Source organism: Eptatretus burgeri, chromosome 20 (assembly GCF_056783735.1).
Source record: "Eptatretus burgeri isolate ZD-2024b chromosome 20, Ebu_testis_v1, whole genome shotgun sequence".
In the NCBI taxonomy this organism is placed as follows: Eukaryota; Metazoa; Chordata; class Myxini; order Myxiniformes; family Myxinidae; genus Eptatretus; species Eptatretus burgeri.
The window spans coordinates 2,825,009-2,884,008 of record NC_140980.1 but is presented as its reverse complement, the minus strand read 5'-3'; the positions used below and the strand labels follow the sequence as shown (position 1 = coordinate 2,884,008).

Sequence of the window (59,000 nt, the reverse complement as noted above, 5' to 3'; positions counted from 1 at the left end):
GTAATCAGTAAAAAATAGTGTGGTAAATAAAAACATTAGAAAGGAAAAAACTTTAACGTTGATATGCTACAAATAAATAAAGTTCAAAACAGGTCAAAAATTTTATAAAATTGAAATTATTTTTGAATTTCAACATCACTACACCAATAATGTACCCCAAAGGAACTTCCATGCCAAATATCAGCATCCTAGTACACATATTAAATGAATGGCAAGCTTCTAAAAAATCATTTGCACCAAAAACTTTAACATTGATGTGCTTCAAAAAAGTTAAGTTCAAAAAAGGTCAAAAATTTTAAACATTTGAAATTATTTTTTCATTTCAACTTCACCACACCAATAATATTCCCCAAAGGAACCTCCATGCCAAATATCAGCATCCGAGTACACATATTAAATGAATGCAAGCTTCCAAATAACTTGCACCAAAACTTTAACGTTGATGTGCTACAAAAAAGTTAAGTTCAAAACAGGTAAAAAATTTGAAATTATTTTTTAATTTCAACTTCACTACATCAATAATACAGAGATGCCAACTTTTGGAAATCAGAATTAGGGAGGATTTTCAACCGACACCAAATTATGTGCGCCAAGCGCACATCTCGAGCGCGGAGCGCTCGACCCTTGCGCCGGGGTCCATGGCCCGCCTTAGGGCCCTGGAAGCTCTGGGGTTCTAGACGCTCTCTAGTGCCCTCTGAGCCCTATTTTGGAGCATTTAACATGTTAAGAATTCCCACTTTTTGAACAAAAAAAGGGGAAAATTGTGCACTTTTTAATGTTACATGTATGTTAATATTAGTAAGTTAGGGGACAATCAAAGATTAACAAAAAGCACAAAAGAAGCAATATTTTTCTTACCTTACTGGCTGGTACTACTGCTGCTTGCTTTTTCCATGGCAGCTTTGCTGAGTGACAGCTGTGTGGCTCTTTTAGCCCTTCTGATTATGTCTTTGCTGTATTCTCTCTGGTAGCAAGGGGTGCTATGAGCTAGTTTTTCAATTAAGAGAGCTTCCAGGGTTTTGACACTCAAATTGGGACGAAATTCAGTATGATTCTTCCGTACAAGACTGAGTGCCCGCTCACATGATGCGTTCGAATGAGGAATGACCAAGATTCCCTTCATCACTTTGCTCAAATTAGGATACTTCTTGGCACCAGTGCAGGGATCTGTGAGCTGTGAAATCCGATGCCACTGCTCATCCACTCTCACTGTCTCAGTAGCAATTGTAGCTATGGAGGCGTCTGCCTGGTAGTGAGCGAATTCACTCTCAAGACTGTCTATGTCACTATCACCGCCACTGAACAGACAGGGGAATTTCTTGATGAAAAACTCCACACAGTCAAACCCCACTTCTTGGTGTAGCTTAACATCCAGCACCTGAGCATGCTTGGCTAATTCATCATCTAGCGGCCAGGTTTTGAAGATGTAATTGCAGGCTTTCACATAATATGAGCGAACTGCACTGAAGAAACCTTGGATGTCTGACTCACTCAGAGTGAAGGTGGATTTCTTGAGACTCCTTTGTTCCTTTATATACAGTTTGGCATCGTTCCCAATCATGAGGTCCTCATCATTCTTCTGATGATTTCTGTCAGAGAAGGGTACATTTACCAGAGCAACCGATGACACCGATGGTTTCAAAAACCGTACGAAGATATCTTTCAGAAGACCATTCAATTCAGAAGACCAGAAGACCAAGATCAGGAGATGAATACAGGGTTCGTCTCTTTGGAGCAGAAGATTCCCCTTCTCAAAAAGCTTGTTAGCATATCGAAGGAAGAAACAATAGAGTTTTGTTTGTGGAGACAAGAACATCCTGTTGACACGTTTTTCTCTAGATTCCTGCACAGTGTTTGAGGAAGATGCGCTTTTAGTTGTAGAACTCGTCGTACACTTAGCCGCAGGGAGATCACACTTGCGTTTACTGCCAGCAGAAGAGGTCAGACTCGTAGTACCAGATCCAATTTTACGTTTGAGAGAGAGCTTGAGGTAGGTGCAGCCAAGGAAGAAGACCTCTGATTCGAAGGTTTTGCTGAGCTTCTGTCAAGTGATTTGGCAAAAGCAGAACTTAACTTGGGTCCTTCTTTGCCTGTAGATGGGACTATCACAGTCTTTCTCGACTCTGAAGGGATCTGCTTTGTAGATGAACGTGATGAAGGGCCGGTGATGCTACCTGCTCTCAGCATTGGTTTTGGTGCTGTCTCTGCTGTCTTCTTCGCAGCAGATACTGCAGTGGTAGTGGTGAATGCTGCTCCACTAGTGCTTGATCCTGCAGTGCCAGTACTGGCAGTAGATACAGTGCCGTCCTTCTTGCTCGTTGTTAGAGTCTTGGCTACAGTTGGTTGCATTTTTCTTCGGACTTCTTCTTTGAAGAAGAGGCGAAGTGGCTCCCACTGTTCAATCAGCCTGTCTAGGCACTGACCAAGGGACAGCCACCTTGTTGCGACATGCTTCAGAATCTTGTGTGTCGGGGCATCACAGAGTTCTTGCAGTGCTTTCACTCCTTTGACGCGTTTACTACTTTTGTCCAAGTAGTAGTAAATATCGATGAGAAAGTCATCTAATTCAATGGGGAAGGCCTGAGCCGCCTTCTTGGCCGTATTGTGCATCATATGGCAAGGGCATCCCATGATGTAGCACTCTGGATTTTGTTTGTGGATATAAGCAGCGACTCCTTTGTGCTTGCCCACCATGACAGAGGCATTATCAGCACAAAAGGAAACACAATTTCCCCACGGAATTTTCCTGTCACTGAACTCATGATCAAGCAGTTTGAAAATGTTTTCTCCAGTGGAATCTTGTTTGCACGCAGGCAAACTTAGCAAACCTTGCTTCACAATCCCAGCACTGTTGTCATAGTACGAAATCAGGACAGGATATAGCTGGGCCTCACCACTGTCATTGCTACCGTCTGTAGCTAGGCTAAATGGAGCTAGTCTAGCAATATCGGCAATAGATGAAGCAGTAACATTTGACAACTCACCAATTACACTGGTCAACAACAAATTTGTTGTCTGCATTTTTTAAGCTGATTTAGGACGAATCTGATGCGCTGAATCCAAAACTCACATTAGTTTTGTTCAATCAGGTCAAGTTTTTGAGATATGGCCACATGTCGTTTTTTACATTTTTGTTCACATGTACGCATGTACGCATGTGTGGAGCATTTTAGAAGAAGTTGGTGGGGGTAAAATGTCATGTCAAATAATTGTTTTGATTGGAAATAATTATTTTAATGACAAGAAGTATTCAGGTACGAAAGTTCTAGGTGATTATGTCGAAAAGGGATCAGTTTGAAGTCATAAAACCTCAAAATCTTCCAAAAATTGGTGAGGCAAAGCATAAAGTTCGTGGATCAAAACTAAAGTTAATGGGGCAGATTTTGTAATAATGTGATACAAAAAAGTTGTATTTCTTGAAATAATGAACTCTGAAGAATGTACAATACCTACATGCGCCAATTTATGACATGCGCTTCTGCTCAAGCTTGGAGTGCCACAGTACGAACCCAAACATTGGAGACTGTTCATTGACAGCAGCAAGCGATCACTGAAATGTGTTCTGCTACACAACGGCAACCAGTTTGCCTCTGTACCCATCGCTCACTCGACTACACTGAAGGAGAAGTATGAAGCGGTGAAGTACGTGCTGGAGAAAATTGGTTATGATCAGCATAAGTGGTTTATTTGTGTTGACCTGAAGATGGTGAACTTTTTGTTGGGACAACAGTCTGGCTTCACCAAGTACCCATGTTTTCTGTGCATGTGGGATAGTAGGGACCGTGCTCAGCATTACACGAAGAAGGACTGGCCTGTGCGGGAGGAATTGGTGCCATGCAAAGAAAGGAACGTCATCAACGACCCTCTGGTGGACAGAGACAGAATACTCTTCCCACCGCTGCACATCAAGCTCGGCTTAATCAAGCAGTTCACCAATAGCTCTGGACAAAGATGGTGACTGCTTCACTTACTTGTGCCAGGCTTTTCCAGGATTGACCATGGAGAAGTTGAAAGCTGGCATCTTTGATGGTTCTCAGATCCGTCAGCTCATCAGAGATCCAGAGTTCAAAAACTCAATGAACGAAGTGGAACTGGAAGCGTGGAATACATTTGTTTTGGTAGTGAAGAACTTTCTTGGCAACAATAAGGCCAGAAACTACGCAGAACTTGTCAACAACATGCTGACTGCTTTCAGAAACCTGGACTGCAACATGAGCATCAAGATGCACTACCTATTTTCACATATGAACCGGTTTCCTGAGAACCTGGGTTCAATGAGTGACGAGCAGGGGAGAGATTCCATCAGGACATGAAGGAGATGGAGACCAGGTATCAGGGTCGCTGGGACGCAGTCATGATGGCTGACTACTGTTGGAATCTGAAGAGAGACCTCCCTGCCGCTGAACATTCCAGGAGTTCGAAGAAACGGAAGTTCAAGCCCTGAAGTTTGAACAGTGGTGACGCAACATGCAATTTAGTTGTACTTACCTTTATCAATGCCCACCATTCAGATGACAGTAATCGATGTTTCTATCATGTAATCAATAAATGTTGTTGGCAAAACATTTTTTTTTCTTAAAAACATGTTTAGGATGATATGTGTTGACAAAAATCAGCTGATAATGCCACAAAAATGTAATTGATTTTGTCACAAGATCTGATTTTTTTCAAATCAACTTAGCACAAAAACCTGACCTGATGGAGAGAAACGGATGCCATTTCCTGATTCAGCAGTGCCAGAATACCCTAATTCACTTGTAGAAATCTAGACAACATTCAGAAAGTAAAAAATTGTTGACCAGTGTTCTTTTTTTCTTCTTTGTTCTTGTTCTTTTTTTTTTTGTTCTTTTTTTTTTTCTTTTTTTTTTCTTGCTTTTTGTTTTTGTTTTTTTTTTTTTTTTTGTTCTTGCACATCTTGCACATCTTGCAAGTTTTTGTTCTTGCACATCCATACTTTGAAGCAACTTTTGAATCTGGAAACATCTTTTGAAATAGAGGTCCAGCATGATCCGAGACTGATATGGGCAAGTTATGTTCCACAATAAATCCACTAAAGAGAAGTTCCGCTCGGGTAACATCCTCTTCCTCGCTTGTCCCTTGTTTGGTGAAATAATTCAGAAGTGTACCGGTACTCGTGCTCGAAGATCTCTCCTTTGCAATGTCTGTGTGCCGTTTGCTTCCAACGTGCTTCCGAATATCATCGCGACCTCCGTGCTCAACTGAAATATCAACGCTGCATACTGTACAATACGCATGATGAATTCCTCTTTCAGACTTTCGAATACACGGGTATTGGAGACTGTATTCGGTCTTGTACTTCTGAGACCATTTCTTGGTCTTCGTAAGCTTCTTTTCTGCCATTTCGTAATCAACATCGAGGGCTTGAAGCATCGGTAACTTCGAAGTCGATGTTCCACAGCTGCAGCGCGACTCGTAGAACTCCAGCGGCTGTTAAATTAAACACCGCACGGTGGTCGCGACCGCCGGGCTGGTACGGGGCCCAGCTGCATGCAGTGAGCGTATCGCATGCATATACACTGTGCATACATACCGCATGCACTGTATTGCACACATACCGCATGCACTAAATCTCAGTGCATGATCGCATAAGCGAGATCCAGACCCAATGTTTCGCTGCTCCTCATTTGAATTTGCAATTTTTTACGTACAATTTGGTAGCAGCGAACGTTATGGAGTTACCACATGCTCTACGTAGCAGACGATGCTTTTCATTCAATTCTCATACTAGTACATTCTGATTAGTGAACAGTGCAAAAATATCAAAATTTCGGGAGGATAAGGATAGTGATCGTAAGGGCGGGAGTTTGGGTGAATTTTCGGAAGCCTCCCGATGAAATCGGGAGGGTTGGCATTGCTGATAATATACCCCAAAGGAACCTCCATGCCAAATATCAGCATCCTAGTACACATATTAAATGAATGGCAAGCTTCTAAATAACTTGCACCAAAAACTTTAACGTTGATGTGCTACAAAAAAGTTAAGTTCAAAACAGGTCAAAAATTTTTAACATTTGAAATTATTTTTTAATTTCAACTTCACTACACCAATAGTATACCCCAAAGGAACTTCCATGCCAAATATCAGCATCCGAGTACACAAATTAATGAATGGCAAGCTTCTAAATAACTTGCACCAAAAACTTTAACGTTGATGTGCTACAAAAAAGTTAAGTTCAAAACAGGTCAAAAATTTAAAAAAATTGAAATTATTTTTTCATTTCAACTTCACCACACCAATAGTATACCCCAAAGGAACCTCCATGCCAAATATCAGCATCCGAGTACACATATTAATGAATGGCAAGCTTCTAAATAACTTGCACCAAAAACTTTAACGTTGATGTGCTTCAAAAAAGTTAAGTTCAAAACAGTTCAAAAATTTAAAACATTTCAAATTATTTTTTAAATTCAACTTTACTACATCAATAACATACCCCAAAGGAACCTCAATGCCAAATACCAGCATCCTCGTCCACATATTAAATGAATGGCAAGCTTCTAAATAACTTGCACCAAAAACTTTAACATTTTCACGCTCACGCTGGGGGTATCGCTGTAGCTCTCTGTTCTTCGAACAGGCGAGCTAAAAACGATCAGTTGAATTTCAATTGTATTCCAAATGAACACCTTTACCTTTTTAGCAGTCAGAACTGCTGCAAAGCTCAATTCCGCCGTTTAAATTTTGAAAATCAGTTCAGATTAAGAGCTTGTGCAGCGTTTTATTAACCGTGCTCGGAAACGTCCGGAGTCACCCGGAGATTAGGTGCGTGGTGCATGTCGAGCCTTGCGGCTCTGAAAATGCCATTGAACACAAAAGAAGAAGAAGAACATCTGGGCTCACATCTAAAGGATTATTCAAAACAGCTCGAGTCTAATGTCGGAGCACCCACCTCAAATAAGCTTGCAGACGGCGATCAACACGACTGGTCACGATCAACACTGTGACCGTCAACACGACTGGTCACGAGAAGGACCGATTCACCGTCATGCTCGCCTGTTCAAGGACGGGCGACATCGCTGCTGGTCTTACTGGATGAGTGGAGAGAAGACCTACACCAAGAGCGAGAGGATGAGAAAAGTCGACATTCCGATGAGCTGCGGCTGGATCTGCGGTGTTTAGCTTCATAGTGAATTGTATCGAATACACTGTATCACGTGTGCTGCGGATGACGGCGTGACATCATCATGTGGACGGAGGAGTGGTTCGTACCTCTTGATGTTCCTTGGCATTGTGGCGTTTCTCCTGCTTCCTTCATATTGCAGATGACAACAGGATCGTCAAGGTGTGAGAGGAGATACCGTCGGACATCATCAAGCGAGCATTTCTGAAATGCTGCATCTCCAACAACATGGACGGCACAGAGGACGACATCATTTGGGAGGTGGAGGCTGAAAATGACGGTGACAGCGACGGGGACTTGCTCTACCCTGATTCGCACAAGGAGTTACACGCTGTCTTCGACGATGAAACCATTGACGAGGATTTCCTCTGGTTTAGCTGAAAAGCTTCATCAAACCCAAACGGCCCTTTTTCAGGGCAGAAATCCACAAGAAATATTGTTGTAGGGCCGGGTCAAGGTGGCAAGCACGACCGATCGGGGGAGCAGTAGAGTTGGCTCCACCGAACACCCGGAATTTAGGTCGTACCTTTCAGATAAATCCGAAAGTGCGGGTCCCTTACAGGACCATGAATCGCCAATAATTCGAACATATGGAGTAGTACCCACGCGGCAAAGCTTACCGGGAATTCACACCCTCGGCAGGCCTTGAGTGGAACGAGCCGTTACCGTGCCCGAACCGTGCGTAACCCGAGCGGATGATTACCGAGGCCCGTCGGTCCAAATGTACAACTATGGCAACGGCCTTCCTCATCCCCAATACGCACCGTGGCAAACCAATGGCAGAAATGACAAAGAATGAGCTGGTACATTCAACAAGAGGGAAATTTATAAACAATAGTTGGGGGACGAGGGGAGCACGTAAGGGCAGAGTTATCCGACTAAGCAATGCAAATAATGTACAACAAAAAGCACTTAACAATCCTACTTATAGACGGGGCCCACGGACGCACACATAAATACCCAGAAAGACATGGACCTCGAGGTCGTTATTGCCCCTCCAGCTTGGAGAGAAGACGAGCTGAGGGAAGATAACGTGCTGCCTACCTGGCCGCGTTCGCGCGGCTCGACGTCTGCACCTTCCTGGAGTTCCAGTTGCCAAAAGCACGGACCAGGGCAGCCGAACCCAGAGGAGGCGAGACGAGGTGGTCTTCCTTGATGAGATGGTCGACGCTCGCTGTAATGCGCCAGACGAGACACCTCCAATGCGCGGGATGCAGTCCGCCGCAGACCCAGACAGACGCGCTTTGAGCCACGCGGGACGCAATTATTAATTCCTTCTTTCGTCCTTCGGGGCGCGGTCCGCTCGTCCGTGGCCTGCTCTCATTGGGTGCTCGGCGTGTCGCAGCTCCGCCTTCTTGCCAATGATCGCCCCGGCTCTGGCCTGCTCGTCGCCCATTGGGCGGAAAATGCCGCATACCCTTATTTGGCCATAGCTGGCAAAGGTGAGTGCACATGCGCAGCCAAAGCGAAACGCTTCGTGACCATATTTGGAATGACGGAGACTGCCGGGCGCAGTGTTGTTGTTGTTGTTGTTGTTAAAACGAAAATGGGCGTTGTTGCTTTACGAAATTCTAACTATACACATTTAACAAAATAACTGAGCTACGGGGACCTGTCTGTTGTGTGCTCATGGCTTCCAGATTCGTAACAATATGTATGATACCGGAATGAATCCCTTTTCTTCCTTTTTATAGAAACAAACAAAAAAAATCCTCTTTATAATATTTAATAAAAGAAATAAAAATAAAAACTTCTTGGTGTCCTCTCCTCTCTCTTCAAATTCTTGAAAATGAGAATAAGACAGTTCGACAAAATTAAGTGGACGCGGGAGTCGGCATGCTGATACCTCCGTCACTTTCATCCTCAACAAAGTTAATGTACAAACGAACTTCGATCTTGTTCAGAAAATAAAACGATCACCAGTTTCATTTATTTTGAGGGTGAAAAACTATGGATGCGGTCGCAGGTGGACAAGAGACTTCACAAGGTGGCGTCATGAGCACCCAGAGTGCACAGGGGAAGTTAATTAACCTCCTCCTGAGGTCATTAGCCGTGTTTATCTGATGCGGAGAAAAATTAGGTCGAGTGTTGTCTCATCCTCGATGTCTACATAACACATGTACCTTCAAGGTACGTATCATGTGACAGCTCCTCCATGAGCCTGAGATCCTGTCGAAAAAGTTAAAAAAAAACTGGGGCCATTGAGAATTATATCCCATTGCAGTTACTTGTTGGAGCCTTTGACACTGCCAGTCACACATTTCTTGGTTCAAACAGTCTAAGTTGACCCTCCATGATCTCTTGTAACAACATTGAGTCCCCATTTCTTGTTCCGTATCTGTTGGCCCAGACTCGATGAGGACCTTCAGCTGATTTGAGTGAAACTTAATTTCCTGCTTCTTGCATGACTTGTACCATGACACTGTTCCAATCAACATCCTCTGTTGGTTTTGAATATTCTCATATCCCCAAGGTCGATTATCCATGATTATATCCTCTTGAGCTGTCGTTCGACCCTTTCCCTTGAAGTTTTAAGCAAACCACCTCGATGCTCCTCAATGAGGACATCATCCCTTTAATGGGTTGTGCACTGGTGGGCTCTCTTCCACATAATGCAAATACTATTATACTTTCTTAAGGAGTGTTGGAAATCACAATGATGCTTTCTCATTTTTGCAGGGTCTCCGAACCTGCACCCTTCTTGTTCTTTCCTTGGCTCACAATAAAATCGGGGATCGTGGAGCTCAGCAGCTGGCAAAGGTGAGTGCACATGTTTTGGCAGAAAAAATATACAAACTGGAAGTCACTGGGAAGATCCATATATTCAAAATTGAACTTGCTACTAAATAGTCCAGCTGCACACAAGGGAAGGTTCAAGTCCGACGTTCCAACCACCGAACGGTCTTCATCTTCTGGGACTGCACAGGTGTTGTGGACCCGGCGTTAAGTGTTCTCCCGAGCAGAATGGGGGCATCGTGTGACTGCTATAGCCAAATGGTGAGACTGAGCGTCGTTTCATCTTCACCTTGCAGGTGAGACCGGACGTGGACAGGTGTACGTGCAGGTAGAGCGATCAAAAACAAATTAATTATCATCAGCAATCGCACACACAAAACACGACCATTTGAAATGGAGTTTTGGACTTTGAACTGAGAGTAAGTTAAAGTTTGCTTCACGTGATGTTACTCTCTGTGATTGGCCGCCCCAAGCATGTCATTGTGTTTTCACGTTTGTCCTTTTGAGGGGTTTTGGTGTTTGGATTTCGTGCGTGTGTGTTTGAGAGAGTTTGAGTGTGCATGAGGATGGGGGTTTGTAAACTTGTGTGTAAGAGTATTCGAATTGTAAGATTATTCAAGTATCGGATTAGCTTATTGAACGGAATGTAGCAGATATGAGAAGACACAACATACAATACATCCAAGGTCAACGTTGGTCAGAACAACATTTTAAGTTGATACAATATAATCCAGCACAGCTCGGCCAAGTGCAGTATAATACGCATAATCCAGCACAGCTCGGCCTAGTGCAGCACAATGTGCATAATCCAGCACAGCTCGGCCAAGTGTAGCATCGCATGCATAATATGGTTTAGTGCAGTATATTTTGCATAATCCAGCACAGTTCGGCCTCCTGCAGTGTATGTTTCCTCGTGCACTATAATCCACGGACCAGTGTTTGTCGTGCAACTCCTCCTCCACTTCTGGGCTGATTACATCCAGATTTGCTGCATAGGATCCAGTGTGACCACAATTTGTGCACAATGGTGTTTTTATCTTTGCGGGGGGGCGGGGGGGGACAGACACAAATTCTCTATGAAAATGTGCATTGTGTAGCGCCACCTCCAGGTGTGAGAGGGTATTACAAGCCTCCACCATTCCCAGTACAGTATTCCTGTCCCCACATTTTCCAGTGCTGTGAGGTGTTTTGAATTATAAGCAGTACGTATGTTTTTGTTTCATGCACGTAACCCACGTTTTTTGACCTTTTTTGTGCATAGAGCCGTCACTTGCCTATACACCGCACAAATATAGTCAGGTGGCTCGGTGAAATTCCCGTTACTGACCGGATAAAAGCATCAAATTTTGCATCGACTCAGGGTTCAACATAACTTCAAAATCTCGGGTTAGGGTACCACGCGAAACGACCTCCGCTTTAGTCTAAATCCAAGATGGCCACCTTGATCACGCCACACCTGATTAAACACCAGACTATTGACTATTTACCCTCTTTGAATGGCTTAGTCGTACATTTTACGGCACAAAATAAATATTACAGGACGTAGTACCGGAAAGATTTTAATTTTAAAACATTTTATTGTTGATAGAAACAAAAATCATGGCCAAATTCAAGATGGCGGCCATGTTTTTCAGGTCGGAATATGTAATATTTCTCGCAGTTTGGAGTATTTTGCGTGTTGCTTTTTCATGAGGTTTTCATGCAGTGCAGTCCCCTTCGCATGAACAGCTGAATAATTCTCTGCAAGCCTGAGAGACCTCAGGAATTGTCATCCAAACAGGCAACCATGTTCCAGACTCCTTCACCCAGCCAAAATCTTGGGGGGGGGGGGGGGGAGGAACCACTTGTTGAGTTTCTGTGCTGGTTGTCCAGATCGCTGCTTGGTCTCTCCCTCGGCGAAGATGTTGAAACAACGCATTCTAAGTCGGTGGTAAATGATCCGTTGAAATATTTCTCTGACAAAATTAATCCTGTCTTATTTCATTAACGGAGGTCAGTGGGCTGCTTTTTATCATACAGGACAACAATAAGTCTCTCAAGGAGTTGGAAGCTATTGGAAATCTGTGTCAAGTTGCAGAAATGGATGTTCTGCAATATGGACGAAAGTTTCTGTTACATCTTGAGAAGCGTGCCACGCTTGCCACACTGACTGTTTTCCCTTTCCCCGGAAGGAAGATGTTGTGTCGCACCCAGATATTGCATGGAAGACAGGCAGTGCTACTGATTTTTTCTGGTCCAAGATTACGCTGATGGAGTTTATACAATCGTACCTGTAATTCCTGCCCATACCAGAGGCAACCCAGACATCCACAAAAGGCTGTGTCCTTGTAAAACAGTGGAATTGGCCAACAAGTAAGACGATAACATCAGTATCTACAGTTTCTACTAAAACACTTTTGCTGCCTTGCTTTAGACTTTAGAGCATGAAGTATGTGAACAACAATCCGCGTGTCCGCTTCCTCGTGATTACATTCCCCCATTTGTAAGGATGACCCCCAGCGACGAAACAGACTCATCCGATGTGATATGGAGGGATGCTCCTTCTGGATGCCTGAACTGTGCAACTTTGCCAGTGAGAAAGTTGAAAAGCTCCTTTTTATCCTCTGGATCACGTAAAAAGCCGAACCAATTCCTTGGTAGCTTTGCCTGATCTGACACCTTCCTGCGAATACCATTTCCTCTTTCTTTCTCGAGTAGATTCTTTCAAACTGTCTGAAATATATGTGTCCCAAACTATGTCTATCCTCCTTGTATCTTGTAGATGCTTCTGTGAGTGAGGAATAAATACTTTGTCAGCGAACTCACTGAAGGTAGAAATTCCATTAGTTGGAAGTCAGTGATAGTGGGGCAACTTAGCGAAATATAGCATAACAATTGTGCATTTTGTGAGGAAAGCACCAAATTTGGCACACTAGTAGCCTATCGTATTATGAACAGATTTGGATATTGGGCCATCTCAAATTCAGCCGCTGAATGCTGTGGCAGCCATTTTCCACTGCCATCAAAAATTTTTAGATGGTCCAATATCCAAATCTGTTCATGATATGATAGGCTACTGGTGTGCCAAATTTGGTGCTTTCCTCACAAAATGCACAATTGTTATGCTAAGTTGCCCAACTATGAACAATTACAGCTCCATCCAGTACCTTGCAGTCAAATATTCCTGGTGGATCCATTTCATCAGACGGCTCAATACATTTCAGTAAGTCTGATTTACTGCCCGGTAGATGAAGCTTCCCAACATCTGACAGTGAGCGTGGGAATGACTATCTCATGGGCAAAAAAACTCTTCCAAATCAGATTTCCTGTTTTGCATAGCAATGTATCGCAGACCAAACAAGAGCTACATTGTTTTGCAACACCTTCATTTTATTCCCTTGCTTTGACACTTCCTTTTTCTGAGGTTTTCTGAACAAAGCCAATGAATTCTTCTTGATAATATCATGAATACAATGGGAACAGTCCTCAATAACACATATCACATAGTTCTTGTACTGCTTTCTGCCAGTTTCCTTGAGCGCATACAGAGAGGTTATCACCGATTCATCTGCACGGGTGCGGTTGTCCGGTGAAACAAGTTCTGGGAAATCGTCCCAAAAAATATATTACATATCGGGACTGATTTAGGACTGGCTATGCCTGTTATGTCTCTCCAGACTGTGCATTCGTGTGTGATTGTTGGCCATCTTGGATTTCCATGTGTCACGTGACTTCCGGAAGGCATTCAAGGTGGTACCCACCCTGAAATCAATCTGGAGGTTCAAGAGAAACATCATGCCAAATTTGGTGCTTTCACCCGCCAAGTAATGGTAATTTCTAAATATAACACGAAGCCACTTGACTAATAGAGGTATGCGTCAGAAGAACGTGTTGCATGCTTGGAACAAGTTCGCCCACAGGGAGGGAACTCTGCGAGTTATGCATGATGCAGTGCAGTGTAGTTTATTTATTTATTTGAATACTTTGTCGAGGCTCCTATGAGAGCTAACACACAACGCACACCAAGGGGGGCATGAGACAAGAGGGGCAGGAGTGGGAAGGACAAAACAGTGCAGAACAGAGACATTAGAAGATCTGTGGAAGGGAGAGGGATGGGGTGAGGAACATGGGTAATAAAAGATGGACATGACAGGGACTTTCAAGGAAGGAAAGCAGGGAATTTGAAGAAGGTGGGTTTGGTGTGGATTAATGGGGGGAGAAAAGATCGAGGAGTTGTATGGGGGATGATAAGAGGTGGTGGTGAACAGCTGTCTCGAAGACCTGGAGGGAAGAATGAGATTGAACAGAGAGAGGGAGTTTATTCCAATGGTGGGAAAAAGGAGAAATTAAAGAGTGAAGGTGAGCAGTGATTCGTAATTTTGGTAGTTTTACCAGAAGGGGGTTGTTGGCGGACCTTGAGCACCCAACGGAAATATGGTGGGGGCAAATCGCAGACACAGCAGGGGGGAGGGGGGACGAGACCGGAGAGGAGACGGAAGAAGACAGAAAGACCACCGACCTTCCTGCGGTAAGAGAGTGAGAGGCCCAAAGACTCAGCCTCATCGCGGAAGATGCCAATGATCCGAAATGTCTTGGTTTCCACAGCATGAAGCCGAGAAAGGTGGGAGGCAGGAACACCAGCCCAGAGGGGAGAGCAGTACTCCATGAGGCTGCGGACGAAAGCTTTGTATGTGGTCAGAAGCTCAGGTGGGCCTTGAAGGACTTTGCACGACGGAGGATTCCCAATTGGCGACTGGCTTTGAAGGCCACGTTGGAAATGTGGCTTTCCCAGAAAGATCATGGCAGATAGTGAGACCCAGAAGCTTGAATGAAAGGACTTTTTCAAGAGGATTGTTGAGAAAGTGGATGGGGGGAGGGGAGGTTCTAAACGGTCCTTTCGGAGAGACATCGTGAGAGTGTGAGATTTGTCTGGATTGAAAGACATGTTCCACGTGTTGGATCAGTTTGTGATTTTATCCAGATCAGCAGAGAGTGAAGAAGCTGCTGCTTGCCGGTCTGAGGGATGACAGATGGTACGGCAGAGGGTGGAGTCATCAGCAAAGAGATATAGAGGATTTTCCAGAGAGTCCGAGAGATCATTGATGAAAACCAGAAAAAGAACAGGACCCAGAACGCTACCTTGAGGAACTCCAGCCTGGACAGGAAGAGGGGATGAAAGAACTCCATTTAGGGCCACACGTTGACTGCGACAGGAGAGGAAGTCTGCGAGCCATGAGTGGAGATGGCCTTGGATACCGTAGGAAGAGAGTTTGGTGAGCAGGGCAGGGTGCCAGACTGTGTCAAAAGCACGTGATATGTCCAGGGATACGGCTCGGATTTCATGTCTGGCATTGAGGACCTCCATCCATTGTTGGGAGAGCAGAAGCAGTATATCCAGGGTAGCGTGACCTGGTCTGAAACCAAATTGATGATCGGAAATCAAGCCATTGGAAAAGAGGAAGGATTTAATGTCTGAAGCGATGATGGATTCCCCAACCTTGCTGATGATTGGAAGAAGAGTGATTCGTCTGGAGTTGCAGGGATCAGTGTTTGCACCTTTTTTATGCAGGGCAGTAATGTTTACTAATTTCCAAGCAGATGGCAGATGACCATGAGCAAATGAGAGGGTGAGTAGAACAGAGAGAGGGTGAGCAAGAGCAGAGGAGCAGGTTTTTAGGGCATGTGGGCTGATGCCGTCTGGACCGGTGGCAGTATGTACAAAACAGCATGTTCTTGCACAGTGAAGTGTGGTACGTACAATACAGCACAGTCCAGCCTAGTGAAATGTACTATCCACAGTGCAGCATGTTCTCGGATTGTGCGGCATAAAATACGTTTGCACAGCATTGTATGACCGTGCAACACAGAACAGTCAGTATGCTCTGATACAGCACGATGCAGGTGAGCACAGTATGATATAATATAGCACAGTGTTTTGATGTACAGTACAGCACAGTATAAGTGAATGCAGATTCCTCTTTGTTTGGTTTGCTTGGAAAGATTTTTTTTTTTAAATGGTGATGAAGCCGACGTTGGGTCTCGCTTTGCTTATTACAGTCACATGACGTGTCCTCACATTTGGGAGATTACTTAACCCTCCTGTGCACAGTCCTGGATGAAGACCATTTGGTGATGGAAGGTTGGATCTGATCCTTGCCTGCTGGACAGCTATATCAGCTTGGTGGCACCTGCAGTTTGGAATGAGTGCAGATGCTTTTCGGTTCTCATTCCTCACTTTCCTCCACAATCCTTCCCTCCCTCCCAACACTTCCAGTGGAAAGAAATTGAAGGAAATTATTCCCACGTTTGGGAAATCCATTTGAGGAAGATAAAAATGTTCTTTGTCCCCCAGAACACTGCAAACACTCACTCTACATCGTACAGGATGTTTGAAGGATTTAAAAAGCTTACTTGGCTTTCCTTTTTTTTCTGCTTTGAACTCGGAAAATCCTTTCTCTGAACTTGTTCACCTTGCCCATTCCAGAACCGAAGAGGCCATTGTAATCAGTGTGTGTGTGTGTGTGTGTGTGTGTGTGTGTGTGTGTGTGTGTGTGTGTGTGTGTGTGTGTGTGTGTGTGTGTGTGTGTGTGTGTGTGTGTGTGTGTGTGTGTGTGTGTGTGTGTGTGTCTGCATTCTCAGATCGACTGTGATGTTTAAATCCCAGAAGGCTCTGCATTGTTCATACTCACTTCATGTGTACATCTACTTTGTGTGTGGATAAGTCAGAGATCATTTGTTCATCTCACAATCATTCTGGTTAATTTTTCCACTCTTGAACTATCGTGATATTGCAATGTTATCCAGACGTTGTTGCTGTTGTTGTGATAAAATTAACCTTCATGGTGTGACAGGTTTTGAGACGCTTTGCCTTGACTCACGAGGAGCTGGTGGAACGGTGATATCTTCAGTCTCATGTGCAAAGTTTGCAAGAGCCACAAAAATCTGTAGGTTTGTTTTTGTTTTTAAACCTCTGCTGTCAAGTTGATCTCAAGTTTTGGCTCGTGGAAGAGCTGGAACATTGAGTGGATCAGGATGCGACAGGGCAAATGGAACAGTAGGGAGAGGGGAGAAACACAAACAGCAGGCTTGAAGGACAAAATAGAGGGACACTTGGACGAATAATGGGTATGCGGAGAAATGTTGTGAACGGCTGCTGTATGCGGAGATATGGGTGCAAGACCAGAAAAAAATGTGGAAGAAGACAGAGAGACCACCGACCTGTCTGCAATATGAAAGTGATAAGCCCATAGACTCAGCTTCAGCTTCATCGTGGGAGATTCCAATAATCTTCAAGGCCTTGATTTCCATGGTGCGAAGCTGAGCGAGGTGTGAGGCAGGGGAGCCAGCCCCAAATGGAGATCACTACTCCATCCAGCTGTGGATGAAGGCCTTGTCGGTGGATAAGACGTCAGGTGCCGCAAATCAAATAACTGACCAAATACAGCACTGGAGTATCATGAGGAACCCAAGCAAGACAAAGATGGAGTCATCATGAGGAACCCGGATAGTATTCGGGTTTCGGCCGCTCCTCCTCCACCCTCAAACCCATCCAAGTGCAGCCAGGTGAACCTTACAAAAAATATTTACAAAATTCACCCCTCCATCGACAAAGAAAAAGGCAGAGAGATGGAGGGCAGAAATAAACCACACATCAACAGAAAGCACACACACAAACACCAACACACACACACACACACACACACAACCTTCTATTGTCCAGAAATACCTTTCTAATTATGACATCACCATCACAGAATATTCAGTTACGGCTGTGGAAATTCGCAGAACTTATTCGCAGAAATTCGCAGAGGTCCTTAGTTCAGTTATGCCGATAAGTCCGTGTTCAGTTAGATTTCCCCACTGTTGTTTAATGAGTATTATCCGTGTGGACAGGGCTGTGATCTTTGAGTTAGCCGTTTTTCTTTACTATCGTTATTTTGGACCAACCACAACACCAACCACCTTCTCCACGCCACCCACCAACCACATCAACCACCAACCACCTTCTCCATGCCACCCACCAACCACCACGTCAACCACCAACCACCCTCTCCACACCACCTTCATTACAACGACATCTTCCCACCATCTCCTAAACCGCATCTCCCCCAATAGACCAACCCGAATAACATCGCCTCACCTTCATCCCCGAAGCGACGCCATCTTGGCTCCAGCCACGGCGAGTTCCCAGCGAACAGCATCGCTGCAGGCACACGCGGGGGTTCGCTCACCGAGCAAGTCTGGTGATCTCGCGCACGTCCGCTCTGTGGAAGCTTCGCCTCGGAATTCGGATCAAAAGAGAAAAAGGGGCGGGGCCTGTGGGGGTCGAAGGTCGGAGAGCAGAGGTCAGATCTCGTCTCTCGGGCCCTATAAAAGGCCAAGCGGAGCACCAGTTCGTCGTCAGTCGGTGAAGTCTGGAGTCTGGAGTACACAGTTGGGGGAGAAGTCCAGGAGAGCGGAGGACACGCGAGCTGAGAGCGTGGCCAAACCTGCTGTGCCGCGCAAACCTGCGCGTTCGTGTGGAGAGAGCCGGAGAGAGCTCGCCAGCCAGCGCCAAACGGTCTGAGGTGATCGGGCTTCGGGACAGTCCGAGCATCGCTGAGGAACGGACGGGTTCTTACAAAGAGCATCGACTTTGGAAGAGCATCAAGACCAGTTCGTTCCTCTCAACGCGTCTCCGGCTGAGGCCCGAATCACCCGGACGCTTGGCAAGGCCTGGGCTCAACCGCGGCTACGCCAGGTGCCGTGGGGAAGGAACGTCGCGGGTCAACCCATCGAGGCACCACGAGGGTGGAGGTAACCTGCAACGGTCTCGTGGAACTCCTTCGGTCCGACAAGCTCCACGTAATAAAGGCCTACGGGTCCAGTCTGACCCCCTTGTCTTTGAGGGGGTCTTTCCTTGTTTATTTGTGTGGAAGTTGTGGCGCCGTGTCCCGGCAAGTAGAACTGCTAAGTGACTGTACATTAATAATAGACGGTGGTAACTCTTTGTCTTGCTCGCGTGTCGTCCTGCATTCATCATAAATCAACTGCATGCGTGTTTCATCTTTTCCATTGCTTTTCTGTATACGTGCATGTTGGTGTTTTGCATACCTGACTGCATACGTGTGTGAACAAATGTGCGTGTTTAAATGTTAACCCGTTCGTTGTGTCCTCTTTCCCCATTGAACCGCCGTATTGCATTTCGGAATGGTAGCGGGCTCTTTGATAGCCGATACAAGAATCGGGTCCAGCGAGGTCTGGCGATAATACACCGCTCGGTTATCCCGCTTAAGCGGTTCGTGTCCAAGCAGACCTCGCTGAGGTACGATCTCTCGGTGGGCTGCCCGCGCTTATAATGAGGTATCTCGACAATTCGGCGATTGACCCTGTCGCGCGCGGGTAGAATATTGACTAGGCCGTGGTGTGCGCTTGGAGCACACCCGTGACTGGTTTTCGGCGTTGTTCCGGAAAGTCGCGACTGAATTGTTCGTCCGGTGGGCGAGTTGGCCGCGATTCGGCTAAAAGCGGCTGTCCCCACGCCGGCGAGCGCGAAATTCGTAACAATACACAGAAATTCACGAGCACACAAATCAACACACAGGCCCTCAATTTATCATGAATTTCTCTTTCCGATCAACACGAATGACGCACTCCTGTGCAGGCCGATTGCAGCTCCTATAACACATTTTTTCCCATTAAAGGTGAACATTTTCCGGAGGAAAAAGTATCATTGGAGTTTGAATATCTTCCTGGGAACCTACAAGTCAAATATAAACGACACAGTGAAACACTCTCACTCCAACCCATGCATTATTGAATATCACAAAATTACGTGATTCACATTTACATTGAGAATTTGTGTTACCCCCTCCCCTCACCCCCCCCCCCACCCCTCTCCCCAAGACCACCAGTAAAGATAAAACATCCCTGCACATTAACTGGGGTCATGGTGATCCTCTGCAGCAAGCCTGGATGTAATTCGCTCAGAACACAACTGGAGGAGGAGAGGCATGACAAACAAACGATTAAAAAAAACGTCGTGCAGAGCACAACACTTGCAAAATCTATCAAAACAAATTTCACCTGAACAATAATTGGTGGTTGAATTGAATGACCAAATTATGCAACTCTTAAAATTTCAGGTCAATCGTATGAAAATTGAATATTTTAGAAATCCCACCGAAGTTGTTGACCTTTGGCGTATGTTGACCTTTTGGTCGAACTTGACCTCGATAATAATTGGTGGTTGAATTCAGTAGGGTGATGTGAGAATCCTTTTCAAATCTCGTCAATCGGATGAAAATTGAGGATTTTAGAAATCTCACCAAAGTTGCTGACCTTTGCCGTATGTTGACCTTTTGGTCGATCTTGACCTCAATAATAATTGGTGGTTGAATTCAGTCGGCTGATGTGAGAATCCTTTTCAAATCTCTCGTCAATCGGATGAAAATTGAGGATTTTAGAAATCCCACCAAAGTTGATGACATTTGGCCTATGTTGACCTTTTGGTAGATTTTGACCTCAATAATAATTGGTGGTTGAATTCAGTAGGCTGATGTGAAAATCCTTTTCAAATCTGTAGGCAATCGGATAAAAATTGAGGATTTTAGAAATCCCACCAAAGTTGTTGACATTTGGCCTATGTTGACCTTTTGGTAGATCTTGACCTCAATAATAATTGGTGGTTGAATTCAGTAGGCTGATGTGAGAATCCTTTTCAAATCTCTCGTCAATCGGATGAAAATTGAGGATTTTAGAAATCCCACCAAAGTTGTTGACATTTGGCCAATGTTGACCTTTTGGTAGATCTTGACCTCAATAATAATTGGTGGTTGAATTCAGTAGGCTGATGTGAGAATCCTTTTCAAATCTCTCGTCAATCGGATGAAAATTGAGGATTTTAGAAATCCCACCAAAGTTGTTGACATTTGGCCAATGTTGACCTTTTGGTAGATCTTGACCTCAATAATAATTGGTGGTTGAATTCAGTAGGCTGATGTGAGAATCCTTTTCAAATCTCTCGTCAATCGGATGAAAATTAAGGATTTTAGAAATCCCACCAAAGTTGACCTTTTGGTCGATGTTGACCTCAATAATAATTGGTGGTTGAATTCAGTAGGCTGATGTGAAAATCCTTTTCAAATCTCTCGTCAATCGGATGAAAATTGAGGATTTTAGAAATCCCACCAAAGTTGACCTTTTGGTCGATGTTGACCTCAATAATAATTGGTGGTTGAATTCAGTAGGCTGATGTGAAAATCCTTTTCAAATCTCTCGTCAATCGGATGAAAATTGAGGATTTTAGAAATCCCACCAAAGTTGACCTTTTGGTCGATGTTGACCTCAATAATAATTGGTGGTTGAATTCAGTAGGCTGATGTGAAAATCCTTTTCAAATCTCTCGTCAATCGGATGAAAATTGAGGATTTTAGAAATCCCACCAAAGTTGACCTTTTGGTCGATGTTGACCTCAATAATAATTGGTGGTTGAATTCAGTAGGCTGATGTGAAAATCCTTTTCAAATCTGGAGGCAATCGGATGAAAATTGAGGATTTTAGAAATCTCACCAAAGTTGTTGACATTTGGCCTTTGTTGACCTTTTATCCCTCTGATGTCACGATCACGAATCATATTCAAATCGCCAGAAATCACGTGACCACGTGGATAATATTAAAAAAAAAAGGACGAAGAGGAACATGTACAATCAGTTGATAACATATCCCTAATCGCATACTGTAAAACATTTACTACAATTGGATAAGGACTTTGTAGGACCGGGTGGCGACTGACTTTAGAGTCCAACTTTGAAATGTGGTTTTCCCAAGAAGGATCGTTGCTAAGATTGAGACCCAGGAGATCGAATGACTGAACTTCCTCAAGATGATTGTTCTATGAAAGTGGATAGTGGGGGGAGGGGGGGTAAATAGGTGTGGCAAGTCCAGTATGGTCCGAGTGTTTCCAGTAGGTTATATTGCCATGTGACAGAGACCTGTCAAGAGTAAGTCGTTTGTTAACCCATGAGGCCGAGGAGGCAGCGTATGTAATTTATAGACAGGGCAGACAGTAATATTGTACGTGTAAACACCTCTTGTTTGAGGTGCGTGTTCCGGAGAAGTACTTATAACAACTGCCATGGAGTATTGGATGGAGAGAGAGCTGAGATTTCAGACCGAAGATAAATTTACCTCTTCAGGTAACGCAAACAACCTGACGGAGCTCTTGACGTCACACAAGAAATACAGAGCTCACAGGTGCAGAAATGGGCACAAATATTTTGCAATGATCGATCTTCTGTACTCCAAAAGGAGCCGCCTGTGCGTGCGTGCGTGCGTGCGTCCATGCATTCGGGTTCTACCCATTGGTTGAGGACTTTCAGTGGGAGTGAAAGGGGGGACATGGGGGATTTTGAGGGCTTGAGTGCTGTTGTTCCCTTTGTTATGTTGTGTCCTGATCTGTTCTGTGTCCTGGCTCTTCCACGAGCCTCTCCCAGGATCGACTAAAGATTTAATGAAGACGTCGAAGAACCAAGGATCGAAGCCAGGAACCAAAGAGAAAGGGACGGTGCGACCGGTGGAATCGGAGGTACGAGGCAATGCAAGTATGCCTCCGCACGGCCAGAGGCCGTTTGGACCATCACTCGTGTGTCATAGCCTGGTTATTGTACATATTAATTCACAGAACTTAATCCGTCCAATTAAACTTCGATTTTAATTGTTTGTTTGTTTACTTCTACTTAACATACAACTCCTGTAACGATAATATATACATGCAGACAAAAGAGTAACGTGACCGGATAGGCCCACTGAAAGGCCGGATCTGAATCCGGATCCTAAACCAAAATCTCATGGGCTTGTTCTTGTCACCGAACCAACTCATCCACCTGGTTTTATCATAACTCATCCACAACGTTTTGAAATATCATGATGTAATTATCATTTCTGGCCCCCTCTCTCAATGTAGAAGAACCACCTTGGAAATTAAAAAAAAGATGTATTCCTGGGATCTGGATTCGGATCTTCACCAAAACCGGAATGATTCGTCCTCGTCACACTCCCAACCTCTCCACCAAGTTTCATACGAATCCGTGCACAACTTTTTAAGACATCCTCCTCAAAGACAAATCGACAAATGGGGAGGTGAAAACATAACCTCCATCCACCTTTGGTGCCTGAGCTAAAAAAAAAAGATATTTAAAGATCGCAAGAAAAAAAAATTAATTCCAGAAGTTTAACGTCCATCCGAGGGACGTTGGTGCAGTGTCTTTCACACCGCCTTATCAAGAACGTTACATTCGTTCATCGTGCCTGTTGTTTGTGTCCTTTATGACATCCTTAAAAACAGGACGTTTAATGTTTGGAATGATTTTCAATCTTGTTTGACGACCAGACAGGTAGATGAAGTAAAACAAGGACAAATGTGTCCAAGAGCCACGTCCTAAAGGTTTTGTCTTCACCAGAAGAAGAACAAGAAGAAAAAGAAGAACAAGAAGAACAACGCGCAGCTCTCTTAGAGCCACATCTCGCTACGCGAGACGCGACTAAAAACAAACAAACATCTTTCTCCTCTAAACGGAGTAGTTATGGAGGCGGCAATAATGCACACCTTCTGTCATCGATCCGGCATGCTGGGACCAACAATCCGCATTTGTCACATCTGATGGGATTCCAATGCTCTAATGGTGGCGAGGTGCTCCATTTGAAACATGTGTTGGTGTCAAAGCCAGCGACGAATCGCTAATTCATAGCACGAGGATGAGCTGTCGATCATCGATCATCGATGAGCTGTCGATCGACGCAAAATGATGGCCACGACCCACTTGACCAGAAATTTCCGGGACACGCCGTGTCGCTTACTCCTCATATATGGAGGACTCGAACCCACAACCTCTCCTCCCCCAACTCATCTCACCCGCGCTAGATCTATGAACCCCTGGAATCGGTGACTTCTCGGTTGAATCACCCTGACGACGATCAGATCTTCGATCCAGGAAACAACACCCTCATCAACCTGACGCTCATTGGAACGTTTCATCTGCAACATCTTCACAATGCACATCACCGAGGAGAGCACAATGGATGTCCAAGCAAATACCCCCCTCTTGAACACACACGAAGGAACTTCCTGACAATATGTTAGGCAGCCTCGATATTTGCAGAAGGTAACTTGGGGAATTCAAAAACAAAGTACCGGAAGATAATTGCCGGTTAATGAAAGTGAAAACCCCCCCAGTTCGAGTGTCGCCCCCTTTTGGCTGTAACTTCATGGCTGATGCCACAATCGCTGAGAGTTCATTCGAGCCGAGGGATGGACCAAAAAATGCAGGACGCAACCTTTGCCTCGTCTGAACACCACTTCACCTGCTTTTTTTCCATTGTCGCAACACCGATGAAACACATTTTGATAAACTCAACTATCCGTGCCATTCATTGTGCTCCGCAAGAAACTTTTCATCGAAATTGGTTGCGACAGGGACAGGATCCAGGTGGCTCATAAAACCTTGCGGCACGTCCAATCTTTTTCAGCACTCCATCACAGATCTTTGTACTCCAGCTGGATTGTCCCACACCATCACCCACACCTTAATCAATCATCTTCCGACCCCTGCTCTTAACTTCCCTCCTGGTTTTTTTTTCGTGTGCAGAGCAAAGATAACTGGCTTGTGCTGTGGGCGGTGACATGCTCTCCCGCCACTGCCTTACAATCCCTGATCCTCACCACCAACAAATCCAATTCCATGCTCTCCACCTCGAAAATAATTATGTGTCTTCCGAGTTACTGTTATCCCCACGCCATGACTGAAGTGATGGTGGTGAAACGGTTTACCTGCGTGTGCACACATCAGGTAACCACATTGGATTGGCAGGGCTCGAAGCAATACTCAAGTCGTTGCGGTATCAAGCTGATGTTGATGACAACCGTGGAACAGGTTTCCAAGGAATCCTGCGCCTCCCTCTCAAAGTAAGCCTTCATTATTATTATTATTATTATTATTATTATTATTATTATTATTATTATCCCTTACCCGACATGTGTGTGCGGGTGTGTGAATGTGAGTGTTTGTGGTGTGAATTTTTACTCCATCATAATTCACCACTCTTTATATATTTCAACAGACTGCTCTCAATTCGACCCTTCCTTCATCTCGTGAATAAAAAGTCCGACTCTTACAATGTTTCTTCTCTCCATTCTCTTTTTTACTTTTTTGTATTAATGTCGAGGCTCATATGAGAGCTAACACACACACACACACACACACACACACACACACACACACACACACACACACACACACACACTAAGGGGGCATGAGAAAAGATGTGCGGGAGAGGGAAGGACATAACAGTGGGGAACAGAGACATTCGGAGATCTGTGGAAGGGAGAGGGATGGGACGGGGAACACGGGGTATACAAGACGGATACTTCATGGACTTTCAGGTCCTTACACGACAGGGAATTTAAAGGAGGTGGGTTTGGGGTGGATGAACGCAGGTAGAAAAGATCACGATTTTCGATGGAGGAAGATCAGAGATGGTGGTGAAGAGCTGTTTTGAAGACCTGGAGCAAAGAATGGGATTGAAGAGAGTGAGGGAGTTTGTTCCAAAGATGGGGAAAAAGAGGAATGAAAGAGTGAAGATGAGCAGTGATTGTAGATTTTGGTAGTTTTACCAGAAGGGGGTTGCTGGCGGACGTTAAGTGCCCCATGGAAATATAAGGGGGGGGACATGTATCTTCGACACAGCAGAAGGGGGCGAGGCCTGAGAGGAGACGGAAGAAGACAGAAAGACCATCGACCTGCCTGGATATGGCTCTGATTTCATGCCTGGCTTTGAGGACATCCATCCATTGTTGGGAGAGTAGAAGCAGCATATCTTGGGAAGAGTGACCCGGTCTGAAACCAAATTGATGATCGGAAATCAAGCCATTGGAGAAGAAGAAGGATTTAATGTCTGATGGGATGATGGATTCCATAACCTTGCTGATGATTTGGAGAAGGATAATTGGTCTGGTGTTTCAGGGATCTGTTTTTGGCAGATGACCAAGCAGATGGCAGATGACCTTGATGAAATGAGAGGGTGAATAGGACGGAGATAGGGTGAGCAAGAGCAGATGAGCAGGTTTTTAAGGCATGTGGGCTGATGCCGTCTGGACCGGTTGCAGAATCTGAGTCGAGGTATGACAGCAAGCTCTCCACCTTGTCAGGAGAAAAGGACACAGAGTCCAGGGACAGGTGTGTGTGACTGGGTAAGGTGGGTACAGCAGACGATGGGTTTTGGACACAAGAATTCGATGCAAACACCGAGTTTAGGCACAGCACACATATAAACATGAGGTGGGAGTGAAGGGAAGCTGGAGCCAGAGGTATTCCTGGGGGTATGGGGGAGTGAGTGCAGTGCATGGAGAGTGAGGAATGGAGACTTTGATCTCAGGTCTCAGGAATAGACGAGGCTCAGGTCTGTCATACGGGAGGAGGTAGTAAACAGGGAGAGATATTCGGGAGTGAGAGACGTTTTGAAGGAGGAAGATTTCTGTTGAGAAGATGATATCTGGTTTGAAGATGGCAACCTGTATGGAAAGATCTGTCAGGTTTGAGCAAAGACCCCGGATATTTGAGGTCAACACTGTTAATGAAGAGGGAGGGAAGGAGGATTTGGGTGCGAGGGGGGGTAGTGGAGGGGGAGGGAGTAAGGAAAGGAGAGTTGTTGAAAGAGTGTGGGGCAATGCAGAAGAGCTCGGGGAGAGGGCCGTGTGAGAAGGAGAAAAGGCTTGGTGGTGCTGGGTTGTGGTGCTGGGTTGAGGTACAGTGGGGCGTAGTATGAGAGGGGCCAGAAGGCAGTTGAGGATTGGAGGAGGTGATGTGATGAGAAGTGTGGAGGGGGAAGTGTGAAGGTTGCTTTGAGAGGGAGGGGTGACTTGGCACTGAAGTTGGAAAAAAAGGATGATTGATGGAACACCAACATGCATTGCAAACTGGGATTTATTATAATCTTTCGCTTAGAAATGCGACTCATGACATAACATGAGGGATGCGATAAAGGTGAATTAAGAGGCGAATAGGCAAATCAGACCAGGTCACTCGACCCTGAATACGCTGCTTCTGCTCTCCCAACAATGGATGGAGGTCCTCAATGCCAGACATGAAATCAGAGCCATATCCGAAGACATATCACGTGCTTTTGACACGGTCGGGCACCCTGCCCTACTCACCAAACTCTCTTCCCATTGTATCCAAGGCCATCTCCACTCATGGCTCGCAGACTTCCTCTACTGTCGCAGTCAACGTGTGGCCCTAAATGGAGTTCTTTCATCCCCTCTTCCTGTCCAGGCTGGAGTTCATCAAGGTAACGTTCTGGGCTCTGTTCTTGTTCTGGTTTTCATCAATGATCTCTCCGACTCTCTGGAAAATCCTCTTTTTCTCTTTGCTGATGATTCTACCCTCTGCCGTACCATCTGTCATCTCTCAGACCGGCAACAGCAGCTTCTTTGCTCACTGCAGATCTGGATAAAATCACAATCTGGTCCAACACGTGGAACATGTCTTTCAATCCGGACAAATCTCACACTGTCCCTTTGTCTCTCCGAAAGGACAGTCCTGAAAATCCCCATCTACTTTCTCAACAAGGATCTTGAAGAAGTCCTTTCATTCAAGCTTGTGGGTCTCACCGTCTGCCGTGATCTTTCCTGGGAAATCCACATTTCCAACCTGGCCTCCAAAGCCAGTCGCCTCTCCCTTCCACAGATCTCCTCATGTATCTGTTCCCCACTGTTTTGTCCTTCCCTCTCCCACCACTCTTGTTTCCTGCCCCCGTTATTGTGTGTTGTGTGTTAGCTGTCATACGAGCCTCGACAATGTATATATACAAAAATAAATAAATAAATAAATAAAGTCACCACTGAAAAAGAAAAGACACACAGTACGAGCACAGCCAATAACAACACATAGAGCATGTGGTGTCACAACTTCGCCACCATGTTGTTTGGCACAGTGAGTCAGGCGAGAGGGATTTCAACCATGTGATGACTTGCCATTTTAATTAAGCCAAAACAATTGCATTTCTTCACCTTTTGTGCGATAGTTTTTGCAAAAGGAAACCGACCATAGTAACTATAACACTTTCCCTTATCCTGTCCTTTTTCAGAATAAACTTCAAAAAAAAACAGTGTATTTGGGAGCACGAAGAGCAATGTCCATTTTCATGAAACTTCCAGTACCATCCATACCTTCGACCCCGGACAATTCGACCCAATATGTTATTATTATCCCCCGTTGGACGTACTCCAAAATGGGGGCTCGTGGACTTTCGGTCTCGACTTTCGTGCGTGTGCGTGCGTCCAAAACCATATCTCGGACGCGTCCGCACCGATTTTATTCATGCTCGGCAAAAAGACAACACCTGATGGTATACTATACGTATGCACATCTTATTATTTTGCGATGCCATCAAATATGGCCGACTGGCGACCATTTTCGTTGTAAAAAAAAACACCTGGAGTCGAACACGTCCTCGACCATTTCTCAGGCAAGCATTTACGGATCTCGTTCAAACTTAGCACACGGGTAACGAATGATGGATTTCGTACGCACGTCTTGTTTTTTGTTTTTTTTCCTGAGATCAGATTCAAGATGGCCATTCTATTACTTAAATGCGTCCCCAACCATTTCTCAGACGTGCATGGTCCAATTTTGTTCAAATTTGGTCCAAGCACAGTACACGACGGCGTACACGTTCCCCTCACTTTATTTTGCAATCTCATCAAAGATAGCCAACTGGTAGACTGGAGGTCATTTTAGTTGTAAACAATTTTTAGCCGCGTCTAGCGCAGCGAACACTGGCTCTAAGAGAGCTCCACATTGTTCTTCTTCTTCTTGTTCTTCTTCTTCTGGTGAAGACAAAACCTTTATGGCGCGGCTCTTGGACACATTTGTCCTTGTTTTTTTTTTTAAAAGACAAAATGTGACAGCCCCCATTGTTTTATTAATCTTGCTGTAAGGAGTTAAAGGGCTAACCCATATATATGTACTAGTGGCCATTTCAACTTGCGGTGTTCAACATCAGGTTTTTTGTTTCAACTAAAATGGCCGGCAGTCGGCCATCTTTTGGATATGATGTCGAAAAAAAAAATGGCGTGCTTATGTAAGCCATCATCCATCGTCTGTGTGCCAAGTTTGAACAAGCGCGGTAAATGCATCACCTGAGAAATGGCTGAGGACGTGTTCGACTCCAGGTGTGGTTTTTTTACAACTAAAATGGCCGCCAGTCGTACGTGAAATTCAAAAGTGAGTAGTGCTAACCAAGATGGCGACACTTCGTAAGGGTTATCCGGTGGCCTGTGTTTATTTATTTATTCATTTATTTATTTACAATTTTGTGTTTAGTCGCGTCTGTCGAGGCCAGAATTTTTACACCAACTTGAGCTTTTCTTCATCGAACCTTAATGTTGAGAATATGGAGAACACGAGTAAATAAAATGTACCGATTGTTTTTTTCGCGGTTCTTTTCGTCAACTTGAGTTCGAGTGTGGAGTGACGTGGACGGGCTTTGCATTTATGAGATGCGTTCCAGTTACCTCCACCACCGACGGTGGACGGAAGTCGTGTCTTCAGCGCCGTCTGTTTGTCTGTCCGTCTGTCCGTCTGTGAGTAGGATATCTCAAAAAGTTATCGACGCATTCACAAACGAAACTTCGTGGACGGGTTGGGTGTCTGGAAATGACGAGTTGGTTCGATCTTGGTGAAGATCTGGTTTCCAGGTACGACGATTGTTTCATTGTTCTTGCCGTTGTCAGGGGAACGCCTTTCCAGCAAACTGTGAAGCCTTCTTGAACATTGAACGGTTGTTGCGGCACGAGATCCCATTGTGTGCAAGAAAACCAAGGAGGGAACAATCCCATATTCCTCCTTTTTCACAAACCAATTAATCAGGATGAGAACAAAATGGTTGTTCTCGTCCGTAAAAAAAAAAAAAAATCTTCATGATTTCATTTTGTCATTGTATCACAAGGACCACTCCTGTCTGACACATTCATGGATTCAATTACTTGTTGATGTTTCAGTCGCTGACCCTGTGTGTTTGTGCTTATTTGAATAATTTAGAATGTGAAGGATGAATGCAACGACTAAAATGTACACAAGAGCGTCCATCACCTCACTTGAGGTCTTACTTCAGTTTGGGCAGCTGTCTTCTCTTTCCCCTTCGCTCGGAGAATGAATGTGAGTCGTGGGGTTCGGGGATCCGTACTCGTCCACGACCGGTTTCACCGGAGGGAAGTGCTCTTCGGCTGTCTGTCCATCTGTCCGTCCCACATTTTTCCCATTACCCCTGAACATGTTCAACTGAAACTTTGTACCAATAAAACTTCATTCCAATAAGTTGCAGAACAAATGTGAGTTTCAGAGTGTCTCGTCAATTTTTCACAGAGTTGCCCTTTTTTTGAACTGACAAAATATCACATCGGTCAGGGATATGTGTTGCAAAGCAATTATTGCTCTTGTTATTCGTGATTTATATCAATTATTTTGATCGTGGGGTTAAGAGCCTGTTTTCTAAATTTTCAGATGACACGAAGCTTGGAGGAAAGAGGAGGAGGATGACCACATTCAGGGAAGTATTGATTGGGCATAAGATTGGTGGATTCCATTTCACCTGAAGACATGTAAGGTGCTGGGGATGGGTAAGAATAATGAAAATGGAAATTACATAATATACAAGGGGAGTCTTGTAGCGTGTCACACAGGAGAAGGAGCGGGGGGTGGTAATACATATGGGGGGAAAGCAGACAGGGCAAGTACCAGGTAGCTACAGGTAAATCTAATGGGGTTTGAGGTTGTATTCATAGAGGTATAAATTATAAATCATCGGAGGAAGGGTTAATATTATTGAGGAAAGCGATCGCCACCATCTGCTTGAGCACCAGCGCCCAGAGCAGTAAGACTTTAATTATTAATATTATTATTATTTATTTATTTTTGGATTCCAATGTCGAGGCTCATATGAGAGCGAACACACAGAACATACAACAACGGGAGCAGGAGATAAGAGGGGAGGGAGAGGGAAGGACAATCAGTGGGAAACAGAGACATTACGAGATCTGTGGAATGGAGAGGGATGGGGCGGAGTACATAGGGTAAACAACATGGACACGACAGGGACTTTGAGGTCTTCACACCACAAGGACTGTCCTTTACACCAAAGAGGTCAACCATAGACCGAACGCAGACGAGAGTTTCGGCAGGGGCTGCTTGCAGCTTATATTGATCTCTGTAAAGCGTTTGATTCAGTGACTCAGGATGCCCTATGGAGGAATCTTGGTCTTCGTGGGGTGCCACCAAAACTGATCGATCTGATGTCTGAACTCTACTCTGGTACTGAGAGTGCTGTGAAGTGTGGAGGTACCATCTCTGACTTATTTCCTGTTGTTACTGGAGTTTTTCAGGGGTGTGTACTGGCCACCACACTTTTCAGCACTTGTATGGACTGGATTCTATCGAGGATGTCAGAGACATGAAGCTGCGGTGCATCGTTTGGGAATGTCAAGATCTCGGACCTTGATTTCGCAGATGATGCTGTCATCTTTGCGCATACTCTGAATATTCTCTCGGGGGCCCTCGAGATGCTGAATGAGGAGTTGGAGCCGCTGGGATTACGGGTTTCTTGGGTCAAAACTAAGATCCAGGCTTTCAATGACATATTGGATGCTGCTGTCCTGTCTGTGTCTGTTTGTGGTGAGGATGTTGAGGTCGTGGAGAGATTCACTTACCTTGGCAGTGATATTCATGTCTCTGCTGGCTTTGAGTCAGAGGTCAACAGACGTCTGGGTCGGGCCTGGGGAGTCATGGATTCACTGGATCATGGGGTGTGACGCTGTCGGTACCTGTGCGGGAGGATGAAAGTCCGAGTCTTCAGGTCCTTGGTGCTTCCAGTCTTGCTCTACGAATGTGAGACTTGGACTCTAACTGGACACAAAGTATGACCAGCGATAGCTAAGGATAACTGAGATGAGCTGAGATAGAGACTTAATTACATTGCTACCAGGTCTTTTCGGAGAATCCTTAGCTATCGCCGGTCGTACTTTGTGTCCAATGAGCGGTCGCTGAGAGACTCAAATGAGATTTGTTACCTGGGGATGGGTCACGGACTGCATCATCCATGAGCGTCAGCTGCTGCTGTGTGGACATGTGGCTCGTTTTCCTGACGTTGATCCTGCTCATCAGATTCCCTCAGCGAGGAAGCCTCGTGAGTGGAAGAGGTCAATGGGCCGACCACGTGCCTCGTGGATGCAGCATCTCAAGGAGATGGGGATGGGCCAGGCATCTGCCTGGAGGATGACCAGACGGAGGCCCCTGGAGTACCGGCGAAAAGTGGACACAGCGACACGCTGCTTTGCGCATGTTCCCACACAAGACCTGAGATGATCGACATGGCCACCAAAATTTAACATCAGGACCTGATCAGGACATCAAGACCTTATGTTATCACCCAAATTTGGCAGCATTATGACTGGTGGGTCTGGAGAAGAAGATTTTTGAAGGAATTTACCTCGATTTTCTCCTTGAGGTCATTTGACTGGAACGAGGTTTGTAATTTCTGTTTTCAGTCAGGAGAGGAACGTTGTTGCCAAATTTCAGCCGGATTGGCCCAGCGGATTGGCCGGAGAAGTCAAAATAGGAGATGGACGGATGGACAGACCTAAAGCACCCTGTGGAAAAATGGGGGCGACATATCTCAGACTGAGCGGGCGGGAGGGACGGAGAGGAGATGGAAGAAGACAGAAAGACCACCGATCTGCTTGCGGTGATTGAGTGAGAGGCCCAAAGACTCAACCTCATCGCGGGAGATGCCAATGACCGAAATGCCTTGGATTCCAGAGCGTGAAGCCGAGAAAGGTGGGAGGCAGGAGCACCAGCCCAGAGGGGAGAGCAGTACTCCATCAGGCAGTGGAAGAAAGCTTTGCAAGCGGTCATGAGCTCACTTGGGCTGAGGAAGGACTTTGCACGACGGATGATTCCCAGTCGACGACTGGCTTTGGAGGCCAGGTTTGAAATGTGGCTTTTCCAGGAAAGATCATGGCAGATCGTGAGACCCAGAAGCTTGAAAGAAAGGACTTCTTCCAGAGGATCGTGGAGAAAGTGGATGGGGGGGTTTTCTCAATGGTCCTTTCAGAGAGACAAAGTGAGAGTGGGAGATTTGGCCGGATTGAAAGACATGTTCCACGTGTTGGACCAGTTTGTGATTTTATCCAGATCTGCAGAGAGTGAAGAAGCTGCTGCTTGCCGGTCTGAGGGATGACAGATGGTACGGCAGAGGGTGGAGTCATCAGCAAAAAGATAAAGAGGATTTTTCAGAGAATCAGAGAGATCATTGATGAAAACCAGAAAAAGAACAGGGCCCAGAACGCTACCTTGAGGAACTCCAGCCTGGACAGGAAGAGGGGATGAAAGAACTCCATTTAGGGCCACACGTTGAATGCGACAGGAGAGGAAGTGTGTGATCCATGAGTGGAGATGTCCTTGGATACCAGAGGAAGAGAGTTTGGTGAGCAGGGCAGGTTGCGAGATCGTATCAAAAGCACGAGATATGTCTAAGGATATGGCTCTGATTTAATGTCTGGCATTGAAGACCTCCATCCATTGTTGGGAGAGCAGAAGCAGCATATCCAGGGTAGAGTGACCTGGTCTGAAACCAAATTGATGATTGGAAATCAAGCCGTTGGAGAAGAGGAAGGATTTAATAACAGAAGCGATGATGGATTCCATAACCTTGCTGATGATTGGGAGAAGGCTGATTGGTCTGTAGTTGCAGGAAGCTGTTTTTGCACCTTTTTTATGCAGGGCAGTGATGTTTGCTGATTTCCAGGCAGATGGCAGATGACCTTGAGCAAATGAGAGGGCGAATCGAACAGAGAGAGGGTGAGCAAGAGCAGAAGAGCAGGTTTTTGGGACACGTGGGATGATGCGCTCTGGACAGGTTGCAGAATCTGAGTTGAGGTTTGACAGCAAGCTCTCCACCTTGTCAGGAGAAAAGGACACAGAGTCCAAGAACAGGTGAGTGTGACTGGGTAAGGTGGGTGGAGAAAGCGATGCGTTTTGGACACAAGATTTAGCTGCAAACACTGAGTTTAGACATTCAGCCTTTTCACGTGCGGTATCAGCAGTGCGGACATTTGAGGTAAGGGAGAGGATGGAGGGGGAACATACACCAGAAACAGATTTGATTAGACACCACCAGGATTTGGAAGAGCGAGAGAGGTTTGAAAGTTCATACTTTTCAGCTTAGAAAGATGTTATTTTCTGGCTCTCCTGAGGGTAGATACACACTTGTTTTGAGCTTTATGGAAGGAAATGAGATTACCCTCAGTTGGGTTTGCTTTCCATGAGGCAAAGGCAAGTTGTTTCAGGACAACTGCCTCGCCACAAGCTTCAGTGAACCAAGGGCGGGAGGAAGGGAAGGACAACTGAAGACGAGAGGGGATAAATCTGTGCATGAGGGAGAGCAAGTTTCTTTGAAAGAATTCCCAGGATAAGTTGATGTTTGAGAAAGTAGCGATAGGAGACCAGTCTGTAAGTTTGATGGCTGCGTGGAGACCCTGCCAGTCGGCTTGAGTGAAATGCCAGACTCGACGGCGGTGAGGTGGTTCTCTGATAACAGCCAGAGAGATGTCCACTTTAACAAGGACGTGGTCAGAAGAACCAATTGGAGCGAAGGAAGAGCAGCAGATATTGTCAGGGAAATTTGTCAAAATCAGATCCAGAAGAGATGGAGTACCATTGGTTGAGATCCGGGTCGGGAAGTTGACCGATTGAGTCAGTCCCAATGAGTCGCAGAAAGCTTTTGCTGAAGTGCCATGACAGGTGAGAGAGGTACCCACACCGAGCCAACTGGCATGATGACAATTGAAGTCACCACATAAGAGGAAGAGAGAGTTCGGATGAGCAGATAGAAGTTGGTCCATGTTTTCGGATCGTGAGGTGTGAATGGAGTCATCACTGTTTGGTGGACGGTACAGGACACATATAAACATGAGGTGGGAGTGGACGGGAAGCCGGAGTCAGAGGTATTCCTGGGGGTGTGAGGGAGTGAGGGCAGTACATGGAGAGTGAGGAACAGTGTCTTTGATGAAGAGAGCAACTCCTCCACCAGGACGAGGCTCAGGTCTGTCACACCAGAGGAGGGAGAAACCAGTGAGAGATACTTGGGAGTCAGAGACATCATGAGGGAGGAAAGATTCTGTTTGGCAGATTATGTCTGGTTTGTCAGTGGCAACCTGTATGGAGAGATCTGAAAGGTTTGAGCGAAGGCCCAGGATATTTGAGGTCCACACTTTTAATGAAGAGGGAGGGGAGGAGGCTTTGGGTGCAGAGGGTGGGAGTGGAGGGGATGGTAGGACAAGGGAGGAGGGGGGGAGGTAAAGAGGGTTGTTTGAAGAGTGTGGGGGATTGTAGAATAGCTTGGGGAGGGGGCCGGATGAGGAGGAGAAAAGTCTCTGTTCTGCTGGGGGAGAGGGGGGCAAGAGAGGGGGCAGAAGGCAGTTGAGGATTTGAGGAGGTGGAGTGATGAGATGGAGGTGAGAAGGCAGGGGAAGGAGGCAGCTTTGTGGATCAGAGGGAGGCAACTTTAAGAAGGGTAAGTGAGGGGATGAATGGTGGGAGAAGAGTGAGTGGGGAGAGTTGAGGAAGAAAGGTAAAAGAGGAAGATGACGCATTATAAGAGAATGTTATGATTTTTTTTTTATTGTTTGAGAGAGTTTTCATCAGATTAGGTAATGGAAGTGTTGTAGAAAAAATCGTGAGTTAAATGATGAATTTGGATCGGTAAACGCAGGGGGTGGAAACAGATCACGTGGTTACGGGAGAAGCACGACTGGTTACTCCTGTCAATCAGCCAGATGTGGGCGGGGCTGCGAGACATTTGCCGGAGGACCAATGTGTGGACGTGGTTAACAGTGGAATATTATCAGGAAGTGGGTTGCAAAACGTACGTCCTATTCAGAATATAAGATCGTCCATAAAGTACGTACAGTGCCATGACAATTTGAGCACGTCTATAAAGTTTGTACGACAACGTTTGTAAATCAGTAGTAGAACATCTTCATTTCAAGCAGTTTGTGTAATCTGACATGTAAAGTTCATTCCAACCACTGACTCACCGATTGATATTAAAGATCGGGACCATCCGGGTGACGTAGAAAGATGAAATTTTGGTGCTGATGGACATCAAAGCCGATACTCCGGGAAAACTCACAGAACCATCGGAAAACGTCCGTAAATGAAAATAAATAAATGAAAATGCAGGTGAGCAACATGAGACAATGGGGAAGCACGGGTCGTTATTGCTTACAATGTGTAAGCATACCCCGCTGGTATATTTTTAAAAAGTAAAGAAAGAAGTTATAAGAACATTTTTAAACAGGAAAAAGAGCGCAGATTGCAGAACCTCGCCAGGACTTGTTTTGTGTGCTGTTTGTGTCCTGGTTTGTCATGCAATTAATAAGAGACATATTGTTATTCAATTTAATTTAGAATGGGATTAAAATAAATTAAATTCAAATCAAATGGAAGACCCAAATAGGTACGGTTCTGCATTGGAGTAATCAGCAGGAACTGGAACAATCAAAAAGCAAAGATGAAGTAATCAGGAGGAACCTGGATAGGATTCACATTTCAACTGCTACTCTTCTACCCTCAAACGCATCCAGGCACAGCCACCCCCAAAAAAAAACATCAAAAATAACCAAGATCAAAAATAAAAAAATTCTGCCTGCCAGACCATGTGTCCGATCAAGTTGAAATTTACATCATGTATTTCCCATCACTACTGGATCATAAATGTGAAGTTTCACTTCGATCGATTAAGTGGTTCCAGAGAAAACATTATTTAATATATTTTTCCTGAATCCGATATGGCTGCCAAACAATGTGACCTCTCAATTGTTCCAAAACAAACGAGTACACACACCGAGTGCGGAACATTTGTGTGGTTCCCCCCTTGAGGAGGCCACCATTTTGTAACCATGCCAATGATAACACATGTTCGGTGTTGTCATTTGAACATATCCACAATCGACATGTCCCATGATGCATATTGTACGTTGGACGTTCCATGGATTTATTAAATAAATCTGTGTCATCTTCATAATAATTATGATGTTTCTTTCCTCTGTCCATTTTTCCATGTGAAACAAGTGCTGCGGAACAACCCGGGATTTGAAAAGCTCTGTCCCGATCAAGGCTTAACGAGAGACGACTCCACGTGTTGTGAGGTTACGGAACAAACCTTGAATGGGAAAAGATTGTTCTCGAAATCTGAGATATATTATGATGTGGGGAAATTTTCTGTTTGTTGATAAAAATGTTTTGTTTAAAGATAAGAGTCCTGCTCTTCAATAATTTTTTAGAAACATTTCAACCTTGTTTGTCATTTTAATAAATAATACACTTGAATAAAAACCTGTGTCGTGTCATTGGATGAATCTGTGATATCAAAAGGTCCCAGTGTCGTCATTTACACAACTTACAGGGAACAACTTGTAAAGTTTCACAGATTATATTGTTGATCAAATAACCTTTCTGAACCCAAGAAACACCCTCTTGAAATGAGTCAAATTCACTGATACACCTTGTACAATGACACACACAAACACACACACACACACACACACACACACACACACACACACACACACACACACACACACACACACACACACACACACACACACACACAGCAAAGACACACACGCCTCACATTGAGCACCCACGGAACCACAAATGTTTGAATGTTGTGTTGGTGTTGACCGATCTCACCCATGTGTTGAGAAAGGGGTTACTGTACTCAACAATTAAAATCAATATTATATATTTTTAAACATAAAGATATTTTAAATCAATATAAATTCCCTCGATATTAAACATATTCCATACACGATATTTAAAAAAAAAAACTGTGGGCGAGTAATCTGTTTGTTCGTGTGTTTGAAGCTAAACACTCTCTATGTATGGGGGGTGTGGCAGTTTGCCCTTGCAACCACATCGAAAATCCCATTGGACACGTTCATTGGTCGGTGAAACCACGCCCACACCCGATTTCAAAAATCCCATTGGACAAGTTCATTGGTCGGTGAAACCACGCCCACACCCGATTTCAAAAATCCCATTGGACACGTTCATTGGTCGGTGAAACCACGCCCACACCCGATTTCAAAAATCCCATTGGACACGTTCATTGGTCGGTGAAAACACGCCCACAACAGATTTCGAATTTTCCGTTGGACAAGTTCATTGTTGAGACAAGATTTTTATAATACTGAATACACTTTTCTCTACATTTTGTTCTGTACGTGGCTTGTCCCTGCAAGTCGGACAAAAGGAAACCCTTTTGGTTGTGTGGAGGATGTGGTCATGTTCATGCGATGATGAGACCAACCAAGCATGAAACACTGAATACGGGTCTTCACCTCGACTCACTTACTATTTAAACACCACACGATGGGGAAACGGTCGAAATGGAGATAAACAAGGACGTATTGAGGAGGAAATGTAAAATAAACAAATAAAATAGAGGAAAGGCAGGAGGTGAACATAAAATGGCGGGAAGGGAACGGGTGAACAGAAAATGGCGGTTGTGATGTCGTGGCACCATCATACAAAATGGATCTTAGATACAGGGGGACGTTTGACCCATCGTTTCTTCGCTATATCAATTCCACATCAATTCAATCGATCAGTTTATCGGTTTAATCTGACTGGGGAGGAAGAACAAGCGGACAGGGACAGAGACATCGGTTTCGGACAAGTCTGACCGTAACGAGCACTCTCAGCGCCCTCGATCTTCACGGCGATGTCCCAGGTGCTCTGCCGGGTCTTCGGCTCCGGCTGTACGAGGTCTGCATGTCTGTTCCATCGGACACGTCTCTCCTGGACACAGTCGTTAACCACACTCCTTACACCAACGTTCCTCCAGTCTGACGGGCTCACGTGACCACGTGACCACGTGACCACGCCCTTTTGCACGGATCGAGCCGTCGGCGCGCTCGTTCGCCCGAGCCCCGCCCTCCGCATTTTGAGATCAAGCCGCGACGGAGAACCCACCTCTCTCTTCCCTCCCCTGAACCCCACTCCTTCCAAATTCGGATGGCAAATAAAACGAGATGTGTGTGTGTGTGTGTGTGTGTGTGTGTGTGTGTGTGTGTGTGTGTGTGTGTGTGTGTGTGTGTGTGTGTGTGTGTGTGTGTGTGTGTGTGTGTGTGTGTGTGTGTGTGTATATGTATATGTGTATATGTATATGTGTATATGTATATGTGTATATGTATATGTGTATATGTATATGTGTATGTGTGTGTGTGTGTGTGTGTGTGTGTGTGTGTGTGTGTGTGTGTGTGTGTGTGTGTATATGTATATGTGTATATGTATATGTGTATATGTATATGTGTATATGTATATGTGTATGTGTGTGTGTGTGTGTGTGTGTGTGTGTGTGTGTGTGTGTGTGTGTGTGTGTGTGTGTGTGTGTGTGTGTGTGTGTGTGTGTGTGTGTGTGTGTGTGTGTGTGTGATTTGTAAAAACATTTGTTCTTGATATTTATTCTCATTTCCCCAATATTCCCATTGAATGATCTCGGTGGTCCTTCAGCACAGGTGATGAACCCCTCAGGTCGAAACCCACAGTCACACAGCACCTCGGATGCACAAGAGTAACATTCGAGGAGTGAAACTTCTCGGGGTTCTTCCTCAACGCCATCGGGGAATGCGGACCAGAGGCCCCACGTCGGAATTGCACAGGTATTCACAGGTGTTTCGTCATTTTAGGAACTCGAGAGTTCATAACACACATTACCCTGCACAGTCTTGAGAAACAAGAACACGAGCGGAGTCTGCGAGCGGAATTTTTGATTGGTCGTCATGACGTGAAATTCTGCAATATTTTGTCCAAGTACTGGAGTCTGCAAAGCCGAAGGGTTTTGAAAGTGTCACCAAGGCGATTTGTGTTCTGCAGTGTTCATGCATGTAATTCAATTGAAACAGGAAGAAGAGTTTTGTGTGGTGTTTGTGTACTAGTGTGTTCCCTAATTAATAAGAGACATAACTCGAACTTCCACTTTATAACTGCTGGCAGTGATGACTGGGTACCAAGACCTCCCGCTTTGATCGGACACCTGACCCTGACTCATGACATTATTATTCAGTTGAATTCAGAATGGGATTAAAATTAATTTAATGGAAGACAAAATCGGAACAGTCCTGCATCAAAGTCGTCAGAAGGAACCCGAACACACAAAAAGCAAAGATGAAGTCATCAGGAGGAACCTGAGTAGGATTCGGGTTTCAGCTGCTCCTCCTCCACCCTCAAACCCATCCAGGAACAGCCAAGTGAGCTTCATTCAAATCAAAAAATCAAAAAATCAAAAAATCAAAAAGAACGCATGAATCAAAAAATAAAAAATTCTGGCTGCCAGACCATACATCCTATCAAGTTGAAAGTTAAAACATGTGTTCCCCATCACCGCTAGATCATAATTGTGAAGTTTCACATCGATTGATTAAGCAGTTTCAGAGAAAACATTATTTAATACTTTTTCTTCAATTCAATATGGCTGCCAAACCATGTGACCTATCAATTATTCCCGAACAAACTTGTACACCCATGGATTGGGGAACATTTGTGTGAAGTTCTCGATCTGTCTCGCCGTTCTGGAGAAGAGGATTTTTGGATAGTTTCAATATAGTTTCAATATAGAAAAAAGAAAAAAAACAATATGGGTGTCGAATCACGTGACCGATGAGGTCATCAATATTTTTTTTTTCTTCTGCAGAACATTTTATTCCGAGATGACCCTCAAAAATGTTCATACTGTTCAGATGTTGCGTTCTACATTTGCAATTATGACGTCACGACGAAGGCACTTATGACGACATAAAAACACACTCCTTCGGCGAGGGTAATTAAATGAAGATATTAAGAGTTGGAGGAAGAAAAAACTTGTTCGGAAGTTCAGTGCCATTGATGCAGCGTGGTTTTTAACACGTTACATCAGCCCTTCGTGCCTATTGTGTGTGTTCTTTATAACATCCTTAAAAACAGGAAGTTTCCCGTTTGGAATGATTTTCAATTCTGTTTGAGTGCCAGACAGACAGACGGAGTAAAAAGAAATTACCTCACTCAACTTTGCGCGTGTGCGATCGGGTCAAATCCATAGCGAAAGTTCTGTTAAACGACAGGTTCGTGAAACTATTCATGCTCAAAATAAAACATTCAATCGAAATGAAGTTTTTCATCGATCATAAACAGATGTGCGTAGACAGACAGACAGACAGACATGGGGTAATAATTGCCTCATCTGTACATAATGGAGCAAGTGTATGTGATCACGTGTGTATGTATGTATGTCCGCTCTTCACCCATTGGTTTGACAGCTGACCTGACGTCACCCACAATTGTCACCTGAAACACCTTCATTATAATTCGCTGATGGTGTCAAGAACCAACTTACCTGGAAATGACCACATGACTACATTTCATTTTCATTGATCTGTGATCAGCAATCACAAGGGTAGGCAAGGTATCAAAGTGGTTAAGGTGATGAACTGCTAATCCATAGTTCTTTGCACACATGGGTTCGAATCCCACCCTTGTTGTTTTTTAATGTTGTTTCGTGAGACCCCATCACTGAGAGGAAGACTTTTGCCGACTTCACCTTCAAATCCACTGCTTCTTCGGAACGTTTTGAAGACTCCCCGATCGACCCAAGGACCAATCGATTGAGACTTTCTCAATTCTGCTTCTTTGTTTCACCCATGAATGGCATTTCAGTTCCATAAACACGTGATCATTCTTCCCCTAAATGGACACTCAGACCTGCTGTTATCATATGCACATGACTGTTGCGATCATCCATTCACGTCCCCCTCGCAAACATTAAAGACCCAAAAGACCTCCCTCTCATAACCAACATCGAGAAAAGTGCTCCCTCCCCCTTTCTTCAAATCCTCAAACCCCCTCCCAACCCAATGTCTTGAACTCTCCCCCACCCCCTCCCCAAAAGCCTCAACCCCCTCGATCCCAACTCTGTCCTCTCTCTGCCCTCCCTCCCCCAACCCAGTCATCCCCTCCCTCTTTCTTTTTCAAGTCCTCAACTGCCCCAAACCCCAAGTCCTCAACCCCCCTTCCAACCCCAAGTCCTCAATCCTTCCCAATGTCTCAATCTCCCTCTTCCAACTCCACACACCCTCACCCCCAACTCTCTGTCCTCCCCTCCCCATCTCTTCCCGTTCTTCACAACGTTACACAGAGACCAATACCAATCATCACCAATGATACATGTTGCGATAACTGTCAATAGGTATCCGAGGATGTGGTCATTTTGTGGTATTTTCATGAATAAATGGTTGTTGTTTTGCAATAAATGTAATAATTCTGATTGTCAGCACCTCCTGAAACATCCCCCATACCGATATGTGTGATGTCACGTGTGCATTCCTTTTTCGTTTCAGTTTTCTGGCCCACGAAGTCGAAGCTCAGGTCACCAAAATCCACGCATGTCGCATGCTGCGAGTGGTGCTGCTGCGAGAGGACAACACTATTATCTTGGAGATAACTGGCATGTACCAACGAGCTGGTGGTCCCCTCCAAACATCACACCATCAAGGGGGCATCGATCGTGGTGCGAGTGGTTTTGCCAGAGCACACCATATTGATCTTGGGAAGAGGAGTGATATGGGCGAAAGGATGGATCGACATCACTCAGGAATGGGAGATCATTCTGGCAACCATCCACCGCAAAGACACGGTCCCTCAAGCGGTCCGCCACAGACAAGCTCCGCTTCTGTCGCTCGGCAACCTGGGCAACCAGACCATTAACATCAGGTTGGGGAAAGGATTAAATCGCGTCGCATTCTGAAGAGAGATCAGGCTCTTCCATAGAAGGGAGTCATACACCTGATTCTCCAGGTAGTAACACACGTAAGACATGGGGCTGACCCTCCCCAGAAATGAGAGATCGACTTCCTCCATGTGCACCACCAAGAGGTTGAGAAAACCATGGGATTTATATGGAGGGGACCTCGCACGGATTTAACTTTACCAGCTGTTTGGAGAACCTGGATCTTGTATTTTACATGATGTGTCATTTTGGTCACGTGGGGAGTCCGTTTTGTGCTCCACGTGGGATTTGTTACACAACTTCATCCAATGGGGCCACAAGTCGATCTGTAAATCTCTTATTTGTAACTTGAGTTACCAACACACAAAGGTTTTATGAACTGAGTAATTAAAGTTTTTTGTGTTGAAATCGTCCTTTGTTCATCACTTGGTATTGTCATTTCAAAATGTGGAATAAAAGTTATGAATCTGGAAGAATGTGTTCAACTTAACGATATATCCTTCACTTGTACAACATGACGTCTGCACAAACATACGGATGAGAAAAGGGCGATGAGAGCGACTTGCACCTTAGCATCTCCAGGAAAACGAACTTTGGGAGTGAGTTTCAGTTCCAGGGTTTCATGCCCTTTCATTCATTTTGGTATCTATCTTCATCGTGGGAGGAATAAACATAAGACCGCGTGTCCTGACGCTCACCTGGATCAGGAGAAAGTCACCCAAACCTCCCCGCAGACCTCCTTCGACCCTGAATTTTTAGATGCCGTGAACAAACTTAGGTACATCACGAATGATGAAGGTTGTGGTCAAGTTTCAATTAAATTATGTGTGTAGTTCGGAGAAGAGAGCAAATAGCTAATTTGGGGGTCAAAAACGCTCCCATAGACCCCCTTAATGAGCGCAGATTTTGATTCGGTCAACACCCCTTCGCTGGGCATCAGATATGAAGCTTGTGGCCAAGTTTCATCAAAATCATGTGTTTGGTTCAACCGATAATGACTCAAGTGTTTACGGATTGACTCAATGACCGACACCGACAGATCGCACGAGCTCCCCGGACTAAAGTCCAGGTGAACTAATAATGGCTTGATTGCCAATGCTTCAGCTTCGTTGTAATTTGCTAAAAGTCCAGACAAGGTGGCCGAGTGGTTAAGGAGATGGACTGCGAATCGATTGTGCTTTGCACGTGTTGATACAGATACACGTCAGTACAATTTAAAAACATTTATTGAATAAACAGATTATATGTGCCAGCACAGGAGATCCTGGACAGACAAATTTACTCCAGATCTCTCAACATAACCGAAGAATCTTCCTCCGTTTTTTTTAGTTTCCAGGAAGACACAGTTTATTATAATTTTCTGACACTGACTCCAGTTCGCCCGGTCTTGACAATTTCCAAGTGAACCTCATCTTCAGTCTTCTATGACAGCTCCTGCTTAAATGGTTACAACACATATTCAAACCCAGACATATTAATCGTACAGAATGCCAGAATGACGTCAAACGCCAACCCTAATGGCCATTAAAACAAGTTTCCATCATATGTAGGTTAAAAGTCAGTCTGCTTCTCCCAAAACTGGGAAGATATATTATCTTGAAGCGACCAGAGCGCCTGCACATTTTCTTAAGTCCACATTCCAACTCGTTTGTGTCTTCCATACAAAATTCTCAAGATAGTTTTGAATCAAGATCTCAAGATCTCAAAATTCTCAAGATCCCAAGATAGATACAAAACGTTTTGAAGACTCCCCGATTGACCCAAGGACCAAGCGATTGAGACTTTCTGGAAGATCCAAACAATAACTCTTTGAAAATTTCTCAATTTTGCTTCTTTGTATCACCAATGATTGTCATTTCAGTTCCATAAACACATGATCATTCTTCCCCCCAAAATGTACACACAGACCTGCTGTTATCATATGCACATGACTGTTGCGATCATCCATTCGCATCCCCCTCACAAACATTCCCATGGAACATGTCCAAGCAAACGATGCATCAACATAACGAATCAGATTAATTTTGTGTACATGATCGACACTCGAGGAAGAGTCTCATCGTCAGACAATGCTTGACAATGAAAGAGAAAACAATGTCGTTTCCGGATACAAGATTATCAACTTTCTAATCGATAATGGTCGTTACGGTGAAATAACATCCCTCTCTTTTTGTCCCCAAAGCCATACAAAGCCAACTTTGAGGGGAGAACATTCCTAAATGATTCCTTATTCACTCCTTAACGCCCCATCCTCTCTGATAGAGAATGACCAGTTCCATAAGAATGACTAATTATTCAGAATACGGAAGGATGAAGTCAATTTCTAACACTCTAACACTCTAACACTAATTTCTAACACTAATCATAAAGAGAAATCCTCCTGTGTTGAGTCTCGAGGTTATTCTGAGAATTCCATTGAATTTCTCATACCCCAAAACCTTGGTCTCGACCCCAAAATAATTTTGTTGTGACAAATAGTAATGAGGTTGTGGCTATTTCAGCGTTTTCCTCGAATTTGTGCAGCACAGCGGCGGCCATCTTGGCCTTCGATTGAGATGACCTCAAATTTAAATTGCTAGTACGTGCCCGTAAAAAAAATTAAAAAAATTATAAATAAATATTCAAACCGCGAGCAAGAAGCAACAACCACACAGGCCGTTTCTTCGCTCTCAAGTGCCCGTCCGTGCGTGGCCCGGAAGTTTGCATATCGCAGTTACGATAATTCGCAATTTAGTTTTAATGGCCAATTATTCAATTAGTGCCAACGTATTTTGCCTTTTCGCAATGTCGTCGCAAGGAAAAACAAAAAAAGAAGAGAAGAGAGAAAAAAATTTACTTCTTGGTTCGGAGCACACCAGCTCACTCTGATGTTACCGAAATTTATACACCGTCTAATATGAAAACGATCATAACTTGGGGCATTGTGTTTATCTATAAATGCGCATAAGAAATCGAGAAATTATTAGAATAGACGAAGTCATCACTCTCCGGAAGCCCGAACGTTGTTACCCGTAATGGGGAACGCGGCTGAGGTTCTCTTCCCCATCGGTCACGCCCACGCAACAACGTGTCTTGTCATTGGTTGGTAAATATATGGCCATAACTTGGGAGGCACTTGTCCGATTAATATCAAACCTTGAAAAGGCACATCCTCAGGTCCCCAGCAATATATCTGGTAAGTTTCAATTAGATCGGACCAGTGGTTATCGAGAAACAGCGGTCACAGACACACACACACAGACACACACACACACACACACACACACACACACACACACACAGACATTGCTGGAATAATAGATAGATGAGGGTGCCTTTGAATTCCTCATCTCCAAAAACCTGGGTCTGGACCCCCAAAATCATCTTTCTAAGGCAAACTATAATAAAGTTACGGCTCTTTTAGTGTTTTTCTGATATTCGTGAATTGCGATGATGGCCATCTTGGATTCTGAGTTTTCCTCAAGCGATTTTTTTGGGGACTTCACTCCTTGATGTTGGGTAGATATGTTTACGGATTGACTCACTGACACCGACAGACGCTGCTCGATCACATGAGCTCCCAGGACTGAAGTCCAGGTGAGCGAATAATGGCTTGAGTACCAATGCCTCAGCTTGGTTGTAATTCGCTGATGGTGTCAAGAAACAACTTGCCTGGAAATGACAACATGACTACATTTCACTTTCATTGGTTTGTGATCAACGAGCAAAAGTGCAGGAAAGGTGGCCGAGTGGTGAAGGAGAACTGCAAATCCATTGTGCTTTGCACGTGTGGGTTCGCATCCCACCCTTGTCGTCATTTTTAAAAATTTTGTTTCGTGAGACCTTCTCATGGAGAGAAGACATTTGTCTTCTTCACCTTTAAATGCACTGCTTATTCGTAACGTTTTAAGGACTCCCTGATCGGTACGATCCAAATAACGCCGTGGTGCCCTGCCTGGCACGCCAATTTTTTCCTCGGTGGAGTCAGATTGCAGGTTTGGCAGGACGACCTCCAATGAGACTGTGGCCTGTCCTTGGTTTTTAGCCAACAAATTAACATGATTAGATCAAACACACAACCACGGCTCCACAAAACCGAAGGTGGCCGCTGGCCATGGTGGAAGCCTGGATGGTGCTGCGTCTCTGTCCTGAGGCTATAGCCACGAGAAAAGCTGTCTCTTCGGACAAATGCTGCAAAGAGGCGGCCCAGAAAGATTTGTACGGTACCTGAGCCAAGGCCAGTAGAACCAAGGGCAGACTCCACGAAGGAACCAGCTGTTTCAATGGAGGCCTCTTCAAAAAGAAGAACCTGGTAAGTCTGGACAGCACAGCAACAATTTAATGAAGATGTCTATGTGGGAGGGAGTTTTTGGAGTGTCCGTTGTTGTCATTGTGTCTTCCATCTGTCATGGGATTAAAGACCAAAAAAATTGGCCAGGGGAAGTTTGGCCCAAGTCTTTGACGAACCGGCTGGCCAGGCCTAACATTCGACTAAGATTAGGGCAGGACTTTAGAATTCATTCATGGTGCCGGCAATGGCTCCCCGACTCTTCGTGAAGGACACCGTGGGATCTTTAACGTGCACCAATTAATTCCGACAGACGGGACACCCGTTTAACATCCGTCCGATGGACGCAAGTGGAGCTATGTACAAATTGTTGTCTCGCCTTGTATGAGAAACACCCGGGTGGCAGTTTGTAGCTGTGTAGGGATTCGAATACGGGTTAGACAGTTCAAATGTGAGTATTGAGTGATGGAAGAACTGTCTCACACACACACAAATCATTCACTCACATGCAGACAGAGACAGCAGACAACACAGGACTTGACTTCAGACAAACACCACAGTTGACCTTGAGGGAGCGGGGAACTTTTAGGGAGAAAGCCCCCTCCCAGAGTGCTTATCCCGACTCTAACCTTTAAATGCTGAGCATCAAGCCCGGAAGTGACACGGACCATTTATCAAATGTTTGGTATGACTCAGCCGGGGATCCAACCACCAATCTCAAGAGACTCAGAGCGGGTCCTCCAACCACAATTCCACTCCAACCACAACACCACTGAGAGTTGTGTATTTAAATAAATGGTTTCTCATCTCACAACTGTAAAAAAAATTGGTGAATTTTGATTGGCCGGAGGAAAACAAACAAAAGGTACAAGATACATCTCAACACAAAACACGTAATATGACGACAATAATAACTGGAGAGTTCATGGAACACCTTGACGGCTTAACCCACAGGGTCTTGAGAAAAAGGTCATGGGAAGGGTCTTTTAAATCCCCGCTTTGCATTTTGCACCGAACAGACAGCGCTCGCTGCCGCCATATTTGTCTGAATGCTTCATCTCACAGTTACTCTCCCCTCGGGGCCATGAGATGGCATAAAGTTTTCCAAGTACTGTGGGAAGGATTCTGAATGTGTCAAGAAGGTGATTTGTGTTCTACAGAGTTCAAGAAGAAAATTCAAGGCGGTTTTAAAGAATGTATAAAAAAAACAAAAAAATTGCTTGTGCCCTTTATGACGTCATTACAAACAGCTAGTTTCCTGTTCGGAATGATTTTCTATTTTGTTTGACTGCCAGATACACAGACTAAAAGAATGATGTTACTCCGGCGTGTGCGTGATCGGGAGGAGATTCCGTACAATTTTCCAAATTCAGAGCCAAACTCCTGACTGCTAAACTACAGGTTCGTGTTCCAGGTGAGAGTAGAGGAAGTCAGTAAACCATGTGTGGAGTTGGCCTCGGATGCCACAGGTGGAGAGGATGTCGAGCAAAGCTGGATGCCAGACTGTATCAAAAGCACAAAAGATATCCAGAGAGATGGCCCTGATCTCATGTCTGACATTGAGGGCCTCCATCCATTGTTGTGTAAATATAAGCAGCATGTCCAGGGTCGAGGGGCCTGGTCTGAATCCAAATTGGTCATCTGAAATGAGGTTGTTGGAGAAAAGCAAGGACTTCATATCAACTGCAGTGACGGATTCCATGACCTTGCTGATGATTGTAAGTGAGCTGATAGGTCTGTAGTTAAGGGTATCTGATTTTTGCACCTTTTGTATGTGCTGCAGTGACATTGACGGATTTCCAAGCAGATGGAAGATGACCTAACGCAACTGACAGGGTGAAAAGGGCAGAGAGAAGATGTGCAAGAGCAGCAGAGCATGTTTTCAAGACACATGAGCTGATGCCCTCCGGTCCAGCAGCAGAGTCAGAGTGGAGGATTGAAAGAACCTTCTCCACCGTATTAGGTGCAAAAGACACAGAGTCCGGCAGCTGCTGGGTACGACGGGGAAGGATGGGAACAGGGAAGGATGAGGGGTTGGGGACACAAAATTTGGAATCAAACACAGAATCGAGACATTCAGCCTTCTCACGAGAGGACTCGGCTGTGGTGCCATTTGAAGACAGAGAAGGGATGGAAGGGGAGCGTACACCAGAGCCAGACTTAACAAGGCACCACCAGGTTTTAGAGGAGGGAGACAAGTCATTCTTGAGGTTGGACAGATGTTGTTTTCTGATTGTCCTGACTGGACACACACTTGTTGCGAACTTTGTGGGATGCACTGAGATTGCCTTCGGTCGGATTTGCCTTCCAGGAAGAGAAGGCAAGTAGTTTCAGAGCAACTGCCTCACCATAAGATTCGGTGTACCATGGGCAAGAAGACGGATAGGGTAATTGAAGACGAGATGGGATGGATCTGTGCATGAGAGAGAGAGAGAGAGAGAGAGAGAGAGAGAGAGAGAGAGAGAGAGAGAGAGAGAGAGAGAGAGAGAGAGAGAGAGAGAGAGAGAGAGAGAGAGAGAGAGAGAGAGAGAGAGAGAGCAGGTTTCTGTGGAAGAATTTCCAGGATGAGTTAACATCAGGGGCAATAAATACGGGAGATCAGTCCTGAAGAGAGAGATGGCTGCTTGCAGTCCCTGTCAATCTGCTTAATTAAAATGCCAGACTCTCTGGCGTTGAGGCAGCTCTCTGAGAATAGCGAGGGAGATGTTGGCTTTCACAAGCACGTGATCAGTCTTCAGATGAAAAAATTGGAGAAGAAAAAGAGCAGGAAACATTTGCAGGAAAGTTTTTCATAACCAAGTCCAGGATCTGGGTTGGAGAGTTCACAGATTGTGTCAGTCCTTCGGAGTCACAGAAGTCCTTTGCTGAACTATATCATTGAAACAAAAGAGATTTGTGGGCAAAATTAAATCGATGATGGACATCGACAATAAGATCCACAGGTAAGGCAATGCTTTGTGATGCTCATCTTATACAGCTCGTGGTCTGCGTGCAGGTAAGTTGCAAAAGGTACAAGTTTGTAACATGTATGACCCATTGGCTGGGCCAAACGAATGAAGGAATGGCTACGTGGTGGAGTGCGGTGAGAGTGTGGTCAGTCAATACAAATCACTCACCAGTTTCTTTGAATCGCGATTGCCGGGGATGTTTACGTTCCACTCAACGTCGACCCTTCCGGCAGAGCCCGGCTCGCGGTGATACGAGCACCGAAGGATCGCAGAGGCGCCCACGGTACTCTCCATCAGAATCTTACCCGTCGCGAGCATGGCACTCTGCGTGAAGCCTGCAACACACCACACTGCACCACAAACAGCACGTACCTTTAACCACATTCACAATACCCACGATCGAACCCGTTGCCGAGCTTGCTTTCCATCTTTGATCTCATCCAAGTAATGAGAGGTCACCTGGAAATAACTTTTGGGGATGTGCATGTTACAATCAGAGCTCTCACGTAACCATATACGGTATTTGAAACATTTATCTTCCTCCGCCTTCACCATACCCCCCACTCCTCACCACCTATTTTCATTAGCGGTGTAAAACAATCGTTTGCTGCTGCAACCTGTCGGCTCACCTGGCTCGGCGTGACAGTTTCCAACTGTCTCCAAACTGGGCTGAAATCTACTCAACTTAGACATTCTGTCCATCATCATCATCCGAAAACATGCAATTTGGTGTCTGGCTATTATTTTGACTATGACACATTCGGTGGTTATTTATCCAATCCCAACCAAACTTGACAGGAGGACTAAGGATCACACGATGGAGGTTGTAGCGACTTCATTTGCCTCCATCTCCATCAGGGTTTTCCGCTTCGGCAAAATCTGTGTCGAGGTGTATATCCGCGTTAAGATAGCTAATCATGGCGTTTTTCCCACGCTGCTTCGAATTATAAAAATAATAACAACGCAAATGACGATAGCATAATATTAATGTTATTACAAAACAATATTAACATTCAAAATATCTTGGGAAGGGGGGGTATTCAGTTACAAAGTTACGGAAATGCTTCTTCTTCTTCATCCTGAGGAGCGACTGAGGGAAGGTTTAAAAGATTGAAGCGAAAAACAGAGTCGAACGTGATGACGTGTCGTGACAGAGTGCGTCCGCCTCAGGGCCCACCAATCACAGGCTGCCTTGTTTGTTTGAAAATCTTCTTCGCGACTGTTTTGAGGTCTTGCGATCCTTTTTTAAAAACTATTTACTCTTTCTCCTGATACTTCCTTTTCTGAGGAAACTAGTCCGTGCATGAGCGACTCTCTGAGTTGAAGACCCCTGTTTTAAAAAAAAAAAAACACCGTCTTGACTCTCCCTTTACTTCCTGATACTGCTATGGATTACACCATCATGGATTGTAACACAGCTTGGAATGTTGCGTGTGTGAGAGAGGCATTCTCTTTGTGTATATTAATTACGTTCGTCTATTTATTGATTACACACTGTTGGAATGTACCTTTTGACCCTTTAGACTGCTGAGACCCTTAAAGACCCCCCTAAGATCCTTACGACATCAAAAACTCAGGTGACCAAAAAGATCCCGAAGATCCAAGTGACCCAAAAAGACCGTGAAGACCAAAAAATTCCCAGATGACCCAAAAGACCCAGAGGACCCCCAAAACCCCCAAAAGTCCCCGGATTGAGAATATCTGTGAATAATTTTGAATTCTCGTTCAGCGAACGTATTTTCTCTTCGTCGTTGTTGATCCTTCATTATGGACGATGCGGCCATCGCACCTTGGTCCTCCACCACCCGACGTCCATCCACCACCCCCCACAGACCATGTACATCACAGCATGACCGCTCAATGAGCCAAAGTGATCCTCCACCCTCCACTTCAGGTGAACAAAAGGAACACCAGGATTGGGGCCGAAATGATGAGGAAGGGGGTGAGGGATGGAAGGACAATTAATAAATTATATAATGGCTGTTTCAACAGGAGGAAACAAAATAATTTGTATCCGGATGAGAAATTTGTGATTTGTTTTCTTCCTTTATACTCACCAAAAACACATTTTAATTGGTCGGTCCTTCAGGACCGGTGACTGAGCCAGCAGGCCACGGTGCAAGACCACCCTCTACACTCTACCCGAAGTGCGTGCCAGAAAAAGCAAGTCCCACTTTCCCAAAGTGTGATGAAACACCAGCAATCTGGAGGACGAAGTGTAACCCCCGCAAGGCTGGGAGTCTAAGTCCGCTACTCGATCCATTCCTCATCAGTTTCTGTTACATAAACATTATATTCATCACTGAGTGATGTTGTCTCAACTTTATGAATGAATGACTGGAGTGGAGTGTTGTGGAAGGTTTCTAAACTTTCCTCTGTAAACAGCATGAAGTCCAGAACATTGTGCTGAAATCTGTTTCAAGGAACAAACTTTATTGAACTCGGCTACTAACTTGATCACCTCTACTAGGAAATAGATCACATCATATTGTTACGGATTTGGAAGTTGACTGCACTCAACATACAGGACCGATAGATCAGTTATATCAGTAAGTACGTGTTGCCAGTTAGGATCCCGTCCCTAGTCGAATGGGTAATTAAATGTTCCTGCGCTGTGGAGTTATTTTAATAGTCAGGTTTTCTCTTCTTTTTTTTTACACCAACAACATCAACGCCAGCGTCATCTTCCCCTCGCTCTGCTCGACGCCATTGTCTACCTGTGTTCGATCACGTACGGGGGCGGAGATTTCCATCACCTCAGATCGAGACTCCGCCCAGAAGGGCAGGGGCGTGCCCCTTGTCCAACCAGGAACCTCCACCTCAGATCGAGTCTTCTCCCAGAAGGGTAGGGGCGTGCCCCTTGCCCAACCAGGAAGCTCAGCACCTCTGGCTGGCTCGGCCTTCGCAGCTTGTAGCGGTAAGGTGAGATGGTTGAATGTTGTAGCGGTTACGGTGAGATGGTTGAATATTGTCGCGATTATGGTGAGATGGTTGAATGTTGTAGTGGTTATGGTGAGATGGTTGAACATTGTAGCGGTTATGGTGGGGTGGTTGAATGTTGAAGCGGTTATGGTGAGATGGTTGAATGTTGCAGCGGTTCTGGTGATATGGTTGAATATTGTCGCGATTATAGTGATATGGTTGAATGTTGTAGCGGTTATGGTGAGATGGTTAAATATTGTCGCGATTATGGTGAGATGGTTGAATGTTGTAGTGGTTATGGTGAGATGGTTGAATGTTGTAGTGGTTATGGTGAGATGGTTGAATGTTGTAGTGGTGATGGTGAGATGGTTGAATGTTGTAGTGGTGATGGTGAGATGGTTGAATGTTGTAGTGGTGATGGTGAGATGGTTGAATGTTGTAGTGGTTATGGTGAGATGGTTGAATGTTGTAGTGGTGATGGTGAGATGGTTGAATGTTGTAGTGGTGATGGTGAGATGGTTGAAGCGTTGTAGCGGTTATTGTGAGATGGTTGAATATTGTCGCGATTATGGTGATATGGTTGAATGTTGTAGTGGTTATGGTGAGATGGTTAAATATTGTAGTGGTTATGGTGAGATGGTTGAATGTTGTAGTGGTGATGGTGAGATGGTTGAATGTTGTCGTGGTGATGGTGAGATGGTTGAATGTTGTAGCGGTGATGGTGAGATGGTTGAAACGTTGTAGCGGTTATTGTGAGATGGTTGAATATTGTCGCGGTTATGGTGAAATGGTTGAATGTTGTAGTGGTGATGGTGAGATGGTTGAATGTTGTAGTGGTGATGGTGAGATGGTTGAATGTTGTAGTGGTGATGGTGAGATGGTTGAATGTTGTAGTGGTTATGGTGAGATGGTTGAATGTTGAAGTGGTGATGGTGAGATGTTTGAATGTTGTAGCGGTGATGGTGAGATGGTTGAATGTTGTAGTGGTGATGGTGAGATGGTTGAATGTTGTAGTTGTTGTGGTGAGATGGTTGAATGTTGTAGTGGTGATGGTGAGATGGTTGAATGTTGTAGCAATGATGGTGAGATGGTTGAATGTTGTAGTGGTGATGGTGAGATGGTTGAATGTTGCAGCGGTGATGGTGAGATGGTTGAATGTTGTGGCGGTGATGGTGAGATGGTTGAATTTTGTAGCGGTTATGTTGAGATGGTTGAATTTTGTAGCGGTTATAGTGAGATGGTTGAATTTTGTAGCGGTTATGGTGAAATGGTTGAAGTGTTGTTGCGGTTATGGTGAGGCAAGCGAACTTGTAATGATGTCAGGATTTTTATATGGGCGTTGTGATGGTTATGGGAATGTTGTAGCATTGTGGTTCGAGTATGGCGAAGATCTGAGGTGATGGTCAGTTCAGGAATGGCACGAAGTTTGGATATGGTTTTGCCGGCATATGCTGATGAGCTGTCTCTTGCTACTATGTGGGTATGCATGGATGAAGAGAACATCGTGTGTGCAGCTAAATAAATGAAATCGATGAAAGAATATAGAGTGGGAATAAGACTTAATGAAAACCCATCACAACGCATTTTGTCCCATAAACCCACTGGACATGAGGGAAAGGCTAACTAAGAACGGATACTAATGAAATAACTCTCTCTGGACCGCGTACATGCCACAGCCTTGGGGGAGCGGCGTCTTCGCAAAACCGCAACAATATTTACACCAAGAGAATTGGGGTTTTCCTCCACCATAAACCCCCTCCCCCAGATAAACTACACTGACATATTGTTGCCGGCCGGGGAGCGGCGACGAGCACGACCGCTAGATGGAGCAGTAGAGTCGGCTCCACCGAACACCCAGAATCTAGATCATACCTTTCCGATAACCCTGAAGGTATGGGTCCCTTACAGGACCGTGAATCGTCAATAAGTCAACCACGTGGGACAGGGTTATTTGCCAAACTTCAAAATACCTAGAGACCCACGCGGCGAGCGACCGAGGAATCCACACCCTCGACGGAGCTCGAATGGGATGAGCCGTAACCGTGCTCGACCCGTGCGTAACCCGAGCGGATGGTAACTGAGGTCCCGTCGGTCCAAATGCACAACTACGGCAGCAATGGCCTTTTTAATCCCCCAACACGCGCCGTGCTAAACCAATGAGGGAAAGACAAGAACGAGTTGAAACATTTAAAAGGGGATTTAATTATAATGGGCGGGGGGGGAAGGGAAGTACGTAAAGAGCAGAGTTAAACCGACGAAGCAATGCAATCAATGTACAAGCAAAAGCAATTAACCAGTTCTACTTGACAAGACTGGGCCCAAGGACACACACACACACACACACACACACACACACACACACACACACACACACACACACACACACACACACAAATACCCCAAAAGAAGTGATCGACCTCAGCGGTCTTTATTCGGCTCTCCAGCCGAGGAGGACAGTTTGACTGGGAGTCAGGATGGCTGGCTACCTGGCAGGCACGCACCAGGGCAGCCGAATCCAGCGGAGGCGAGACGAGGCGATCTCCCCCGATGAAACTCGACGCTCGCTGCAACGCGCCGGACGAGACACCCTCGAAGCGCGGGATGCAGTCCGTCGCAAACCCAGGCAGAGACGCGCACGTGAGCAGACTCAGGACGCAAATTCTCCTCACGCTCGTCCCGACAACCACTCTTTTTCCTCAGGCGGGAGGGGCTTCTTTTCCGGCCACTCGCCTCCTGATTGGACAGTTGCGTCGCGCGATTTGCTCGTCGCCCTCGCGTGATTGGCCGAGAGAGACGTCAGGCCTGCGTGGGCTGCGCCTATTGGCCGTCCGACGGCAACCTTGCTCGCATCCCCCGGACTGTGCGAGAGAGACGTCAGGTCCTCGTGAACTCCGCCCACGTACGTGCTGACATGCACGCGTGTGATGGTGCCGGTGGAGGATGGTGGAAGGAAGCGAAGCCCGGCGTCGTCGGTGTTGTTGTTGTTATAAGTGTAAAAGAAAACCCTGACTATCAAAATAACTCCGCAGCGCATGAACATTTAATTCCCATTAGACTAGGGATGGGGCCCTAACGAGAAACACGTACTTACTGATATAACTGTTCTCTCGGGACCTGAATGTTGAGGGCAGTAATCTTCCAGATTCGTAACAATATACCATACTTGGGGTTCCCTTAGCCATCTTGAAAAATTTGGTTTGATTTGGTGCAGTTTTTTTTTTCTTTTTTTGAAGAATATATAAACAAACACCAACTGAGCTTTCTGTACGAGAAAGAAATTCAGAGAACGGAATGAGTGCGGATCATACGTGCACGGTCTTCAGTGCAAGGACGAGACCTGAAAGTAATTAATAACCATTGGCTCTCAAGTAATCCGTGCCACTGTTTCATCATATCTCGAAACATTTTACATTCCTTCATTAAATTTTTAATAATATGATTCTCTGTTTCGTTGCCATGCCAAACAATGGCTCACACAATCGTTGCTAGGACGCAGTGCCCACGTCATCAACATGGCCGACATGAGCTTCCCTTACTATATGTAGATCTGTGAAACGTCATTTTCACATCTTCACATGGGGTAGACTTTTAAGCTGGATTTTTTTTTTATCGATGTAAAAATTTTTTACATCGATTTTTTTTATCGGCCGTGCCGAGAACATACGGGTCGTGGTGGGACCGCTTGTCCCGATGGTCAACCGGACGTTGTCCCTGCCCACCCCAGGTCTCCGGCATGGCGAGCAGGTGCCATAACTGCGTCCGATTCAAGTTTGAGAAAGCGGGACCCGTTCCACCGAGTGAGGTGTTTGGGCGGACGGTATTGTTGGGCATGTTGGAGTTCAAGGCTGAGGATTTTTCTGTTTCATCTCTGGCCCACGAATTTTAGGTATCCTTTCGGTCACCTGAAAGGCTTGCGGAGTTTTGGGTGAGGTGGACTACTGCTCGGTCAATGGGGTGTCTGGCTGAATGGGCAGTCGAAGCCGTCTCTGACCATGAGAGGGTCGTGACGGCCATCCTCCACAATGAGAGTGTTACTGATCATGATGTGCAGTGTTGGTTGGCTTGATATGTTGAGCTGAAGACCCCACCATGATATATCCGAAATGGTCTTGGTATATGGACTGCGACTCAGCAATATCGGGTGAAGTTTTGGGTCAAGGAGGAGGGGACGGTGACCCATATCCCTAATGGGATAATCATTGGGATGGAACATGGGCAAGTTTTTTCACGCAGGATGCCGCAAATGCAGACCTCTGGGCCACCTAGTCTCTGGGTACTAAGAGAAATTATGCTCGCAGTGTGTCCAGCTGGGACATGTAAGGCACCTCTTCGGTACGGAGCAACCTTGGTGGTTCACCGGGACACACCGGACACCCAGCAGGATGAAGAACAAAACCTGTCAAATGGCGGAGGAGCTCCTTGTGACCCAACGACCTGGACGTCCTCCTGCAGTTGGGTTACTTCTTATTTGGAGGTTAGTGGTAGGATTTGCACTCCGGTCACCGTGATAGGAGGGAAACCATGGGGTTACATTCCCGGGGATAGATTGTGGGAGAGTGTGTCGGGGTGGTGCTGAGGTGTCGTCCACCAGACGGCGGTCTCCTTGGGTTGAACTGAGGCCGTCCCTTCGAGTAGGTGCCTGGAATGTCCGAACCGAAGAAAGGATGATCTCCTGTCTCTGTTATCAGCTGAGCTCAAGCGTTTGGACATTGGTATTGCAGCACTCTCTGAAGTCCGGAGACCGGATTGCGGCGAGATCATGGTGGGTGGTTATACGCACTATTCGTCTGGTCGCTCTGATGGTTACCATTCCCAAGGAGTTGCTGTAACTGTATCCAACGAGAGGGGGAGCACTCGGTAGAGTGCAAAACCTCTGCCGTCAATACTGCTGGGTCACTTAAGTGAACCTGATATCCTATTCATTGTGGGTCAAAACGGATCAGACTCTACTGAACCACGATTCAATAAACTAAACTGGATCGACGCGCATGTAGAAATGCAAAAAAAAAAATTCGAAATTTTTTTGAAAAAAAAGTTGCAAAATTTCTAATTTTTTGTTTTCTCTAACAAATTTTTTTTGGGGGGGGTGGAAATCACTTAAAACACGTAGAAATGCAAAAAAAATTCAAATATTTTTCAAATAAAATGGAAATTTTTTTGAAAAAAACTTGCAAAATTTTTTTTTTCCTCCAACAAATTTTTTTGGGGGGTTGGAAATCACTTAAAACATGGAGAAATGCAAAAACAAAAATTCAAATATTTTTTCAAAATGGCCGCCATAGCGGCCATATTGGACTTTGGACCATGTCCAAAATCTAATGGCATGATCCTTGGACCATACCGAATCCCCCCACCAAGTTTCGTCGAAATCCGTCCAGGAGTTTTTCCGTAATACTGTTAACAAACAAACAAACAATCAAACAAACAGGGGTGAAAGCAGTAACCTCCGTCCATCTTCGATGGCGGAGGTTAATAAGCTGACTCCAATGATAATTGAGGTAACACCGGTCAACGGGCGTATTATGAGATGAAGGATTCGTCACTCCTTGGGTGTCATTTCCCTGGTCTCTGTTTATGCTCCGACTGAGGCGAGTGATCTCACTACACCGTGAAGGACACATTCTACGCCACGCTCGAGTCTGTGGTTGATCAGTGCCCCAGGCGAGACAGTCTTCGAGTCTTGGGGGATTTCAATCCATCGACTGGAACTGATCGGGGTCCTGCTTGCAGGGGAATTCTCGCATTGCGTTCGTCCAAGCCCGTCCCTCGGTGTACTGCAGTGAGAGCGGTGGGTCGTGGGCTCTTGACAGAGGAGTCCGAAGTGAAGGCGTGCTGGATACTCCACAAAGTGAATGCAACAACAGTATACCCGGTACTTGTTATTCCCCCCAATGTATAAATCACCATTAAATTTGGTAATGAATCAGAACAAGTGTTCTGTGTGTTCTGAGGTTTTTCGTTATTTATCAACCTTGAATGAACATAAACGAGTTCACACTGGGGACAAACCGAACAAATGTTCTGTGTTCTGCAGTGTTTCATCGGTTGTCACACTTAAATAACCACAAACTAACTCACACAGCACTCTACACCAAAGATAAAAGATAAATGGTGTCGCCTGTTCTCCAACCAACAGCGACTCGGCAACAGACA

The 59,000-nt window shown here is 45.2% G+C and overlaps 2 long non-coding RNA genes across 3 annotated transcripts; both read left to right on the top strand.

Moving 5' to 3' along the window:
• Positions 1-13,889: 13,889 nt before the first annotated feature.
• On the top strand, positions 13,890-37,941 carry LOC147008332 (uncharacterized). 2 transcript variants are annotated; one of them, XR_015053455.1, is made up of 4 exons: positions 13,890-17,420; positions 22,331-22,422; positions 24,683-24,798; positions 37,019-37,941. It is a non-coding gene; the product is annotated as an uncharacterized LOC147008332 (long non-coding RNA). The 2 variants fall into 2 exon arrangements; XR_015053454.1 differs by lacking the exon at positions 37,019-37,941 and adding an exon at positions 29,626-31,360.
• A 540-nt stretch (positions 37,942-38,481) lies between these two features.
• On the top strand, positions 38,482-43,176 carry LOC147008331 (uncharacterized). Its single transcript, XR_015053531.1, has 3 exons — positions 38,482-38,984; positions 39,464-39,612; positions 42,322-43,176. It is a non-coding gene; the product is annotated as an uncharacterized LOC147008331 (long non-coding RNA).
• The last annotated feature ends 15,824 nt before the right edge of the window (positions 43,177-59,000 follow it).